This window comes from Tachyglossus aculeatus, chromosome 19 (genome assembly GCF_015852505.1).
Source record: "Tachyglossus aculeatus isolate mTacAcu1 chromosome 19, mTacAcu1.pri, whole genome shotgun sequence".
NCBI lineage: Eukaryota > Metazoa > Chordata > Mammalia > Monotremata > Tachyglossidae > Tachyglossus > Tachyglossus aculeatus.
This window is the reverse complement of record NC_052084.1, coordinates 31170896-31242984: the sequence shown is the minus strand read 5'-3', so window position 1 is coordinate 31242984 and position 72089 is coordinate 31170896. Positions and strand designations below refer to the sequence as shown.

General features: G+C 43.7%; 1 protein-coding gene across 1 annotated transcript; it reads right to left on the bottom strand.

Moving 5' to 3' along the window:
* Positions 1 to 40767: 40767 nt before the first annotated feature.
* HUNK (hormonally up-regulated Neu-associated kinase) lies at positions 40768 to 59734 on the bottom strand. The gene is made up of 10 exons (XM_038760886.1): positions 59486 to 59734; positions 58732 to 59024; positions 56567 to 56622; positions 55335 to 55473; positions 51046 to 51173; positions 48136 to 48271; positions 44806 to 44983; positions 43567 to 43687; positions 40946 to 41038; positions 40768 to 40856 (listed from the first exon to the last, which is right to left on the bottom strand). Exons 1-10 carry the CDS (start codon positions 59732 to 59734, stop codon positions 40768 to 40770), a joined length of 1482 nt encoding a protein of 493 aa, XP_038616814.1.
* Positions 59735 to 72089: the final 12355 nt, after the last annotated feature.

The following is a 72089-nucleotide window of genomic DNA, read 5'->3' as shown; positions in this document are numbered from 1 at the left end:
ACCTACATAAATTCACTTTCCTAATTTATGATTCCACAAGAACCACTAGACGGAATTTATATTCCGGAATTTCAGTTACCTAGTCTTCCTTTCTGAAATTCAAGTAAGACCTAGAATATGAGAAGTAGGGAGGCAGCATGCCTTTAGCAGGCAGTAATTGCGGATGGTGTGAGCTAGGACAAGTGTCACTGAAGTGTCAGGAGGGACAACAATTTTGTTGAGAGATGGAATGAATCAATTCTCTTAGAGGTTTGCTTTGCAGCAAAGACTGAACTCTTTCTGAGGTCCAGGAAGATTTAGAGAAAACTGTTTGGATATCAAATAAGTCATACTGAATTTTGATGAAATGAGGAAATAAATGAGGATACATGAACAGGTATCTTTTCATTCCCTTCTTCCTCGTAAGTGTAATTAATTTTGTGTCTGCCTCTTACTACAGTGTAAGTTCTTTTTGAGGGCAGGGATCAAGTCTTCTAATTAACTCTATTGTTCTCTCCCAGGCTTTGTACAGTGTAACACATGGAGTAGGTGCTCAAAAAGTACCACTGATTTCACAGGGGGAGAATTTCAAAACTGTCTGAACAGCAGTTCAAGATACTAAGATGCTCCCAAACCTCTCTCTATGCTTCTCCAAAGCTTGGTGCTGCTGGGGGAACATTTATCAGGGCTTATTACTGCCTTAGTGATCTTTTCAGGAGAAACCACAGAGGACAAGATGCTAACTGAAGGGAACTGGTGACAAAGGCTAAGATCCCAAGACTTGCTTTTTTAGGGACTTGGATTTGTTTTACATGCTTATGAATGGAGGAAAAAAACCAAATCAACACAACATCAAATGCAGGGGCAGGTTTCCCCAAAATGAGAATCAGGAGCATTGTCAGCTCACCTGCATTGTGTTAATGCTCATTGCACCATGGGGGGCACATTTGAGGAGAATGTGTAACCACAGGATTCCTAAGTGGCTGCTGTGTGAACTGAAAAGGGTGTCACACTCTCAGAGAGAGGGAAGAATAAATGATTTAATGACCCAGGGAAGCATGGTCTCAAACAATGCAGGCAGTGGGCAGTTCAGAGATCAGCCCACCTAGACCGGCCTTCCTCCCACTTCCACTCTGCTCTCCCCACTGACCATCATTAAAACTTTAACTGTCCTCCCTATTTGATCCATAGGCCTAGCAATTGTCCAGCTCAATGTCAGGAGTCCCCTGAAGGGCTAGGATTCCCAGGAAAGCCTAAAGCTTCTGACATCATATCCCTTCCTGGAAAGGGAGAGCCTCTTTCTTTTGTTCCTAAGGTGGAAGATTTCAGGGTTAGAATGCAGCTAATGACATGCAGGAATGTGTTAGCAAAATGACATTTTCCCTAAATTATCTTGAGCGGTGTAAGGATGCAATTGAATTACTCTCATTTTTAATTAAAAAGAAAACTGATTTCCTTTTGGATTTTGGAACAATTCACATGTGGACTCAATTTAGGCATAATGCCCTGCAGTGAGCCTGTTAATGCTATCCCACCTCTCTTTAATTTCAAACACATTTATTGAGGAAAATGAGACGGTTGATGTTTTAAGGGATGTAAGTATTTGTACTTCATTAGCGATAAATTTCATAACGGTCAGTTCTAGAATTCTAGTGAAGATGAAATGCATGTGCAGGGCCTTGTCTTCATTCTGGGTTTGGCTGACTGTGTCCATGGCTGTCTGTCTCCTGTCTGGATCGGTCTCTGACTGGGACTCTGGCTCTGGCTGTGCCTCCAAGATCTCCGTCTCTGGTCTAGGGGACTGGGTGCCATCTCCCTGATTTACCCTTTCTCTCTTCTCCTGGAGAATCAGCATCCTGACACTGGACTTACAGGTTTTCCATCAAATCTCTCCTTCTGACTTTTCTGCTCCCTTTTCCTGTAATTTCCCACCTTTGGGCTCTGAGCACCTCCCAGCAGGCCTGGTGTAATGATAGAGCATGGGCCTGGGAATCAGAGGGTCATGGGTTCTAATCCCAGATCTGCTATTTTTTTTATAGCATTTATTAAGTACTTTCTGTGTGCAAAGCACTGTTCTAAGCGCTGGGGAGGTTACAAGGTGATCGGGTTGCCCCACGGGGGGCTCATAGTCCATCCCCATTTTACAGATGAGGGAACTGAGGCCCAGAGAAGTGAAGTGACTTGCCCAAAGTCACACAGCTGGCAATTGGCAGAGCTGGGATTTGAACACCTGACCTCGGACTCCAAAGCCCATGCTCTTTCCAGTGAGCCACGCTGCTTCTCTGAGTGACCTTGGGCAAGTCACTTCACTTCTTTGTGTCCAACCTGATTTGCTTGTATCTACCCCAGTTCCTGGCACATAGTAAGCACTTAACAAATACCATTATTAGAATTATTGTTGTTATTATTACCTGTCCCTTGCTTTGGATTCTGCTATTTCTTGACTCCTTGAGGAAGCCCTTCCTTCCTGTCGGCAACTGGCACTCCCTCCCCCTTTAAATCAATCGGCTCGATTATTGAGTGCTTACGGTGTGCTCAGCATTGTACTAAGCCCTTGGGAGAGTACGATACAATAGGTTTGGTTGGTATGACCCCTTTCCCCAAGGTGCTTATAGTCTACAAGGGGAAATAGACATTAAAATCTGTTAGATCTCAGCTTATGTAAACTTCAGTGCCCTACTGGAATCATATCTCCTCTGGAGAAATTCCTTGACTAATCCCTATCTATCAAGTCAAATCATTCCATCAGCCCTTATGGGTATGTTCATTTGTTCGCTTTTGTCTGATGCCCTTTGCAGTTTTCCCATTTCCCCTCTTATTCCCACTGTGAGTATATATGCAATCTGTCACTAACTGTCCCTTTAAACTGCAATGCTCTTGAGGGCAGAATGCATGTTTTCTACTTTTGTTATAATAATAATAATAATAATGATACTAATTATATTTATTATGCTCTTATTGTATGCCCAGCACTGTGCTAGGTGCTTGGACAGATACAAGATAATCAGAGTGGATCCAGTCCCTGTCACAGTCAAAGAAGAAGGGAAACAACTTCATTTTACAGATAAGAAAACTGATACTCTCTATCCACTAGCCCACACGGCTTGCACTCTAATTGGGGAGATGGACATAAAAGTTTTTAGAAAGACTTGATAATTCCGCTTAATAAGTCTTGCCCAGGATTACACAGCAGTCGAATGAAAGATATGCGATTAGTTTGGTTCTCTCTCTCACCCCACAGGAAAAACTATCACGCATATTTGAAGCTAGTTCAGCTGACACCAACCTGGCCTGATTGGTGAAGCCCACCCATTTATGTCTTTAAAAGCAACTAGTGGGTGCAAGGCAGTGTACTAAGTAAGAGTAGATTCCCTGCCCACAAGGGACTTTTTTAATAGTATTTGTTATCTGCTTACTCAGTGCTAGGCACAGTACTGAGCACTGGGGTAGATACAAGCGAAGTGGGTTGGACACTGTCCATGTCCCAAGTGGAGTTCACGGTCTGAATCCCCATTTTCCAGATGACGTTGCTGAAACACAGAGAAGTTAAGTGACTTGTCCAAGGTCATACAGCAGACAAGTGGCAGAGCTGGAAGTAGAACTCAGGTCCTTCCGACTTCCAGGACTTTGCTCTATCCACTAGCTCATGCTGTAGACTCTTTATTATTATTATTATTAATGGGGGAGATGGACTTGAATGTTTTTAGAAAGGCTTGATAATTCTGTCTGATTCTCTGCAATTTTCTTGCATCTGCTCCTCCTCTGGACAGCCAGAATTTTGGGCTACCTGGGGGATTTCTTTTGAGCCCAAGGAATTCAGCTCAGTCTTTCCCGCTCACCCTGTGACTGATCAGCCCTTCCCATTGTGCCTTCAACACATGCCTTAAACCTGAATTCCTCTCCTCATCATTACCTCCACTCCACCACACCCTGCTTCCCCATTCCTGCATGACTGTTTTCCATCAAATTCCAATTTCTTCTTATCTCCCTTCCCTGACATGCTAACTTGGTTAGAAATGCCCAGGCTGGGTGTCTTTTATAGGGGAATGGGAGCCATAAGGGGATTGCTGGAGTGCATCTGTCCACCATCTTGCTACACAGATGCTAATTATCTTGACATGTCAATTTGTCAACATGGAATTGTAAAAATATTTTATGTGGGTCCTCTATGTGGCTGCTTTAACAAGGATAGAAATTTGAAAGTATCTGTTGGCATCTGGCCCCTTTCTGGTTTCGGCTGCTCCGGGGTGTTCTTCAAACAATCTGCTTCTCGGGACTGCGATAGCCTGGAGCCATCTTTTCAATGAGTCCTAGAATCCAACTGGCTGGGATGAAGGTTGGATGAATTTGGAGTCTGCTTAATGGAAAGAGCACAGGCTTGGGGATGCAAGGTCCCAGGTTCTAATCCTGCCTCTGCCACTTGCCTGCTGTGTGACTTTGGGCAAATCAGTTAACTTCTCTGTGCTCAGTTTCCTCATCTGTAAAATGGGGATGAAATACCTGCCCTCCCTTCCTCTTTGCACAAGACAGGGACCGTGTCCAACCTGATTTTCTTGTAATCTACCTCCAGCACCTTGTACAATTCTTGACAGAGACTGAGTGCTTAACTTAATACCACAATTGGCTACTGTCAAAGCCGATTGTGCTGAGATACTCTCCTGGTCCATGGCCTCTTAATAACTGTAGTATTCCTTAAGTGCTTACTGTGTGCCTAGCACTGTACTAAACATGGGCGTAGATACAAGATATCTGGAACGCTTACTCATTTGGGATTTTTAGGGATAAATGTCTGGGGTAAAGGGTGGAGCGGATGGGGGGAGGTAGGGTCTCTCTCAAATCCCAGAGTTGTTCACATCAGAGGATCGCCATGTGAGTGAGGGGACAGGATTAACAAGGAAGCCTCAGGGGATGGTTTAGATTAGGACTGAAATAAGTTGGCAGAACTGTGTGGGGAAATGTAAGATCCTGTCAGCACCATGCCTGGCCCCCACAAGAGCTTGGCAGGTCCCGGCTTAATGAGCCCAATATTCACCTACGGCTTTTATAAGTTAACACGAAAGAGTTGATTTAAGGAGTGGAAAAGCATAAATTGCCAGCCAGCTGTGAGATTTCAGGTATGTTCTCTTGAGATGGAACAGTAGGTCATATTCCTGTGAGGCATTGGCCTCTGGGTGCAGACAGGAACTTAATTTCAGTGGTCCACCTGCTAGTATTTTGTTAGTATGTTTGCTTTTGTTCTCTGTCTCCCCCTTCTAGACTGTGAGCCCACTGTTGGGTAGGGACTGTCTCTATATGTTACCAGCTTGTACTTCCCAAGCGCTTAGTACAGTGCTCTGCACACAGTAAGCGCTCAATAAATACAAATGATTGATTGATTGATAGTATAGGAATCTGCAGAATATATATATATGTATAATATATATACAATATAATATATGTAGTATATATACATATAATATATGTATAATATAATATATATATAATATATATATATATAATATAATATATATATATATATATTTATTCCTGTGTCTTCCTCTTACAGAATGTTCAAAATCGCCCAGAGGGATAGTAAGAAATGCATCTGATAGGGTGAAATTGTAAAGTCGGCCTAGAAGAGTAAAGATTTCAGTGGGCCTTAATGGAATTTACCACCAAGAGTGACAGAAGAGCCTCAGTTCTCGGACTTAAGATAGAGAACCTGCACGGAGGAAACGATTAGAGGGATGGTAGTGACACTTGTCTGCTCTCGTTTTTCCAGTCAAGCCCTGGTGGGGCTCTGAGGGCAACAGAGGTGTAGGTGGGCAGGGGTGCAGCAAAAGTTTCCATGTGCAGGAGCCATTTATGGCTGAAGTGATGGCAGCATAGTACTGATGCTGTGCCTTACTGCCATGACCCATCAGGCCCTGGCCCCTAGAGACATGGCAGTCCTTACTGCCTGCATTAGCCACTAGTTTTCTGGATTCCTGTAGGGTCCATCTACCTCATAAAACGCCCTAAGTGGTTCTTTGGTTAGAAACCTTCACCGCGGATTGCAAAACTCCTGCAGGGAGGCCCAAAACTGCAGCGGTCTCCTGTTTTTCAGAGGTGTGCTCTTCAGACGGGGCACAAAATGGGTCTTAGAAGGATTGGAAGACCCCTTGTTAACTCACTGACTCCACACTTGTTTAGGGATGAGTCTAAAGCTATGAATGTGATCAAACTATTGTAAGAGATGTGTGTGCATAATTGACAACAGCAGGATCCCTATGCAGTTGTTGTTTGGTGAGCCGAAAAAGAATGCACAAGAGACGTGAGGAGAGAATAAATGCTTTAAAGACATCCCCTGTAGAAGGTAAGCTCCTAGTGGGCAGGGATCTAACAATTCTGTTATATTTTCCCAAGAGCTAGTACAGTGCTCTGCGCACAGTAAGCACTCAGTAAATTAATACTGTAGCACAGTCTTAAACAGTAGAGAGATTGCCCTGGTATGTAGCAACTGGGAGAGGGATTCCTATCATTGAGGAAAAGGTTTTGCAAAGAGTGGGATGCAAAGAGATAAGCTTGAAAACAGAGAAAGGCCCTATATGGAACCCAACCACTAGCATGTTTAGGATCTAACATGGTTTCAGCTACTACTTTTGTATGGATGACTCCCAAAACCTTCTAGTCTTGGCCTTTCATCTGATTTACAATTCCACATCTCCTCTTGCCTCCAAGACAACACCATTTGGATGTTAAATTCAACCTAATCTCCTAAATCTATTCCTTCTTTCTCATTTCAGTCACTAACAGTACCATCCTCCCTTTTCCAGAAGCCTGTGACTTTAGAGTCAACCTTGACTTTTCATTCTCAATCTACTGCCAGATCCTTCAGATTATTCTTACCCATCGTCTCCTCAATCTACCTGTTCAGTGTATTTACTGAGCACTTAATGTGGACTCACTTGAGGAAGTACAGTACAATAGAGTAGTAGACATGTTCCCTGCCCACAGTGAAGCTTACAGGCTGCAGCTCTCTTATCAAGTGTTCTTGCTGCTCTTCCTACCTCCAGCCTCTCGTGATTTCAACTTATCAATCAATCAATCAATCATATTTATTGAGCGCTTACTGTGTGCACAGCACTGTACTAAGCGCTTGGGAAGTACAAGTTGGCAACATATAGAGACAGTCCCTACCCAACAGTGGGCTCACAGTCTAGAAGGGGGAGACAGAAAACAAAACCAAACGTATTAACAAAATAAAATAAATAGAATAGATATGTACAAGTAAAATAAATAAATAGAGTAATATTTAGATTTAATATTTAGAGTAAACTTATACCACGCCCCACTGATTGAATCATCTTGAAGTGTTGCTTGACACACATCTTTCCTATCCTCCAAACCCTCCTCTGGTTTCCATGTTCCACAAACATTCCATCAAACATTACTACATTAAACATGAACTCCCTACCACTGGCTTCAGTGCCCTTCAACAACTCACCTCACATTATGGAACTGCTGTTTTCGCTGGTTATTTCCCATCTTACTCTTTTTATTCCTACCAGTTAACCTTCTAAACAGACCTTGTTGTAGATTCTTGTTATATTATACTCTCCCGAGCACTTAGTACAGTGCTTTGCACACAGTAAACACTCAATAAACACAATTGAATGAATGACTTCTCCCACCTCCACCCATTTGCTCAAGCTGTTCCCTTGGCTTGGAACTTATTCCTTCCCCAAATGACAGACCATAACTCCCCTCACATTCAAAGCTCTCCAGAAACTGACCTCCTTTAAATTGATTATGATTAGCTCCCAACACCCCTAAGTCATATTGACCCTTCAGTCATTTCTAGCACTTACACACTTATCCTCAGCACTTTTGTATGTATGTTTATTAATTACTTGTTTGGATTACTCTTCTTGTATTTATTATCTCCTTCCCTTTTTAAAGCATAAACTCCTGGTTGGCAGACCAAGTGTCACTTTTGGTTTTGAATTTCCCAACCGTTTGGTACAGTTTAACTATATCCAGTGGACATTCAATAAATGTACTATTACTTAAGTGTGAACAATGAGGCAAAGTGTATTGGTCACACAGTGGTCTTTTTAGCCACAATTGTACGCCTGGCTAGAATTTTACTGTCACAGCATCATCTTCTAAAACATAAGACAGCGACATATGAATGGGTATGATATCCATATACTATGCATAAAGGGTATACTATCCTCCTTTAAGGGGTGCCTTTTCTAACAAGTCATGAATTGCACATTCCCTAGCTAGAACTCCTCTCCCCTATTATTATGGCATAATTGGCCCATGTGTAAGTGTTTTCTCTACATCTGTAATAAAGATGTTGCTGATTGCTGAATGCATGATATAGGCGATGATTGTCAGCTGTTTGGGGTTAGTACAACATGCATGTAATCAATCAAGTTTCATTCACAACAAGGGCTAGTCTAATTTACCTTATTAACCACAGAGTTGTATGGCACAATTTAAATAATAATAATATGCAGGCAGCAAGATAGAGGCCAGAGTGTTTTCTCTGGAAACCTGCTTTGCCATGGTCCTTTGGGGGTGGGGGGGTGGGGATACTTTTAAGAATTGGTGTGAAAGCATAAAATATGGTCTTAGCTAACATTTTTTTTTTTGTTTTTGCTTTGTGTGGCACCTCATTTTGCATGTATTTCTATTTTTATAGTGCCCTTAGCACTTATAACTCCATGTACAGTACTTATTTTTCAGTGATTTTTCTATTCACACTACTGTACTCTTGCTATTGCCAGTGACGACCTTGCTCTCCCTCCTTTTCCTACTATTTGTAAATAATATGTGTCTGCCATGTGACCTTGGTCAAGTCATTTCACTTCTCTGTGCCTCACTCACCTCATCCGTAAAATGGGAATTGAGACTGTGAATCCCATGTGGGACAGAGACTGTGTCCAACTTGATTTGCTTGTATCCACCCCAGCGCTTAGTACAGTGTCTGGCACCTATTAAGCACCTAACAAATACCAAGTTATAGAAGCAGTATGACATAGTGGGTAGAATACAGGCCTGGGAGTCTCCTGAATTAAACTGCAAACTCCTCAAGGCCAGGGAATGTGTGTACTAGGAGTGTGTAACAGAAGCAAATGGACAGGATAGAGGCCTACACATAGTTTAATAAATCCCATTGATTGATTAATTGGCCTTGTGTCCTGTATTTGTAAAGTCTCCCTGATTAAAATGCAAGTTCCTCAAAGACAGAAGCTGTGTCTGATGATTCTTCTGACCATGCTTCAGGCCCGATAGAGTTCTCTACCCTCAAGGACCAAGTCTGCAAACATTTCTCCAACTGACAGTGGGCTTGCCCGGTGCAAAGTCCACTTGTTTGTTAGCTCTAAAAACAAAATATGCCTTGTTTTGTAATAATAGGGGTATTTATGGGTAGTACATTCTGTCCCACCTGAGCACAGATAATTGGAAACACTTTTGGTTCTGGTACTGCAGATAGGGTTTTTTTAAGGGTAAGATTTTGCATTATCATTTGGTCTGCTTGACTGTGGCTACCTAGAGGAGCAGGCAGATCCAACTTGTTCCTTTAGCTGTCCTATGACTCTAGGAGGTGCCCCGGGGGCTTTCCAAAAGACACTGGGGTGAGGAAATGGGATTGGATGCTGGGGAAGCCCGAAATGGGTTCGGTTGTTAGAGGGTGCACTGACATTGGAGCTTTTGCGGCGGCTGTAAGGTGACCGAATCTCCTGATGTAGGTGAGAAGGTTTGGCAGTTTGGGGGACTCTTCTGCCAGCAGCTCTAGGTTCTTTGGAACACATCTGTGACCTCAAAAAACCTAAAGGGGGAAAAAGGGTCAGTTACATTGTGCCGAGCAATATTTTGAACACATAGCCTTCTGCAGGCATCCAATAATCAACTGTTGACTGATGGTACAGGATTCAAGTAGCTGAAGGTCTCCGCTCATTTTCTGGTCTTTTCTCACCTCCCTCATTGCATCTTTCATCAATAGTACTAGAAAAAAGCCTTCAGTGCAATGACTCCGAAGAGCAGTGTGGCTCAGTGGAAAGAGCCTGGGCTTTGGAGTCAGAGGTCATGGGTTCAAATCCTGGCTCCGCCACTTGTCAGCTGGGTGACTTTGGGCAAGTCACTTAACTTCTCTGGGCCTCAGTTCCCCCATCTCGAAAATGGGGATGAAGACTGTGAGCCCCACGTGGGACAACCTGATCACCTTGTAACCTCCCCAGTGCTTAGAACAGTGATTTGCACATAGTAAGTGCTTAATAAATGCCATTATTATTATTATTATTATTATTATTTCTTCCCTAGCAGTGCTGTTGATCATCATGATAAATGTTCAAATCCTTTATCACACAGTGCTGTGTGGGAGCCTTTGACAGGACATGTGGTGTATTGGAAAGAGCATAGATCTGAGTTCTAGTTTCAGCTCTACCACTGGCATGCTGCATGACTTTGGGCAAATCACTTAACTTCTCTGGGCCTCACTCTCATAATCTGTAGAAAGGGGGTAATAATACCTATTCCTCCCTACCTCACAGGGATATTCTGAGGATAAAATGAGGTGATATGAAAGTACTCTGGAAAAACAACTTTGTTATAAATTAATGTAATCATAAATATTCCAAAGTAGACAAGATTGATGCAGGTAAAAATAAAGGTGGATAAAATATAGACCGAAAGAGAGAAATACACACAAAACCAAATAAAGGAAAAATAATTCAAACAAGGTCAGATGAACCCTAAGTCTGAGACTAAGGGCTTTGGTTTGAATGGACCATGATGGGGAGACCTAGCATAGTTGTGAGGCAAGCAATAAGGGAGTTTGGGATTGAAGGAACATGAGAGAAAGATGACTTTGGTCAAAGAGTTTCCAAATGACTGTTGCTGAGTAGTGCAGGGGCAGAGACTAGGAAGGAGTAGGAGGAGGGGGGAGAAGAGATAGAAAGGGAGGAGGTGAAAAGGTAGACTATTTGAGGGGTTCAATCTGCAATCTGTAGTCCAGGGATAGTGAGGAGAAGGGGTGGCAGGCTCAATAGATAAGAGTTGTGGACGGAAACCTGTGAGAACCAGGGATGCTGTTTCCTCTTTGGGGAAGTGTATCAGTTCTTTTGAGCTCTAGGATCCTGTTCAGTGGAAGCCAAGTAGCCCAGGAGCTTGAATGATTTATTGCACCTCTAAAGAGGGCCACACCCTCCTTTCTGGCAGGGCTACCCCCGAGATCTGCAAGGTTCAGGGGTATCACCAGTAACATTATCTGGAATACAGAGTCCCCGGGGAGTTAAACACATGGACAATGGAAAATTGTCCAGGATAGGTTTCCCCTTAAACCTAAATTGTGAACCCCTTGAGGGGCAGGGACTGTGCCCGACCTGATTATCTTGTTTCTACTCCAGTGCTCAGTATAGTACTTGGCACACAGTAAGAGCTGAGCAAATATCACAACTGTTATTCTTCTTCCTGGAGAAATGAGTTGAGATTTGAGTCAAGGGTGGGTGGGTGGCCACGTTGAGTGAGATATGTAATATTCATCCTGCTCCACACTGTGTAACATGAGAATTAGTGCAATTGTCTCTGTGCATGGAACTGTGGGTTAGCTTGCCCTTACATCATCACCTTTAGGTGGCTGAGTCTTTCCATCAAAACGACAAGGCAGTCTTTAAGAGACCAAATATAAAATTAATTCTCTAATTCAAACTTTTCATAGAATATCTCGGCTTATATTTCAGCCACTCAGTGCTGAGCCACTTGAGGGAAAAAATAGTTTTACCATCATCAATCTTCTGGTTTATTCTCAAAGACATCTTTGCAGTTCCTTCCCCTTGCTTTGCCACAGAGAACAGTGATTAATTATGGATAATGTTCATTAGAAACTCGAGTGGCATTTGTTTGCAGTTTTTATATCCAGAGGAAACATGAGTCAGGTTTATTTTTTCACAGATACTCTGACTAGGACTTCAGGTTTCATATCAAGGTGGATTCCTAGCTGCCATGGGATCTGGAGCCAGGATGGAGCGAGGATCCTGTCTCAAAGGGAATGCAGTTCGCTATGGTTGGTCATGGACTCAAAAGCACAAAGTTGTAACAACGCTTCCCAATTCAAAACTGATTTCCCCTTTCTTGATTTTTGGGCTGGGTTTCATTTGCAGGCAGAAAATGGTGGAAACTTTCAGACTTCCTTTCCCAGGTCAAGTGCCAGAAATTTCTGGCAAAGCCATCTTTTAGGGGTCCCACTTCTTCAGTCATAACGACCCATGAGGCAGGCAGCCCCAGAAAGCATTGGGTCACTGGTGGTTCCAGAGCAAATGGCAGAGCTGCGTGAGCTAATTCTAAAAAGGAAAGGTGAAGGCGACATTCCTTCCACGGGCCAGAGATAGATGAAATGTTCTGGTCAAGCTCACAGCACAAGCCTTGTTATTTCAGTGTTGCTCTCTCTCCTCAGAAGGGGAGCCACATTCTTCGGCATTGAGCAGAAGCCATTCCAGCTTGTTCAATAATACTGCCTGATTAGAATCTGAGTGGAGGCCAAGATTCATGATTGAAGAAAGGGCATATAACCAGGAAGGGGGAAAAAAGGGGGAATAGAAGCAGCATGGCTTAATGGGAAGAGCAACAACCTGGCTGTCAGGGGACCTGGATTTAAATCCTGGCTCCACCGCTTGCCTGCTATGTGACCTTGGGCAAGTCACTTGACCTCTCTGTATCTCCCTTTCCTCAGCTATGTAAATGGGATTAAATATCTGCTCTCATTCCCCTTTAGCTTGTGAGCCCCATTTGGGATAGGAACTCTGTCCACCCTGTTTATCTTGTAGCTATCCCAGGGCTTAGTACAGTGCTTGGCACACAGGAAGCATTCAACAAATGCCACAATGATAATTATTATTAGGATGAAGAAAAGGGCCAGGAGGAGGAGAGAGGGGAAGGGAAGAAGGAAGAGGAAGAAGTAGAGGAGGAAAAGGAGGTAGGGAAGGAGCAAAAGCAAAAGATGAGAAAGAGAAGAAAAGGATGAGGAAAAGGGGGTGGTCTTACAGAATGGACTCGTTTTTAGTTCAAGGGGAAGGATTCAGGTTCACGCCTGTTATGTCTTAATCAGCTACCAATCCCTACTTTCTAACCCCCAACATTTACTCTAATGTCTCATAAAATGGGTCCTTTATTGGGTCAAGTCATTCACTGAAAACTTGTGTGTTAAGCTGTTAGCCAGAAACTATTTTCCTGGCAGTCTGGTTGAGCCAGGGTCTTAAATCGTGGCCGTCAAAATTCTGGGGTGACAGTCTCTATCTAGCTCTCTCTCGCTGATTTTACAAACTCTGTGCACAGGGAATGGTCCTGGCAAAGAGCCTCTCACAGACATTGAGAGGATTGATGAAGCTCTGGAAGGATTTTGGGCTCCTTGTAAGAGCGATGCTACAAACTGAAGGGCTCATTTGGCTCAGAGTGAAGCTTGAGGTTTAAGCAAATTCTCTTCCTTAGCTAGTCTCATGGCTTATATTTAGTTCCCATTTTCCAATGGATACTAGAGGACGGCAAAAGGAGGTAAAATTGAAGTCCAACTGCTTAATAAAAGACATATGATTGCATATTTTATTGACCTAATACTGTCTTTGGACCACTATGAATCTGGCACAGCAGAGAAAAAGGTGAATTTCTTTGTAAGACTGGGCTAGAAATTTTAATGAGATTTCAAAAACTGTCCATGAACGAGTCATATTTCTTCCTATTAGGCTAACTTGCTGAGCTCTGATTCTGTTATCCTTTAGTTGTATTTTAAACGATGACCCCTCTGTCCCCCATTACTTCCAGATTAGTAACAATCAGCATCTGGTTTAAGGCACTCTATAAAAGGGAGGTGTCTTGCGTTCAGTTATTGTAATTATTTTCTTAATCATCATCCCTTATTTTCTTAATCCCATCATCATCAATGGACTTCATTGAGCATTTACTGTGTGCAGAACATTGCCCTAACTGCTTGGAAGAGCACATGAGAACTGGTAGACACATTCCCTTCCCACCATGAGGTTACAGTCTTGAGGAGGAGAATCTTTGGTTCTTTTGCTCCTCCTCACCATTTGTTTAGTACCTGATTTGGGTATATTAAGCATGTTTTGGGTTTGCCTGATGAATTTGAGCAAGACAGCGGTTGGATTGGGGAGGAGGGCTTTGGGAGGGAGGAGACTAGCGCTCTGCTGAATGGGTTGATAGAATAATAATAATAATAATCATGGTATTAAGTGCTTACGATGTAACAGGCAATATACTGAGTGCTGGGGTAGATACAAGCAAATCGGGTTGGAAACAGTCCCTGTCCCATGTAGGGCTCACAGTCTCAAACCCCATTTGACAGATGAGGTAACTGAGGCCCAGAGAAATAAAGTGACTTGCCCAAGTTCACACAGTCACCCAACCAGCTGCCAACTGGTGTGTTTCACCATTCTGGGGAAGATTTAGTCTCACTGAGGCTAGATCTTCACATCTCCAACCAGAAGAGCCCTGGTGGAACCGGGTTAGGTTAACCCTGAGGGACAGGGCTGGTGTATATCTCGTCAAGTTCCAAACCTTTGAGAGTGATTCCATACCACCATCTCTGAGTCCTCAGATCCCCAATACGCATTCAGGGCTTTTGTAACTTATCTCTTGGGTTATGCATAATACATAGGATTGGAATAATTATAATTTGGGCAGCTCTGGAAAGATTGAAAACACATGATTTGAAACAAACATACATGTAAGGAAGGAAACATTTGGAACCTGTTAGCTTTGGGTACAATTTTTTTTTTAAGCAAACGTAAGGGATTCTAGTGTTCTGACTGACCTGGATGAGCACAATACGAAACTTAATGCTTTTTTTCCCCCCTCACAAAGCTTTCCTGGCCAGAACTGAGTATCTCTGAATGATTGGCAAGTATTGTAACTGAGTTCACTGGAAAACAAATGATCTCATAGACCAAATGGTATTAGTAACTGCATATTAGTGACTGCAATAAGGATTATGAAACCCAATCACAAGCAGGGAAAGGAGATTATATCGTAACAGTTTGATGCTCACGTTAGGAATGTATTTTGGTGGGGAAGGGCACTTGGTATTTTGTGTGTCTGATGGAACATCCTCAAGTTCTGATCTTAGAGCTGAGTGTACTGAGGCAAAGCAAGATAAAGTGGCCAGGCCAAGGTTACCCAGCGAGACTATCTTCTGGCCTTGGTTTGAACTCAGGAAGCCAAAACTTCCTGGTTCCTAGCTCTCTGCCGGAACTTCTGGTTTCCAAGGCTCCGTGGTTTGCACTCCTGTATATCTGTTGAAGTGTTGTGTGTACCGCCTAATATTACAACAGGGATTGGATAAATCGAGCCCTTCACATTCTCACAACTTTTCTGTAAGTGACATTTTGAGGGAGGAAATCGGACATCGAAGTTGAAAGTTGGGAGAGGTGATATGGTATCCTAAGGCAAGGGGTTGGCAGCTAGCACTCTGTGCCTCTCTCAACCTTGTTCTGAACCCATGGGCTGGATGATGATGGGAGGCTCCCAACAGGAAGCTCAGTTCTGAGACTTCAGGTCTGAAAACCTGCACAGAGGTGTTTGATTATGGGTCAAGTGGCTTGCACAGTACTCTTAATAATAATAATAACAATAATAATAATAATGGCATTTATTAAGCACTTACTATGTGCAAAGCACTGTTCTAAGCGCTGTGGTGGTTACAAAGTGATCAAGTTGTCCCACGGGGGGCTCACAATCTTAATCCCCATTTTACAGATGAGGTAACTGAGGCCCAGAGAAGTTAAGTGACTTGCCCAGTCACACAGCTGGCAACTTGGGAGTTGGGATTTGAACCCATGACCTCTGACTCCAAAGCCCGTGCTCTTTCCACTGAGCCACGCTGCTTCCCCTAAGCAGCTATTGTCCCTCCTTGTCATATTCCCACTGAGGCACAGAGTACAATCGGGTAAGTAGGCAGGCAGAAGTGTAGCACATTGAGAGGTGCATGGGTGGTCCTGGCCTAAATTAGTTAGCTACAGGCAGAACTGTGACTAGAGCCTCTGGCCAGGCCTGTGTGGAAAAAGCCTACTTTTGGAAGATAATTTTGATCAAAAATTCTAGTTTGGAACCAAATCTACAAGGATTAATGGTAGGCGCTAGGTAGTGCTTACATGGGTTTTGCCATCCCAGGAAATTGGGCCAAGACCAAGAGATTCAAGAGGTATCTGAATACGTTCACAGATGAGAGGTCCCTAATAGGTTATTTGAAATAAAGTTAGGGGCAGAAGGAAAGAAGTTGGAGCAATTAGAAGGTTTGAGATGGCTAAAAGTGTCCATGAATGTTAAGTTGATTCTGTATTAGTCGAAAAGTAAGGGTGTCTCCTAATCACTCTGTTGAATGTCAAGGAGGACCATCATCACATGGTTCTCCAAGCATTCTTTGGTGTCACAGATGGTGAGAGAACACTGGACTTAATACACCCTCCATTAGTCTTGCCCATGATGGAACTGCTTTTGGCCAAATGTTCTTATTATAAGTTATGAGAAAAGAAAAAAGGGTGCTAGATGGCTTATCCATAACCATGGGGATGGATGTCGAGGAAGGCAACCATTACATAGTTCCTCCAACTATTTCACTGTCTAATGGGAGACAGAACATTGGGCTGGGTGGACCAAGGTTTTAACCCACCGTAGCACGGTTTATGGTCTTATGCGCTTAACATTGAATGGTACAGCTGGGAGTCAAGATTTAGGAGCTTCATACTGAGAGTCCCACCTCTAAGTTTCCCCCAGTAACCTTGGGGTCCACCTGTCTGACCAACTACATTTCAGCCTGGGCCTCACCCCAGGGCTACTGAGACCAGTCCCCCAAGTACAGGCTGGTTGGTGGCAGAGGAAGGGGTCGCAAGGCCCTACCATCATCCCTGTTAGCCATTAATCGGACCTACAACCAGGCCAACGGAAAGGGATGAATAGGATGCAGTTTCACAGCAAATCTGTCCTTTTTATGGTATTTGTTAAGGCTTACTATGGACTTTACTAAGTGCTGGGGTAGATACAAGTTAATCAGATTGGCCACAGTCCTTGTTCCACATAAGGCTCACAGTCTTAATCCCTCTTTTACTGATGAGTTAACTGAGGCACAGAGAAGTTAAGTGGCTCACCCAAGGACAAACAGCAGACAAGTAGTGGAGCTGGGATTAGAACCCAGGTACTTCTGACTCCCCAGCCTGTGCTGTATCTACTAGGTCATGCTGCTTCAACCAGAGGTTTTCTGCTGAATCACAGCAGAAGGGATGAGTGTCAAATTCCCCAACACTACCCATCGTCGACATCCCTAAGATAGAGGTGAAACTGGTGAAATATTTCTCAGTTGCCCTTCCTTTTCCTGAGTCCACAGTTGACTGCTAGTCCATTTAGCACTGTAGTTATAGTCTTACCAAACGTCAGGCTGTAAGGAATTTCTTCTTCTGAATCAATGGTTGCCAACACATCCTGCCTATCATAAGCTAAATATGGTCCCAACTCCATAGTTATAGTCTTACCGAATGTCAGGCTGTAAGGAATTTCTTCTCCTGAATCAATGGTTGCCAACACATTCTGCCTATCATAAGCTAAATATGGTCCCGACGCCATTTTCTGCCTCTTATTCTGGCTTCCTGACTGTTAGCTCCCTGTAATAGTTATAAGACTGATAAGAGATGAGAGCCATTAAGCTGAATAAAAAATGGAGGAAAATAATTAACCTATTCACAATAAAGCTGGGATGACATTTCCCAGTCACGTGGATTACGATCATTGGAGTCAAATAAGCTAAAGATTATCCTCGCAACTGGCATGGTCTAAAATTAGAGAATTATGATTTGCCGAGGGTTTGGGCTCATTAAATACTCAAATTCCACTGACCACTCAAGTTCCCTTCCAGCGGTAAGAGCTTGTGTTTATTTTAAATGAGGAATGGGTGAAGATTCAGACCAGCTAAAGAGTATCCATAAATACCCTAGTTTGCCTGAATGGAAAGAGCCCGGTAGAGCTGGCTGAGATGGACAAAGGGCTGCACATGCATTGCAGCTCTGCCAACCTCCTCACTCACTGTACATGACCGGTACATAGCAGGAGCACTGCTGGCTGGACGAGAGAGCGTTGAAAGGTGCTGGTCAAGCCACAAATATTCTAATTAATTCTTCTCTACAGGTTCAATCAGTGGCACTCATTGAGCACTTAACTGTGTGTAGAGTGCTAAAGAATACAAATACAATACAATGCAATACAAAAGTTGGTAGGCTCGGACACTGCCCCCAAGGAGCTTGCAGTCTAGAGGAAGAGGCAGTCATCAAATTACAGCTAGGGGAAGTGGCAGACTGTAATGATATGTATATAATTGCTGTGGGATTCGGGGGAATATCAAAGTGCTTATGGGGTACACAGCCAAGATCATAGGTGATGCAGAGGGGAGGGAGATTAGGGTGGGGAAATGAGAGATTAGGGAGGGAATGCTTCTTGGGGGACATGTGATTTTAGGAAGGGTTTGAAAGTGGGGAGAGTGGTCTTCTCTTGTTATATGAAGGGGAAGGAAGTTTTAGACCGGAAGGAGGGTTTAGGCAAGGGGTCTGCAAAGATACAGATGAGTAGTTTGGCTTTAGAGGAACAAAGTGTGAGGGCTGTGAGGGCTGGGTTGTAGTTGGATATTAGCCAGCTAAGGCCAGAGGAGGACCAACTCAATTAGGACCAAGGCTCGGCTGTTATTTCTATCTGGCTCCTCCATCATCATCATCATCAGTCCTCAAAGTGGAGAGTGCTCATGGTACAAAATGTTACCAAATGAGGGCAGGCGGGTCAATATCACAGCCCATCTACAAAAACCTCAAAAAGATGGGTTGCAACAGGGATTTACCAATTAACCACATATTGCTAGAAGGTAAAATAATAACAATCGTGGTATTTGTTAAGTGCTTACTATGTGCTTACGCTAGGGAAGATACAAAATAATCAGGTCCCAAATGGGACACAGTCTAAGTAGGAAGGAGAACAGGCATTGAATCCCCATTATGCACATGTTGGAACTGAGGCATAGAAAAGTTGAGTGACTTGGCCAGGGTCATGAAGCTGGGATTATAGAACCCAGGTCCTCTGGATCCCAGGCCTGTACTTTTTCCAGGCTTCACCTGCTTTACCTTCCTGCCAATCAGGGCTATGTATCTCTATTACAGAGGCAACTTGGAGATAAATCTTCTCATTCCTTTAGGGGAGGGGAGAAGTATGGAGAAAACTATCAATCTTTTCTCACCAAGACTCTCCTGCCCTGTGTCACTTCCTGGCACAGCCCCTAGATTGTGTGGAATTTAATGAGAGCTAGGCAAGCTTAAAGAGCAAATTCAAATCCATTTAGGAATCTGAGCTTCATGAAACGGATTGGATTTTCAACAGCTTAGATTGCTTGCCCTACCCCAAGCCTCCTTAAAACTCCTACGAAAGATTCTTTAGTGGAAGGAATGTGTGGAGACCTATGGGCCAACTCAAAATTGCTTTCCTTGTACATGCCTCAGTCCTATGCGGTATCTGCGGCTGAAACCCCACCAGAATGCCATTTCAAAAGATGTCATTAAAGGAGATGGGGGGCACAGTGAGGCTGTCGTTAGGAGCAGGACCAAGGGTAGGCTTGAGTTGGAGTTTTTAAAAAAATCGGGAGATTAGATGTAGGAATCAGTGTTGCAACACCGTTAAATAAAAGTTTGCTGCCGATTAACCTCTTTCCTGAGGCCTCCCAAATGCCATAATCCCAGAGAGAATCTTAGAAACGAGAGGGAAGAAAGCAGGATCTGGAATGGGCTGGGCAGCAGATTGCAAGGGAAAATAACATGAAAACACCTCAGGTCGAATGTAATTAGTCACAGAGGAACAAGCACTAAATTAACTAGGCTTTGGGCTCAAGACACGTCTAAGCCAGAGGGATTCTGGGACTGAAGGGTTTCATTTTGTCCAAAGAAAACTAATACAAGCAACACATCTGCTGGCAGTTAACAGATATTCAGCATGTCTAGAAGACTGAAAAAGTTGTAAATTGACAGAATCTATTTTTGGAGTTCCTGTTGCTTCACAAATTTCAGAGCTAGCAAGAAAAAAATAATTGTTAGGCTTGGGAGTTCCATGCCTTCTGTGAAAGTATGTATAAATTTTGTTTACAGAAAGAAAATTGCCCAAAAGGCACTGCCTTGGGACATCTGGACTAACGAATGCCAGCAAGGTTCTGGCTGGTTGAAACCCAAATGACTGTAGACAATTTAGATACTTCTGGAAGAAAGGATCCCAGCACCCATTCTTGCAGTGGCTCCCCACTGATATTAAAAAATGTTGCAGATAGTAATTGGAAATGAGGAAAAATGAAGTGGATACTACTGACCAAGCTCTCTAGTGGAAATAGGTACTCCGTGCAATGCTGTCATTTACCCTACAAGGAATTTCCTGAGAATTAATATTGGACTATTATGCATTGTGTGGCAACACCTTGAAATCTATCTAAAGGCCTAAAATGAAAGCACACAACTATCTCGATCTTATCTATCCCAACTCTGACCCCTTGCCCACATCCTGTCTCTGGCCTGAAATGCCCTTCCTCTTCGTATCTGCCAGGCAATTACTCTCCCCGCCTTCAAAGCCTATCTCCTCAATCAGTGGTATTTATTAAGCACTCACTACGTGAAGAAAACTGTACTAAAGACTTGGGAGAGTACAATACAGCAGAATTAGCAGATGTGATCCCTGCCCATAATGAACTTACACCTTCCCTGACCTAAGCCCTATTTCATCTTCTCCAACTCTGTTCTGGGTCACCCTTGCACTTGGATTTGCTCCCTCTATTTACTTCTCCCTCAGTCCCTCAGCACTTATGTACATAGCCGTAATTTATGTTTATATTAATGACTGTTTTCCCCTCTAGACTGTAAGCCTATGGGCAAGGAACAAGTCTACCATCTCTGTTATATTGGACTCATCTAACTCTAAGTAAAGTGCTCTGCTCCATAAATACAACTGATTGACTGATTGATTGAACTGGGTTGGTTTGCTCCTTTGATTGGACTATTGATTATCCCAGCTCTGCACCTGTGAAAGCAAAGCACCTTCCACTCCCCCCCATCTCCCCACAAGTCTACTTCAGGTCTCTCCTGTGGAACCACAGGTACACTTTCTGCTTCTCCCCCTAGGATTTTTATGATCAATAATAGGTAGTTCTGACACACCCGAGGTTTGGAGAAGGTGGTGCAGTACAGATATCCTATGTGTTCAAAGATGACGCTGCGACGATTCTCTCCACACTGGTGGGTGCGGTTGAGAAGGCCTGTTTATACCTGACAATCCACCCCTCACTGTGGGTAGCAGATATTATCACCATTAGTAACATTCACTAAGCCTTGGCCCTGACAGCGTGGGAGGCACCGGACTCGGCTCAGAGGTAAATTACCGAACAGTTTTTTATCACCTGGGACCTGGTCTGCAAGGGGCTCACACTCTTAGTCAGGGAGAACAGGAGCCTTGAACAAAGAGGATCTAATCAAAACGCTAAATTCAAAATTCAAATTCACCGGGAAGAATTATTAAAGAATTGAAATACATGAGGTATCAAGGGGCCAGTTTTTGAGCTCTTTAAAGATCGGAGAAAATTTGAACAGGGAGAGGAGTAGATGACACCTCCCTGATGTTTGAAAAGTTTGGATAGTTGCAGCTGCTGGGTAGTGGGTGGGGCCTCAGCTCCCCTTCAGGGAATCCACACACCTTCAGCTTCCCACACCCCTGAACTCCAGGGCGGCATTGTGCCTCAACCCATGGGGACCCCACCATCCTCCCCACCCGACTTGGTGAGAGCCAATACCTGCAGGAGCACGAGGTAAGTGGAAACTCTGGTTACGGGGTGGATTAGTGGAAAGAGCCTCAAGCTTGGGACAATTTAATGTAATTGTGGTATGTGTTAAGTGCTTACTATGTGTCAGGCACTGTGCTAAGCGCTGGGATGGTTATGACCAAATTGTGTTGGACACAGTCCACGTGGGGCTCACAGTCTCAATCCTCATTTTACAGTTGAGATTAATTGAGGCACAGAGAAGTAAAGTGATTTGCATAGGGTCATACAGCAGGTAAGTGGCAGAGCAGGGATTAGAACCCATGACCTACTGACTCCCAAGCCCATGCTGTATCTACTCTGCCATACTGCTTCTTCATTTCAACATTACTAAAACCCACCTTTCCTCTCCATCCAAAATACTACCGCGTTGATACTCACTTATATTATCCCATTGGGATTACTGTATCAGCCTCCTTGCTGACCTCCTGGTCTCCTGTCTCTCCCCACTCTGGTCCATACATCATTCTGCTGCCTGGATCATTTTTCTACAAAAGCTTTCCTAGATGTTTCCCTACTCCTCAAGAAACTCCAGTTATTGCCCACCCTCCTCCGCATCAACAAAAAACTCCTCACCACTGGCTTTAAAGCACTCCACCACCTTGCCCCCGCCTACGTCACATCGTTGCTCTCCTGCTACAACCCAGTCCACACACTTGGCTCCTCTAATGCCACCCTTCTCGCTGTTCCTCGATCTCATCTATCCTGCCATCGACCTTCATCCATGTCCTGCCTCTGGCCTCGAATGCCCTCCCTCCTCAAATCCGACAGACAATTACTCTCCCCCTTGTCAAAGTTTCATTGAAGGCACATCTCCTCCAGTAAACCTTCCCTGAATAAGCCCTCCTTTCTTCTTCTCCCACTCAACCTAATTTGCTCCCATTATTCATCCCCTTAATCAGCCCCACAGCACTTATGTACGTATCTGTAATTTATTTAAATTAATGTCTCTCTTCCCCTTTAGAATGTAAGTTCATTGTGAGCAGGAAATATATCTGTTATATTGTACTCTCCCAAGAACTTAGTACAGTGCTCGGCACACCAAGTGCTCAATAAATACAATTGAATGAAAATGAATGGGAGTCTAATCCAGGGTCCACCACTTGCCTGCTGTGTGGCTTTGGGCAAGCCATTTGATTTAGAATTTAAGTCCTTAGTATGTGCCAAGCACTGCACTAAAGGCTGGGGTGAATTTCAGTGCCTCAGTTTCCTCATTTGTAAAATGGGCACTACATTTTTTAATGGTATTTAAGTGCTTACTATGTGCCAAGGCCTATACTAAGGACTGGGGCTAGGGTAGACATAATCATTCTGTTCTCCTTCCCCCTTAGACTGTGAGCCCCATGATGGACAGGAACTGTGTTGGATCTGATTGCACTGTACTTACCCCAGCACTTCGTGCGGTGCTTGTCACATAGTAAGCACTGAATGAATGTTGCAATTATTATTATTTTTATTAGCATTTATAGAGTCTCTTCTCTTCAGGGCACCATACTAAGTCCTTAGGACAGTACAATAGAATTAGTAAATACGTTCCCCTGCCCTCAAAGATCTTACAATATACCCAGGAAAATACGACAGTGAGCTGTCGATCAGTCTGAGAAAGTACATTCAGCTCTTTGAAGCAGTTTCACCAGCATTCCCTGTAAATGCAGATGAAAAGGACAGGATCATAAACACTGAGGTTTTGGTCTGCAGAGGAAGTGGTGGGATGGTCAGAGTACTGACTGAGTACTCTGACTAAGAGATACTCATGTTCAACCAGAATCGTCTTTCCACTCATCCTGGATCCCAGTCCAGTGAGGCCCAAGCCAGCCCAGGATAGGGATTTCAGCTTTGCCACTTCAGACAACCTCTGCGGAAAGGAGTATATGTGAAGGAGAGAGGAAAGCCGATTGCTACTGAGAAGTGGGAGGTCGTTTTCGGCATGAGGTGGCCAGGAAAAATGTGTGGCGGCTGGAACAGAAGTTTTATTTTGAGCCTGTCTTTTTTTGGTCTGTGTTTATGTTTGAGCTCCACAGAGATGTCAAAGCTTTAGAGCCTTTTTCTTAGGGAAAACTCCATGAATATTAGATGCTTCTTTGAAGTCAAGTCCAGGCCTTTGAAAATAAAAGGAATCAAAATGGCAAAGTACTGTCCTGGAGATGGAACCTTTCTCAGAAGGAAAATCCACCAGGGTCCTGCTGCCAGCATCACTGTGTGCCAATGGAGTTATGGCCCCGCTCGGTCCTGAAGGAGAAGCTTAGGCAGATGACTCTGGCGAGATGGGGCAAATTCTGCCTTTCCTAATCTCCTGTTGGCCTCAGAAGAGGGTTGGGCAGGAGACAGAGCCAAGGAGTCTTAATGGATCCGCTTACTGATAGTGGGTTCTCATGGAGGTCGAGGGCAGAGACTCATATTGTCCATTTTTTGTAAATGCCCTTCTTAATTGCTTCTCAGTATCTTAGAAAAATCTAAGGTCTCAAAGACTTTGACCTCCCAATCACTGCCCCTACTCCCCACCCCCCCAAAAAACCAAAACCAAAACCCACAGACTACATAACACATTAACAACTGGTGGCTCTCATCTTTCTTCTAGCCTGGAATGCCCTTCATTCCGATTGATCAATTATTGATATTTACTGACTGCTTATTGTGCGCAAAGCACTATATTAAGCATTTTGGAGAATACAATAATACTTATGGTATTTGTTAAGCACTTCCTATAACATTGGTAGATGTGATTCCCACCCTCAATGATTTTCCAAAGTAGTTGGGAGTTCAGTTTTGTTTGTTTGCCCTCCCTCCCTTCTAAGCCCTCTTCCAAAGCCAGGTGACATTTCCTGATTTATTCCCCATTTTCCCAGGTGTGCTATCTATTCAGTCTCCTCAGCACCTTTATGCATGTATCTGTTTACCTCTTACTCATGTAAATTTCCTTCTTTTATTGTTGACTCTATTCTAACCCTCCATTAAGAGTTGTATTTTCATTATTAGACTGAAAGCTCTTTGAGGGCATGGATTTTTTTTTTTACTTGCTACTCTCTCAGGTGCTGGGTACAATTCTGGACACCCAGTAAGTGCTCAATAAATGTTATTACAGTACGTTATTCTGCATCTTTCATTTCTGATAATAACTGCCTCATTGGGAAAGATTGCCTCATATGTCTCTCTATGTTCTCCAACCACTAAATACAGTAATCTGAATCCAGTAGGTGTTCAGATAATACTCTTAATGATGACTTTGACTAAAGTCATCTCTCCTACAGGATTCTCCCAGAATACCCCAAACATACTACACAAGGTTTGACTGGGTTTGAATTATTAGTTTCGACTGTTATTGGAGGGCCAGATGAAGGAGAAGGGACTGACTGGTTGGAATTTGGAGGTCAGTGAATGAGTAGTTAGTTGCCGTCCTCTCACAGGGACTTGGGGATTTAAAGAGATCCAGCTCCACTTGATGGGCTTTTCACAGAGGCATGGAACACAAGCAGCCACTTCCTCTTTCTTTTTTTCCCTCCTCTTCCAAGACCCATTGCCTGCTACGATTTGTTGTCCTATTTCACTCTTGATTTGGATTAATCCTAAACAGAGCTTTTGAAATAACAGATGCGGTCTCTGGGTAGGCTTTTGTAAGCCTTGCAAATTGCTAGCAAAAACCCATCCGTTTGGGGCGTTAATACAATTCTGGAGCCTTCTGAGGCAGAGCCAGGTGATAATGCCGAAGAAACCTGCCAAAGTAGCTCTTGTCTGGTGGGGAGAGGGAAAGTTGCAGGTAAGAGCAGCTGTTCTGGGGAAGGAAACAGACAGGACAATCTGTGCTGATATTATTTGCACACTTCTGATGCTCCCTGAGTTTGAGTAGTGGCTCACATGAAAGGGAAAGGTCAAGAAAAGTGGATGGCAGAGAAAGACAGAGCTTTCTTAAAGGGAGGAATCATAAGAATGGGCCGAGGATGGTCCTTTTTCTGCTTCTTCTAGTCTAGTTGAACTGGAATCTAGGTACCAGACCTTTCTTTTGCAGTCGATTAGATAGTCACCTGGAATCTTGGGGCTCACATCCTATAGTACCTTGGTTGTTTGAAGAGTTTTGCTACCTCTTCCTGCCATGAACCACAGGAAGCTGGTGGCCAGGAGGAGTTTCTGTGCCACCAGCTCTTAACGAGGCACTGTGAAGAGGTTGGCATTAGAAGAGCGAAGTGTGAGGGCTGGATTGTAATGGGAGAGTAGCGAAGGGAGAGAGCTGATTGAAGGCCTTGTTAGGAGATCTGGCTCAGGGCACTGGTCCTGGCAGCTTTTCTGAGAGGTCTGGCTGAGTTGGCACAAGGGGTGGATTTCATGGGTGAATATTGGGTGGGGGATGAAATATGAAGGGTGTGAATACTCCTCCCTCCCACCCCCCTTAAAGCAGGCTTCTGGCCATGACAGCAGCCGCAGAGCCGCCAGAGAAGGAGAAGATAAATGGAAAATGTCTTCTCATTCCACCAGTTCTTGGGCTCAGCCCCTCTTTCCTGCAGGAATGGGGTGGAAGTGCAGAGCTGAAGATCACCTTCACTCTGGTGCTTCTTCGACTAGTGAAGAGGCAGTGATTACTCTTCTGAACCCAGTTTTGCCAACTGTGAAAGTAAAATATCAATGTGTCAGGAGGTGTCCTTTTTCTCTGAGTAGCTGAGAGGTTGAAGCAGGGCTCCCAAATCCCTATCCTGGGGCCTCAAGTCTAACCTGGGTTCCAACTCTCCCTCGCTGCCCAACCTAACCTACTCTTTGCCCACAGTGAGCTTACACTCTAATGGGGTAGAGATGCTGGTAGAGAGCATCCTTAGCACTCCAACAAAGATAGATGTGGGGCACTTTTCATTTTTTCTTCTAAATCAAAACAGCCTGGGGAAATTCTTTCGTCTTCTCTCTCTTAAAAATATGCCAGGGTCAATGTGCTTCTAATTTAGTGGGGAGCCAAAAGAGCTCTCCGGAGTCAAACATATGGAGGCAGGTGTGTGTTTGAGCTTCCCCATGTGGACTCTGCCAGTGCTTCCCAGGGGACACCCCTTCAGTTAACCCCAAATGAGGGCTTCACGAGACCTCCCACCTTCCCCAAACCTGGCCCATTTGGAGGTGGTTCGAACTCCTGCCCCCAGAAAGAGAAAGGAGAGTGAATTCCTCCCTCAACCCTGTTATGATTCCAGGGTCCTGATGACAGTTTATCAAGGAACATTCTCATCCCATTGAGTGGCCAGACATCTCACAATAATCCCTGGCAAGCTGATTCTGATTTCTCAGTTATGCTGGCGGGCTGATTTTGAAAAACAACAGAAAATGTGGCTCTCCCTCCTGGCGCGCTCTGTCCTCTGTGGAGTAGGCGAGGTTTGCTGCTTTTCTTTTTAACTTTCTTTTGGCCAGAAATGAAATAACGGGAGGAAGATGATGCCAATTCACAGTCTGTCGGTAGCAACCAGAATGTCTGTGTCTGCACCCCGATCACGGTCCGGGCCTGGAGCAATCAGACTGCATCCCAAGTGCTAGCTGTTAGGCATTTCTCTCTGGGAAAATTACTGGGTACCACAAATCTGAGGTCTCGAGCTGGCCTGAGGAGAGTGGGTCTGGACACGGTTTGAGGCTCGGCTCGGCCCTACCAGCCCAGGGCTAGGCGGGCACAGTTTTCCCAGGAGGCCAGAACTCACTGCCAAGATGCAATCAAACACAGGCATATTATCTTATTTCAGCTTGTGGACTGTAATGACCTAGGACTCTTCTGAGGAGTCAGAGTTTGGCTCCTCTCAACTTTTCAGAGGCCCTTTCCCATCATGCATTGTCACATAGGAGATGAATGGATCAGGCAGACCCAGAATTGTTTTTCCCCAGATCTTACCAGACCAAGAGGAGGAGCATCTGTTGAAATTTGAGGAATGGTAAGTTCAAAACCAACACATGGAAATCTTTTTTTTTACACAGCAGATTGTAAGCATGCAGGACTTGTTAGGATAGGAAGCTATATAGACAGAAAGTATCAGTAGGCTCAAGAGTGGTTTGGAGAAATTCATAGGCCAGTGGTCCATGATGCATTACTAACGGGAAAGTTAGAGATGTTGAGGGCCAAGTTAGGATGTGAGATGGTCCCTCCCTAACCACGAGGATGGTTGTCCAGGAAGGCAACCATCAAATGGTTCCTCCAAGCAGCCTTCTGGTCCATTGGAATCAGAATACCAGGTGGGATGGACCATGTGTCCAAGCCAGTTGTTTATTGTGTCCACCTCAAACAAAAACTCCGTACCGGTGGCTTCAAGGCTGTCCACATTTATACAGTGTACAATTTCTCACCCTCTTCTCCCCAGCAACCCCTCTTTGCTCCTCCTAACTGTACCCTACACTCATCTCATTCACCTCAGACCCTTAGTTCCCTCCATCCCCTTGATCTAAGCCTTCCTTCCTCCTCCAAATCTGGCAGACTTCAGCCATCACTTCCATCTAAATCCTAAAATCCCACCTCTTCTAACAAGACTTCCTTAATTGCCAAGACCCTGAGTTGTAGCAATCCAGCAGGGCACCTTTAGTACTTACGATTATGTACCTATGTCTATTTGATTGAATATTCAGTTTATTTATTCCTAGCTCCCTGCTGGAAAGTATATTTATGTACATCTCCTGGCTTTCAGAATGTAATCTCACTTTGGGCAGGGTGTATATATTGTGCTTCTGTTTTACTTTCCCAAGTGCTTGGTACAGTGCATTGCACTCAGTAGGTCATCAATAAAATTGATATTCCTGCCACTTCTAATGGTCTTACACTCAGCATCTCTGTGGGAGCCAAGCATATTCCAGACAATTTAAAGACCACCACCCCGCTTAGCACCTAGTTGTTCCGGTCCCCTGCCGAGGGAAATTCACTTCAGTGTAACTCAGTATTTATCCATCATGAGAATCAGTATGAGCAGCTGGTTAATAAGCAGCGAATAGTTTGCCATTAGACTTTGTCATTACTGGTGAAAGACATTTTAACTGCTATCACTGCCCCATTTTGGGGGGGCTTGATAAGATTGACTATCTGTTAGTGTCTCTGCAAGGTCTGTCAGTAATAATTAACTTGAACTTCACTTTCATCCTTCAAGTTCTGGCCTGCTTGAGGTTTTAAATTGCCAAACAGCCATTCCTGATGTCTACTTGGGTGTAAGACTGTAAACAGGGCTGTTTTCAGGAATCAAGTTTGGAAGTTCTAATTTATTCTTGAGTTTCTCACATAACTTTGATTCCTAGTTTTCTATATCTTTGTCATTTATTCCCTGTTAATTCAGGGCAGAGAAGATCTTTGGTTTCTTTTGTTATGTCCTGAAAATGCTTAGTCCAATGCTCTGTACACTGTAGGCACTTATTAATCTTGGAGACATTTAGTTGGAATATTGGTTTTATAGTCATGAGATTCTCGTGCAGAATGGAGTGCAGAATTGTTTGTGTTGTAAGAAACACGATCTGCTTCTTAAGGATCTTACAGTAAAAACTTACACCTGAACGTATGCCTAATTGCGGTGGGCAGAGGGCAGAAGATGTTCTTGAATTCAACATTTAATCCCTTTCCCTCTCTACCCCTTTAGCTTGGATGAGACACTCTTAGGTGAGGAACTGGGATGAGAAACTCCCATATCATGGAGCAAATGTTTTCTTAAGGTGGCCCTTTGCTAGTTCTTAAAGCACCCGTCAGACATTACTGTAGTACAATGCTGTGTGAATCTTGGTGGCATGGATTGCAACCTGTTTTTAAAGTTTATAGATTTGTCCTTCAGACACTCATATTTATTGAGTACCTACTGAGTTTAGAGCACTGTACTAAGCACTTGGGAGAGTACAGGATTAACAGAGTTGGTATTGTTCCAGGCCGACAAGGAGCTTAGTCTTTGCCACTGATGCTGAAATTCACATTTGGGGCTGGTGGTTGGGGGGTGGGGAAGGGGTGTGTGTCTAGTGCCTGTCACATTTACATTGCGGTGATAATAATATCTATGGTATTTAAATGCTTATTGTGTGCCAAGCTCTGGCATAGGTACAGTAATTGTCAGGCAGTCTCTGTCACACATGGGGTTCATTGTTTAAGGGTGAAAGAGAACAGGTATTTTTTTCCCCATTTTATGGAAGAGGAACTGAGGCGCTGAGAGGTTAAGTGACTTGCCCATCATCTCACAACAGGCAAATGGCAGAGCCAGGATTAGAACCCAGGTTTCCTGACACCCCTCCCCACTCAGTCTTGCGCTCATTCCACTAGACTATATACTTTCAGGGCTTGAGGAGCTGAAAAAGCCATATTTCTCCACCTTTCCATGGTGGGTGGAGTCAGTAGGCTGCTATCCTTCCTGATTCCTGTAAGAAATGTGAGAGGCCTGTGGTGGGGATTTCAAAGTTTCTTCACTGTTTCACACTCTGAGCATCTCCAGCAGGGCTACGGTATGTGGTGTCAACACTTTTAAATGTTTGAAAGGTTATCCAGAGACTGAACAAAATTTGCTTCCCAGATCAATTATTGCCAGCAGGGCACTCACATGCTTATGGATGACATACTAATGGCATTGTGGTAAAGGTCAGTTTTATAACTGTTGCTCTTGTTACTTCGTCTTCTGTGGGGGTGGCCCATTTCAGAGTTTGAGAGTTCAGAGTTTGCAGTTAGATTCTGGAACCTCTCCCTTCCAGCCTCCCCTCCTCCTGCCCCACAGCATCGCCTCCAGTTTAGATTCATCAAGTCTCCCCAGATCTCTCTGTTCACAGTGGATCCCCAGTGCAATATTCTCTGTCAGTGAATTCAGTTTGTCACTCTGCGTGTCTCTCAAAGTGGGAATCTCCCTCTGACCCTCCCTGCGATTTAAACATCTCCGTCAAGCTACCTGTTTTCTCTTCTAGACTGTAAGCTTGTTGTGGGCAGGGAATGTGGCTGTCTATTGTTATATTGTACTATCCCAAGCTCTCAGTATAGCGCTTTGCACACACAGTAAGTGCTCAATAAATATGATTGAGTGACTGACTGATGAAGTGGAAATACTGCAGAAGAGGACTGCCATGGAGCAATTTGGAGTAGGATACAAGAAGCAGCATGGTGTAGTGGATAGAGCACAGGCCTGGGAGCCTATGGGAGACTTGTCTACTGTGTGATCTTGAGCAAGTCACTTCACTTCTCTGGGCCTCAGTTACCTCATCTGTAAAATGGGGATCGGGATTGTGGGCCCCACGTTGGACAAGGGACTGGGTCCAACCCGATTATCTTGTATCCGCCCCAGTGCTTAGTACAGTGCCTAGCACATAGTAAGTGCTTAACAAATACCATCATTATTATACAGAGCTGGTGAGAGATCGTACTTTCCCAAGTGTTTAGTGCAGTGCTTTGCACATAGTAAGTTCTCAATAAACCCATCTGTCTCCCCCTTCTAGACTGTGAGCCCGCTGTTGGGTAGGGACCGTCTGTATATGTTGCCAACTTGTACTTCTCATGCGCTTAGTACAGTGCTCTGCACACAGTAAGCGCTCAATAAATATGATTGAATGAATGAATGAATGAATGGATTGAATGATGGGGAGCAGGGCTGTCTCTGGACAGTAAAGAGTGAAGCAGTCACCTCAGAGTGCACCTTTATGGGGGTGGCTGCTGGGTGACTCCCTCTACCAAATTAGAGGCAGAGTTTGTGTGAACAGGGAATGTCACAGCTCTGGTGTGGTCAGGAGTTCCCCCAGAACATCACCTGAGGCAGAGGTTCGGACTGTGTCCAACCTTATATGCTTGTATCCACCCTAAGTGCTTAGTACAGTGCCTCGCACATAGTAAGCACTTAAATACCACTGTTATTATTATGACATCACATTTTGTTGTATATCCACCATAGTGTTCACACTGTAAAAGGATGATAGAGGGAGGAGAGATGACAGTGAAGCCAGCCCTACCAATCAATCCATTGGATTTATTGAGCATTTACTGTGTGCAGAGCACTGTACTAAACACTTGGAAGAATACAATATAAGAGTTGGTAGATACATTCCCTGCCAACAACAAGCTTATGGTCTAGAGGGAGGGACAGGCATTAATATAAATAGGGGCCCTAACGTAAAGCCCCTAAACAGTGAAAAGGATACCCTCTTCCATTGCTGGCCCACACCAGTGGGCATCTTGGGAGGGGAGCAGAGTTCAAGACACAGCATGGTGGGTTACTTACCTTCCCACCTGCCAAGCTTCTGTCCCTAAGAGGGGTTGAAACAAATTGTCCCCTGGGGAGGATGGTCTGCAGAAAACTCAGCAAGAAGGTTGGGTGGCTGCGTGTTTCCAAAACATTTCTATAAATTTAGAAATTTATTTGCAGGGAGGTTTCCCACAGAGTCACCACCACTTCCGAAGAAAAGTACTTTGGAAATGAATGGCAGAAACCAGCAGCTCCTCCTGCCTCTACCCTTCCCATACTGCCCTTTTCCGTGCAAGTTAATCACTGCTCCCAGTGACTATTAGTTATGGATTCCTCCAGAAGTCCTCAAGCCCAGGGAAAAGGAATTCCCAACAGTAATCAGCTTCATTTTGGGATCTGAACCAATGGGCAGAGGCTGAAGGGAAAGGCGGTTTGGGTTTGGAGACATTAGAAGCAGAGGTTAGTGTATCCCACGATAATACTGGCAGCAGGTCCTCAACAGAACTTAAATGCATCTTGTAGTATGAGGTGGATAGTAATACATGTGGTATTTGTCAGGTACTCACTGTATGCCAAGCACTGGGGAGAGACAAGATAATCAGGTTGGATACTGTCCATGCACCAAAGGGGGCTCAAAGTTTAAGTGGGAGAACAGGTCTTTTCTCATCACTCTGGTCACTCTGTGTTTTTGGTTTCCCAATATGACTTTTCAGGAAATGATAGTGCTCCTATTGGCAGTAGCTCTGAGAGGAGTTAAGTATCATCACACTCAATAACCCAGAAGCCTCCTTCCTGGACACCTGGGTTTCATTTCAGCACTGAGCCTAGGAACACATTGTGATTTTTTTTTTCTTTTAATAAGCACAGACTCTGGGCAGCTGATAAAATGTGAGCTTTATTTGTAAACAGATATACAACATTTGTCTGCAGGGGTTATGCTGTCAGGATGTCTTTAACTCATTTGGGCTTTGGAGATGTTTCAGGGAACGCTAAGGAGACTTGGGATTTTTAGAGCTCAGCTCAAAGCACAAAACTGTGCCAGGATAAAGCAGGGAGGGATTCTAGATTTTAGAGCCTCCTAAGGGAGCAGAAACAAACCAATGTTTTCTGTTGTCATTGTTGTTTTAGGAAAATGCCTCCTGGCCATTTAGTTATTTTTGGTCCCATAGACAGACCGCAGCTCTGGGAATCAAGAGACCTAGGTTCTAGCCCTGTTTCTGCAGGGTGTTCCAAGAAGTGGACAAGCCCAGTGGGAATCCTTCCTCTCCCCCTCGTCCCCCTCTCCATCCCCCGCATCATACCTCCTTCCCTTCTCCACAGCACCTGTATATATGTATATATGTTTGTACATATTTTTTTTACTCTATTTATTTATTTATTTTACTTGTACATATCTATTCTATTTATTTTATTTTGTTAGTATGTTCGGTTTTGTTCTCTGTCTCCCCCTTTTAGACTGTGAGCCCACTGTTGGGTAGGGACTGTCTCTATATGTTGCCAATTTGGACTTCCCAAGCGCTTAGTACAGTGCTCTGCACATAGTAAGCGCTCAATAAATATGATTGATTGATTGAATCCTGAAACAAAGCTGGCTGAGGTGGTTGGCAGTGCCTGCTGGGATTATGGTGCTATGGTATATCTTTGGCACAGTGTGTGGCTCGTTCAGCCGTAAATAAACCTTTAATACAAGGAGATAGGTGAGGTGTCAAAACTCTATGGGGCTGGGCACCTTAAACCCCCTCCTCTTTCCACAGGTGTCTGCTTCCCTGCACCTTTTCCATCTTGTGATGGTTTATGGTACTTGTTAAGCGCTTTCTATGCGCCAAGACTTGGGGAGCCACTGGAGTAAGTCCAGGTTACGTGCAAGATCCACAGAACTACTGTGGTCTGGAACCATCACTAGAGGGACAAGCTACAGACTTCTCAGGAAGATGGCTTGTTTCTGGGGTCTCCTGGAGCCTCTGATCTGCCCAGCACCAGAAGCCGTGGAGTCAGGAAGTCCTCAAGTGACTCTGTCGCTCCTACGTATGGGGAGAGCTTGGGGTTGCCTTAGGAATTCTGCAGACTGGGGACCATCTTGGGATATGTTAATACTAAGGCCTTAATTTGTATCATTTTTGAATTTACCAAGCTACTTCCACATCAGCAATCACATTGCCCCCATCCCTTCTCTCTGAGAAAAAGAGGGGAAGAGATTGAGGAACCTGAGACTCAGAGGAGTTAGGTGACTTGACCAAGGCCACACAGCAGGTTAGGGGCAGAGCTGGGACTTGAGTACAAATTTCCTGACTCACAGACTCGTGTTCTCTCCTCTAGACCATGCTGCTTCCCCCCCCCAAGCAGAATCTCTCCAGAGACTTGACTGGTGCAGAAACAGCCATCCTGTGGTCTGACAAAGACTGCAAACTCCCTAAAGCCAGGTTTTGCATCTTTCATTTCTTCCATATAATCACTGGGCCAGGAACAAGTGCTCTGTAAATAAGAAGTTGTCCAGTCATATGAGCTCAATGAAGTAGGATTAAAAAAAAATTTGTGTGTTCTTGGGGGACCTTTAGTTGCATATAGGTTTGAAGGGGCACACAGTGGTGAATTGATTCAAAGTTAGTTCTGGATGTGGTTGCATTTCCTGCCCCATAATATTACCTGAAAGGATTGCAAACCATTTCAGGGGGTGCTCAGGACCCAAGATGACCTGCCCATATGACTGGATGGAAACACCCAAAATTCCCCTGACCTCCCATCGTGTGTGTGTGTGTGTGTGTGTGTGTGTGTGTGTGTGTGTGTGTGTGTTTCATGTTTCAACTGGAAACACTGTAGTTGATCCATCTTTGGTTTACCCAAATTCTGATCTGAAAATTTCTGCCTTCTTAGGAGCTGGCATCTGAAATGGAGGGGATAACAATGGCAGACTCAGATTGGTGGCCTTATGGGTGTTCTTGGTGTCTGGAAGATTTTTCTTTTTGGGTTGGAAAAAGACTCTTGGTTTTTCTTTAGATGGTCTCAAATTTCTTCCCATGAGCACCAGCTGCTGAGGTCTGGCCTCCCTGACCCAAAAGGGCGATGGTTCATAGCTTTCTGGCTGGGATGGTCCAAACCAGGACATCTTCTTCACTGGGCTCTTTCTCAAGGGAGCCAGGGTCAGTTTAGGCAAAAGGGTGAGCTGTAGAGGCTCCATGTCATGGACCTTGAGTCGCCTCTGCTTCATCTTCTGCCCTGGGGTGATGGGATTACTCTTGGTCAGGGCTTTTGGGAAGTCTTTCATCTGCGAGTCTTGTTTGGAGACCAGATTTGAGCTTCTACTTCTGTTTTCCCCGCGGGACTCTGTCAACCCAGGAGTCTGCAGACTTGCTAATTTTGCCGAGCAATTCTCCAGTATCCCTGGGAGGTGGGGTGTCTTGATCTTGGGTGTATCTCGAAGGCTGTCTTCTTTCTCTTGGAGATTGAGTGGAGACTGAGTTAGTGACTCCCCCAAGCTCTTTCGATTCATCGACAGGGGATCCATTTCTTTGAAGGCAGAATCAGAAACTAAATGGGGTAGAAAATGAACAAGGTAAGTCTGAGGAGGAAAGGGTGGGCAGGATTGTGTGGAGGACATTGTCACAAAGTGGATTGGACTAAGGAATCTCAGAGGGTGCAGGGTGACTGCTGAGCAAACCCTTTTGAAACCCCACCTCCTCCAGGAGGCTTTCTCCAATTCATTTTTCTTCTTAAGTCTTGTACCTCCAGGTATCACATCAGTACTCAGGTCCTCACAGCCAACTGTAGCACCTCTGTAGGTATCCACTCAAATACTCTTTTTAAGCACGTACTCATGGACTTATTTATCTTCTTCTTATTTTCTTCCTCCAATCCATATACAACTTTGTGACTCCCTCACTAGATTGTGCCTGCCTTTAGGGCATGGATAAGCTTGTTTTGGGCAGGGAACACATCTGCTAATTCCATTTTGCTCTCCCAAGTGTTTAGTACAGTGTCCGGTACATAGTAACTGCTCAATAAATATCATTGATTGCTTGCTTGATTGTCTTCTAACTCTATTGCACTCTCTCAAGTGCTTAGTACAGTGTTTTTTCACATATTTGATGGCCAAATTTGCTTGATTGACTGTTTTAGCACCCCATGGGAGGTTGGGGAAGTGAGGACTGGAATGGGGAAGCAAATTGAGTCAGTGTTAGGACTGAGCTGTCCTGATGTCCCTACCAACTTTCACCCTGATGGCTAGACTCTGTGCCTTTCTGTCTCTCTCATTCCTAGGGGACTTAGGAATGTGGTCTAGTGGAAAGAGCATGGGCCTAAATAGTCAAAAGACCTGGATTCTAATTCCACCTCCATCACATACGTACATCACATCACATACAGTGTGGCTCAGTGGAAAGAGCCTGGGCGTGGGAGTCTGAGGTTGTGGGTTCAAATCCCAGCTCCGCCAACTGTCGGCTGTGTGACTTTGGGCAAGTCACTTAACGTTTCTGTGCCTCAGTTACCTCATCTGTAAAATGGGGATTAAGACTGTGAACCCCCCATAGGACAACCTGATCACCTTGTATCTCCCCAGCGCTTAGAACAGTGCTTTGCACATAGTAAGCACTTAATAAATGCCATTATTATTATTATTATTATTATACATGCTGTGTGATCTCAAGAAAATCACTTAATTGCTCTGTGCCTCAGTTTCCTCCCCTGTAAAATGAAGAGTCAAACCCTGTTTTTCCTCTTACTTAGTCTACGAGCCCCAGATGGGACAGGACATGGGTCCGACTTGATTAACTTGTACTTACCCCAGTGCTTAGAGCAGTGCTTTACAAATAATAAGCACTTAACAAATACCATGATCATCAGGAAAACCTTCTACAATTTCCTGTATTGGAATGGTATGGGCAAAGCATTGGTATGTTTTGAAGCCAATTGTTTTCCCATCAAATTGTAGAACTTGGAGGTGGAAAGATCTGGCTATCTTCCCTATTTCTCCTAGCCCTTTGGTTTCTGGAAGCATCTTCTGGAGAGTGAGCCCAAAACACTTTACCTGAATTCATCTTTGTCATGAAGCATAGGGAAGGAAGCAGGCAGTGGAGGAAGGAAATCAGTAATTGCATTTCCAGTATTTTTAGGTAGTGACAGGGCGTGTTTTTGCCATATTAAAAGCAAAATGAGTACAGGAATCCAGGCTTTTTGATTTTGAGTTCTGTCATCATCCCAGTGGGTTTCTCATCCTCCAATTAGCTCTTAAAGAAGCATGCAGCATAAAAGACTCCCTGGTTAGTTCCATACCTTCTGGTAAATTTTCTTGGTTTTCCAAAATAATGATAATTTCATCCTCCTTGATGGCATCAAGCAAGGCTGGGCTCGGTGCCCTAGAAGATGGCTTCATGTCCCATTTCTTCAGGTTTTCTTGCATGGTGTCTTCAGTCCTTTGGGTAGCTAGGGTTTCTGCATCTGGAGCTGGGCTTGTAGTGAGGTCACCATCCTGCTGTCTTATGAGCTTATTGCCTCTCTGCAAGCACCAACATCTAGTTTTTACATTACCATTATAGCAGCATGTGTATGTCTATATAGACACACCCAAACCCCTCCTGTTAATTCAAAGAAGTCTCCACTGACAATGAAATTCATCCTGATAATAATGATAGTATTTGTTAAGCGCTTACTGTGCGCCAAGCACCGTTCTAAGCGCTGGGGGTGATACAAGGTAATCAGATTGTCCCACGTGGGGCTCCCAGTCTTAATCTCCATTTTACAGATGAGGGAACTGAGGCACGGAGAAGTTAAGTGATTTGCCCAAAGTCACATAGCTGATAAATGGCAGAGCTGGGATTAGAAACCATGACCTCTGACTCCTAAGCCCATCCTCTTTCCACTAAGCCACACTGCTTCTCCTAGACTGTGAGCTTGTCATGGGCAGGGAATGTGTCTGTTAATTTCATTTTATTCTCTCAAGTGCTTAGTACAGTGCTCTGCACATAATATACGCTCAATAAATACCATGGATTGATTGATGTATTCATCCATGGGTGGATATGTGGCTGGAAAGGGCAACAAGGGACCTACAGTTCCAACCACACAATGGACACACAATTGTCTTTTGTTGTGCTGTTGTAATGCAGTGGCTAGTGTGGTTTTTACTCTTGCCTCAAACACCCCTTTCCCCTCACTGCCCCCCGCCCAGAATTTTTTTAAAAATCATGCTGATTGTTTTTCCCTAATAGCACAATCTTTTAAATACTACATTTATTTGCCTTCCCCCATTAGATTGTAAATGTCCTGTTAACAGGGACCTGTTTCTTAGGCTTTGGTGCATTCCCAAGTCTTTAGTTCGGTGCTGTGCCAGTAGGACTTGGTCAATGATATTGATAATGAATTAAAAGAAGTAAATATAAGTGTGAGAGAATAAATGGAAAAGTACTGTGTGCTTTTGAGCTAAGATGATATTTAATTCAAAGTATGATTTAACAGTATTGCTCAGTAACGCAGTCATAGTATATGGCCCTGATTGGTCTCACTTAAAAATACCCAGAGAAGTAGAGGCGGAGTGAAAGAATAATTCAGCATCTCTCTCACTCTCCATCACTGTCTAGTGACCCAATCTGCTTTGCAGTAAGAGCAGGGCATGCAAATTGATGACCGTTTGAATACAAACCCTCGAAGGTATATTGTAAGCTTTTTGAAGGCAGAATTGTCTTTTCCTTTTATTGCACTCTCCCAATCTCTTAATGCAGGGTTATGTATAAAGTAAATGCTCAGTAAGTTCTACCAGTTGATTGATGGAGACTGAAAGAAGGTACTCTCTATTTTTTTAGTTGTATCTGAGTGCTTACTATGTGCGGAGCACTGAACTAAGCACTTGGGACAGTACAATATAAAAGACACATCTCCTGCCCACAATGAATTTACAGTCTTGAGTCTTAACAAATCTACGTGACCAGGAATTTCTCTAGAGGGTACAGAGTTGTGGGCATTTGGGTTATGTTTTAGCTGTATCATTTCATACTAATGCAAAATATCCAGAACACGACCCAACAGAGGCCACAAAAATTCATTAAAAATAAAACTTTCAGATGCCTGGGCACAGAGACAGTTTTTAAAGTGAGCCTAAAGTGGGTGAGGTGGGAAAGGGAAATGGTTTTCATTTTTGCAGTTATCCCTACCCTCCTTCTACTCCCATTTAACTTATTTTTAACTCTTTTTGAAAGCATTGGCTGTAAAAAAAACAAAACCTAATTCCAGCCTGCATTGTTATTTGACTATTTCATTATTAATATTATTATTAATTGTACTTATTGAGCACTTACTTTGTGCAAACCATTATAGTAAGTGCTTGGGAGAGTACAATATAACATTAGACTTATTCCTTGCCCACAATGAGCTCGCAGCCATTGATGAGGCTGTATAATTCTCCTAAGATTACAAAAATACAGCTCCCAACACTTCGCTCCCTCTGTATGTATTCTGAACTATGACTTGCATTTGGCCTTCAAAATAAAGCTGGACGAGTTCCTCTTATTAAACATTAAAACCTCAAATTCAGTCTTATGCACAAACATTGGTGTGTTTCTTTGCCCTTAAATCTGGCTGTTTTGTGTAACAGATGCAGATGATATCCTGGGATACAAGTTTCAGCCACTTGATGAGAGCCAGACCAGTCGAGGAAATGTGGCAGGATGACGTGGTCAGGAGAGGATTGAGACATTGTGGGAGAAGACCACAGTCCTGAAACTGAATGCGGTGCACTTCTGAGCTGCAGAATAGGTAAGGAGGAATGAGGCTCCTGGGCTGCCAGAAAACATCTTTCCTCTGGTTTAGCTTATGGGCAAGGAATGGATCTGCTAATTCTGTTGTACTGTACTCTCCCAAGTGTTTGGTATACTGGTCTGCATATAGTAAGTGCGTAGTAAGTATTAAGTAAATCAAATTGATCTGGAGAGGACTTCCTGAAATCTGGCATTTCATCAGGTCGTTGTCTTGAAAATGCTGAGATGGCACTGTTCAGGATGGAAGTTGCCACTCAAAGCATGCTTTAAAATCCTTCAAAATGTAATTTGAGGGCAAAAGGCACTCATTGCCAGCTTACTAAGATACTCTAATGGGCAGATGATGTCTGGAAATGCAGTAATACTGTTTGGTCTGAATACATTTTGTTGATATAAATATGTTGGGGAAAAAGAGGGAAACCTAGGGATGTTGGATGGATCATCTCTATCCTGAGGATGGATGGATGTCAAGGAGGGCAGTCATTAACTCTGTGCCTCCCAGCATCCATTTAGTGCCACTCTTGGAATGGTGAATGGAGTGGAAATTTGGTCTGATTTAGAATGCCAGTTTGGTATTTCTTGTTTCTTGCTACTAGATGGAAAGGTTTGGGATTTTAGAGGGGGGAGATAATCAGAGTTGAAAGGCTGCAGAAGAGTTTTGACTCTTGGACGACATGTCCATGAAGGATTATCTGGCACTGGGATGAAGGTCAATCATCAGCACTCTGTTACTCCAAGCATCTTGTTTGCACAGTAGGAGACAGAATCCTGTGGGAGAAGGACCATTGGCTTAATCCAGTAATGGCACTGGGCAGCCAATCAGTAGGAGTAAGGGCGAAGGAAGAGACGATCATTTATTGTGACCCTATTTTCCCCTTAAGTTTGCTGGATGATGGGGTCTTGCTAGACATTGCATGTTGACATTACCCGTATCCTGAAAGTGAAGGATTTACTTGCAGGGGAACAGGTCAGGTCCCTGTTCACCCCAGAGGCTGTCGTAACAAAATTCATGGTTAAAGAGTTATCTTCCCATTTAAAATGTTCAAAAAAGGTTAATGGGGACTGCGCATTGCTAAAACCACCAGATCGTTTGGGAATTTGAGTTGTCATAAGTGTTTTTAGGCAGGGCCATCAGAGAGTCTCCCAGGATTTTACACGCTGCTAGTTATGAAAACAAATTTTCATCGTTATGTTTGCAAGCTGTCACCTTCTATACAGCACATGAGAAAACTTGCCATGACCGGTTTTACTGCCAGACCTCTTAAGAGCTAATTGGTTAAACACCTGGGCAGGAAGCTTTTTTGGCAGGAACCCTGTTTTCTTGACACTGTAGCCATAAAATTCTAGGGGTGAATTGTGATCAGCAGGGCCTTTCTAGCAGAGCTCATGGAATTCAGAGGCATCGGGTGGAGGAAGCACAGCCCACAAACTGGAATGTGGGAAACCTCTTTTTGTGGATCTGCAGACTTTGGGCAGATTTCATTTGGATTTTGTGACCGAGCCTTTAATAATTTTTGAAAAATAAGTTGGTTATTCCCTTTTACTTACGTTGATTTGTTTTGCTATATGGCTTTGCAACTATTCCAGATCTCCCTTTTGTCATTCCTCCCTCCCAAGGGGACAGCAGTAGTAACTTGTGAGTTTCTAATTAAGGCACCCTATTGGTCCACACATTCTTCGCCCCCCCACCTTCCTTCCTTTCTGTTCCTCCTCCATCTTACTTTTAAAGTAGTCTTCTCCTGAGCATGGCCCTAGTGGATAGAGCACAGTTCAGGGAGTCAGAAGGTCATGAGTTCTAATCCTGGCTCCACCACTTGTCTGCTGGGTGAGCTTAGGCAAGTCACTTCACTTCTCTGTGTCTCAGTTACCTCATCAAAAGTGTCCTGCACTTGTAATAATAATGATAACGGTGGTATTTGCTAAGCACTTACTATGTGCAAAGCACTGTTCTAAGCGCTGGGGGGGATACAAGATGATCAGGTTGTCCCACCTGGGGCTCACAGTCTTCATCCCCATTTGACAGATGAGGTAACTGAGGCACAGAGAAGTTAAGTGGTTTGTCCAAGGTCACACAGCTGATAAGTGGTGGAGCCGGAATTCGAACCTATGACCTCTGACTCCCAAGCCCTCGCTCTTTCCACTTAGCCACTTGTACCTTTGAAAGTTCAAATCCGAACGCTCACTTGCCAAATTCCAGCCTGCCTGAGGCCCGTTTTTAATGTCTGAGCTGTGGTGAGCCTCTTAGTTGGTAAGCTTGTAACTAGGCATTAAAAACCACTGCTATTAGGTGGAGGGAAGGGGAGGGGAAAGAGCCTTCTCAGAGTGAGGCACAGGGTTGGCAAGTTGGGGCTGAAACGAGAACTCAAGCAGTCATCCTGCTAAAGGTTAGGGGGTTGAGGCCAAGGTGACAGAGCTGCCCTGCTCTAGTGGCTGCTGGGAAGTAATAATAATAATGATAATGGCATTTATTAAGCGCTTACTATGTGCAAAGCACTGTTCTAAGCACTGGGGAGGTTACAGGGGAAGTGCCACTTCCTGCCACCCTGATGCCCAGTGCCCTGGCAGCAAATCCCCAGAGAATTATGGCTTGATGGAAAGAGAACAGATTAGTCAGACCTGAGTTCAAATCCCAGCTCTGCCACTAACCCACTGGTGACCCTCTATAAGTCTCTTAACCTGGATGGGGCTCTGATTCCTAACTGGGAAAGTGGGGATAAGATACCTGCTCCTTTTGCCATTTAGACTATATGAGCCTGGAGCAAATCTGATCTAGTTATCTTTACTTTCACACTTGGCACTTAGTACTACACAGAATACTATAATTTAGTGTTCAACCCGGGATTTAAGAGTGGGGAAGAGAGGGGCTACAGAGCAAAACGGTGGATTTGTACACACCTCCCTCTCACTTGCAGGAAAATCTCCTGGCTTTTTAAAGGAGTCATCTCAGTTTGAGGAGGGGAGGTAAGGATTTTAGGAAGGAAGAGGCTTGGAAGGGTCAGGCTGACTACAAAGAGCTTACAAGTCAGAAATCAGTCAATTGGTCATATTTATTGAGCTTCCTATGTGAAGAGCCCTGTACTAAGCACTCGGGAGAGTACAATATAACAGAGTTGGTAGACACATTCCCTGCTCATAAGGAGCTTGGGGGAGACAGACATTAAAATAAATTACAGATAAGTAATAATAATAATGTTGGTATTTAAGTGCTTACTATGTGCCAAGCACTATTTTAAGTGCTGGGGTAAATACAAAGTAATCAGGTTGTCCCACGGGGGGCTCACAGTCTTTATTCCCATTTTACAGATGTGGTAACTGAGGCATAGAGAAGTTAAGTGACTTGCCCAAGATCACACAGCTGACAAGTGGCAAAGCCGGGATTCGAACCCATGACCCCTGACTCCTAAACCCCTGCTCTTTCCATTAAGCCACGCTATGTGGTGAATAAAGGGTACAAATCCAGTTTGAAAGGGCAAGATGTCCAATTTTGGGTCTTTCAGCTCCATTTTGAAACTCAAGTCTTTATAGACTGTGAGCCCCTTGTTGGACAGGGATACTATCTGCTCTGCTTATATTGAATCTACCCAGTGCTTAGTACAATGTTTGGCACACAGTGCTTAACAAATACCACAGTTAAGAGGCCTGGGATGAGTGAGGCTGGGAGTCCATCTTGAACAGCTCAGGCAACAAAGTCTTCTTATTCACCTTACCCATTTGCCATACTCAAAATCCCATGGGGGTGGCAATCCCATGGGGAAGGATGACACTTAACCTGTGAATATTCCAAATCACCAATCTTCAGCAGCAGCCTCTATCACCATCCAAAAACATTTTCTAGGCTTCTGGTTGTATCTGAGGGCTACTTAGCTCGGACCAATTTTTCCCCAGTAATATTCATTGAGAACCTTCTGTATGCAGAGCACTTCTACATGTTTGACCTCCTTATATGTTGAATGTGTTATTTCCTTCAGGCAGCTCCTGTGGCTTTTTTCTATCTCCGGAGTAAAGCATTACAACTGGTTATGTCTTTGTGTTTGTGTGCCTTCTGTTAGATTGTAGGGCAGCAGTGTGGCCCAGGGGAAAATGCATAGTCCTGGGGAGTCAGAAGACTTGGATGCTAATTCTGGCTTTTCGGCTTGCATGCTGTGTGACCTGCGGCAAGTCACTTAACTTCTTTGTGCCTCGCTCTCTGAAAGATGAGGATTCAGTACCTGTCTCCCTCCTAATTTAGACTGTGAGCCCTATATGGGACAGAAGTTGGGTCCAACCTGATTATTTTGTAACTACCCTAGTACTTAGTACAGTATTTGGCACATAGTAAGTGCTTAAAAATATCATAGCTATTATTATTACTATAATTAATAATAATAAAAATACCTTCTAAAATTCATCCAAACCATCCCCCTATTCCAGAAATGCCTTTCCCTCAGTATTCTCTTCCAACCTCATTACCATTCCTCTACCCTAATTGGTTTATACTTTGCATTTTGAACCCCTTCAGAAAAATATGAGTAGTGTTGTACAACCTACTAGCACTATAATCTAGCACTTCTAGACTGTGAGCCCACTGTTGGGTAGGGACCGTCTCTATACGTTGCCAACTTGTACTTCCCAAGCGCTTAGTACAGTGCTCTGCACACAGTAAGCGCTCAATAAATACGATTGATTGATTGATAATCAATTCATCTCACAGGTTCTTCGTCCTGAGACTTCAGGACTGAGCTAGCCTGACATTCTCAATGGGAAACACCATCCTGTATTTGTTATTGATTTAATTCTTTGATTTACTGATTTTATTATTGATTTCTAGCTATTTATATCTACTCTCACATTCTTTGTGCTGTTACGTATCTGTCAATCTACGACCTCTTACTTCCCATTTGATTGTAAGCTTCTCCAGGGCAGGGCTCACGTCATATTTTTGGGACCATGAAAATTCTCTACTCAAAAGAGGCAAAAATGAACTGTCAATCAACCAACTAAAAAGTATGAGTGTTCACTTGTAGGAAAATGCCTCTTGTCAGAGGGACTGTGTTTTAATTATCTTGGCCCATAATAAGCAGTTAATAAATAATAGCAATAATAATAGGTAAATATTTCTGAAGATAGTTACCTTCATGGATTTTTGTTCCTTGTGATGTTTTGCCAACTTCTTCAGCAGCAGGCTATAGGAAGCCATAATCGAAGATGGTCTATTGCTTATCAGGACACTGATAATTTCAGTACGGCCAAGTTCCATGGTATCTGCCATATAATTCAAAACCACAGGGTTCAGATCTTCAGGATGGAATCTGAAAATAATAGGAAAAATATTTTAGGAAGCAATTGAAGGGTGAAAGTTTTGTCCAGTGGATCTGTCCATTCATTACCTCTTGCTTGGCCACTTATACAGTTTGAAGGATGGAGTCATGAATCTTCTCCTGAAAAAAAATCTTGTTTGTTTACCCTGGGTAGCATTTAGATGAAAGAGAGTAAAGAGAGGTAGTGAGTCTCAAGCTTTCTGTCAACATCTCTTCCTTATGTGGGGTAGTGTTTGTTACTTCTAAAGCAATTGTTTCTTGTATCTGAAAGGTACAGGAAATATCTGTCTCTGGTGTCTTTATCTTTTTTTCTCAGTCTCTCTCTTTTTTTTATCTTCTTCTACCTCTCTTTGCCTGTGGTTCTTCCCAACCCTCTGGTTCTACCATTTACATTTGTCCACCACTTCTCCCACGTTCATTGGCCTCACCCCTTCATGAATAACTCTTCCTAGAATTGGCTCCTGTATAAGGGAGGAAAATTTGCTGGGATTAGAAAGAAGGCACCAGTTTTGTGTTAAGAATGAGCACATTTTCCTGGAAAGAGCCCGGTACAATCGTTTGTTAACAGTCCAGCTCAAGCAGCTGTTGGACAACTTGAAATATACTTCAGAATGTTGGTTGTTTCAAATGGCTAGAAGCTCAGGCAAAGGTTACCTGCCATGTTAAATGAGAAGCACAATGCTCCCTTCACTGTTTCTAGTGTCCCACCCATTAAAATTTTGTTTGTTTTCATTTTTACCTGTTTGGTTTGCAGATATCTCTCAGTCCCTCCTCCAAGACAGACACTTCATTTCTACAGACAGGGATCTTGCCTTGTGAGCCCCATAAGGGACACGTGAGTCCCACGAAGGACAACCTGATCACCTTGTATCCCCCCAGCACTTAGAACAGTGCTTTGCACATAGTAAGCATTTAACAAATGCCATCATTATTATTGTCTTATCTCTCAAGTACTTAAAACAGCACTTTGCACACAGTAAACACAAAATACATGTCATTGATTATTTGATTCAGAAAGCAAATCAAGTCCATGTCCTGCTTACAGTGGGATGCCCTTCTACCTTATCCCAAACAAAAATAGGTGACCCCAAGGAACATCATTTGATCGTTAAAGGGGCAGTAGTGATCTCCTGTGTTTCTGAACTGCCTTATTTAGGAACACACTGTTCACCCACAATGGAAAGGGACTAGAAAAGGCCCCTTATAAATTGCCTACCTCACTCCCTCAAATCAGGATCCTCAGGGGACCACATCTGGTGGACTTTAGCCACAGTGAGAGGCACTGCAAGAGGCAAATGTGTACAGACATTGAGGGACAGTCCTTGCATGCATCTGTTGTTTTAATCCCATCATTTCTCATGGTTGGGATGTTGTTATTCACAGCATCAACTGTGAATCAAAGAGTAGATATAAATAAAGATGTGTGTTTCTGTGTGTGTGTGTGTGTGTGTGTGTGTGTGTGTGTAAGAGAAGCAGCTTGGCTCAGTGGAAAGAGCACGGGCTTTGGAGTCAGAAGTCATGGGTTCAAATCCCGGCTCCGCCAATTGTCAGCTGTGTGACTTTGGGCAAGTCACTTAACTTCTTTGTGCCTCAGTTCCCTCATCTGTAAAATGGGGATTGAGACTGTGAGCCCCACATGGGATAACCTGATCACCTTGTATCCCCCCAGTGCTTAGAATGGTGCTTTGCACATAGTAACTGCTTAATAAATACCATCATTATTAATATTATTATTATTATGTGGTGTAAAAGATGTTGGTGGACCTGCCCTAGAAACTGGATATTGTACCCATGGTCATTTCAGACATTAGCTCATCATGGCGAAGGGTGTGTATAGGGGCCAGAGCCCAGCTATGCACAAGGTGGTAAATAGAAGTCCTGATTTCATCCCTTGTCCTTCACCTGCATCTCACATGCAGGAAAGGAGCACATCTCCTGTGCCCCACTATGGTACAAACTGAGTGGGATTTTAAATCAAATCTCCTTTAACACTGCAGGGAATGGATTCTTGCAAAACCATGTGTTAAGGAATAGTCACATCGTTGTCTCACCTGCCCACCACACATATGCACACAAACTATTTCTTCCACTGCTTCAGTGGGCTGTACCCAGACTCGCACTGTTGGAGAAATGTTTCCTAATTCTGTAACAGTGCTCAAGCTAAAACACCTAGTGAACACAAGCATTATGGCGGATATGTACAGATTTAGTACTCTATTTTACTTGTACATATTTACTATTCTATTTATTTTGTTAGTGATGTGCATCTAGCTTTATTTCTATTTATTCTGATGACACCTGTCCACATGTTTTGTTTTGTTATCCGTCTCCCCCTTCTAGCCTGTGAGCCCGTTGTTGGGCAGGGACCATCTCTATATGTTGCCAACTTGTACTTCCCAAGTGCTTAGTACAGTGCTCTGCACACAGTAAGCGCTCAATAAATATGATTGAATGAATGAATGAATGAATCTGAAACCCACCTCTTTTTGGTAGGAAGATGAGGTTGCTTGTTGAAGGCATTGGTGAGTATGAATTTGTGGGTCTGTGTGTGTGTGTGTGTGTGTGTGTGTGTGTGTGAGAGAGAGAGAGAGAGAGAGAGAGAGAGGGAGAAAGATGGTACTTTCTTCTTAAAAAGCAACCTTGAGATCGATAATAAATAATGGCATTTATTAAGTGCTTACTATGTGCAAAGCATTGTTCTAAGCGCTGGGGAGGTTACAAAGTGATCAGGTTGTCCCATGGGGCGCTCACAGTCTTCATCCCCATTTTACAGATGAGGTAACTGGGGCCCAGAGAAGTTAAGTCACTTGCCCAAAGTCACACAGCTGACAAGTGGCAGAGCTGGGATTTGAACCCATGACCTCTGACTCCAAAGCCCGGGCTCTTTCCACTGAGCCACGCTGCTTCGATATACCCCACTCCATCATAAGCAGTCCAGAAAAACCATCCATTTTAATATTTTCCGCCCTTTTATCTTTACTCTTTACAGCAGACCTGGTCCAGGAAGCTCTAGTGGAATTTTATTAAGTGCTGCTATTACTGAGTTTGACTCCTGCACATCCCCAGGTACCTAAGTACTAAAAGAAAGTCAAACGAACAAACATAGTTAGTAAGGAACACAAGAGGTGTCAGAAATTAATTACCTGTTTTTATATGTAATAGAACTCAGTGGTTTCCTGTTAAATCCTTCATTCAGCCATTTGTCTTTCATTGCTTCTTTAATAGTGGGCCGTTTTCCTGGATCGGGCTCCAGTAAAGAATGCATAAAATGCACAGCGCCTGGAACGCAATTCATATGAAGTGTTTGGGGATGAAAACCCCATGGTTTGGGATATTAACCTGCAGGCCCTCCTGCTGGTAGGATTTTTCTTACAAAACAACCAAATCTCCTGACCGTGAGCTCTTTCCCAACTCTAGACACACCTAGGCATGAAGCTAAGTCAGCTGCTTCACTAGGAACATGGCAAGGTCAGAGGAAAAATGGAGAAAATTATTCAGACAACTCAAGACAAAAAACAAAAACAAAACCCCCCTGATTTCAGTGAACTGGATAGTTCTAGGGAAGTTGTTTTGGGGACTGAATTATCAGGACAATTCACAGGGCTCATGTAGTTTTCCCTTTGGACATCTGTAGCGATTTTGATAGTGATTGTCTCATTCACACCTTTTGGATATGACGAGACAGACTCTTGAACCCTTGATCGCAGCCCCTGAAATGCCAAAAAAAAACCTTTTCTCCTGTCCCTTCTGAGAATGGCTTTTGCTCAGCCTCCACATCCTTCTCTGTGGGGATCTGGAATGCTTTTGGGTCATCCTGAACAGCTCCTTTATGATTACCAACCTTGCTATGAGACCCCTCTAGTCCCAGTCATGATCTGTGATGACAGTCACTGGGTATCTACTGTCTGCAGAGCAGTTTTCCAGGGATTTGGGAGAATACAGTAAAAGTAGAAGACAAGATCACTGCCCTTGAGGAGCTTACAATCAAAAGGGTCTCCCCTCCTGATGCTCCTCCTTAAATGGGCTGGGTGCTATTGGGAGAAGGGGCACCTAAGTCAGGCCCTTCAATGGGAAGGTTTCTCATTCCTCATGATTTGCTTATGTAAGTAAGAAACGGATACTTCTTTATTGTAAAGATCTAGCTGCCCCATGCAGTTTTAAGAAGCAGTGTGGCTCAGTGGAAAGAGCACAGGCTTTGGAGTCAAAGGTCATGGGTTCAAATCCCCGCTTCGCCACCTGTCAGCTGTGTGACTTTGGGCAAGTCACTTAATTTCTTGTGCCTCAGTTACCTCATCTGTAAAATGGGGATTAAAACTGTGAGTCCCCTGTGGGACAACCTGATCACCTTGTAACCTCCCCAGCACTTAGAACAGTGCTTTGCACATAGTAAACGCTTAACAAATACCATCATCATTATTATTATTAAGAAGCCAAGTGTTTATCCCTCCAATTAAGTTTCTTTCTCCCAAATTTTCCTGAGTCCATCACATTCCCTGCCACCTGGCAGAGCGGTTCAGAACGATGCCTTTCCTTTATCCCTAAGACCTCCATTTCCTGATTGGCATGGGAGAGTGGGGAGGATGGATGAGCTGGACTATGTGGTAGGGGGAGGTTCTAAATGACTCTTGGATATGCAGGCCAACGTCTTCCTCATCCAGAATCACTGCTCCTCTCCCCTCTGGAACAGGCTGGGTCTTTGGTCTGTGAAGGTGTGGAGTACAGGGGATGTGAGAAGCAGTCGGAGGGAACCGAAGACCTCAGTCTGATGCTTTCCATTTCAAAACCTGAACACTTTAAGTAGGGAAGAAATGTAAAATTTAAGTGTCAATCCTCAGCATTCAGCCTTCAAAAACCTCCAGTGGCCGTCAAAACGCTTCTCAAGATTTATGATAATTGTCTTTGAGGCCTTCCACCAGCAACCTCCCTCTTACCTTCCTGTTCTCTTTTCCAACAACACCTCAACTCCTCAGCCATGTCACCTCTTCATCTCTAGCACTTATTAATTTTACACTCTCCTTAGCATTCATCTATAATAGATGTATTTGTAAAGCGTTTACTATGTGCCAAGTACTGTACTAGGAACTGGGGTAGGTACAAGAGAATCAGGTCAGACACAATCCCTGTCCTTCATAGGGCTCACAGTTGAAGTATATATATTTGCTCAATTTATGTACTTTGACCACTCTTGTTATACATATTTTTATGCTTGTCTCCCCATGAACACATAAGCTATTTGACGTCAGGAACCATGTTCACTTCCCAAGAGACTGGTACAATGCAGTACACCAAATGGGTAGTCATTCATTCATTCAATCGTATTTATTGAGCACTTACTGTGTGCAGAGCACTGTACTAAGCTCTTGGGAAGTACAAGTTGGCAACATATAGAGATGGTCCCTACCCAACAGCAGGTTCACAGTCTAGAAAATAAATAAATACTCAATAAATGTTTCTTCTCCTGCTTTTACTGTTTTACTACTTTCCCAAGTAGGTGCTCAATAAACACCACTACCAATAATGGATCCTTTCCCAACCGATTAAAACCTTCAGGAGGCTGGGCCCTCCCTCCCAAAGTCTTCCACCACATTGCATTGACTTGCCATTGAAACATCTAGCAAAACATCTCATAGGTTCTCAGTGCAGTGAACAGCACCCAGTAAACACCCACTATAAACCAGTGATTGGTTCACTGATCCATAGGGGTAGCTCAGGGAAACCCTAGGGACAGTTATTTAGGGTTACTTAGGTTATTGGTACTTTTTGAGTTACAAGTTACACCAGTCAAAAACACACGACAGGATATGTATTTTTGCTAGTTGTGGGCAGGGGATGTGTCTGCCAACTCTGTTGTATTGCACTTTCTCAAATGCTTAGTACAGTGCTCTGCACATAGTAAGCACTCAGTAAATACCATTGGTTGATCATGTGAGCTCTTAGAATATGGTCACACGTTTCCCTTGGTAGCCAGCATGGTAGTTGTCTTTCCCACCCGGCCTTTACAGGATGTTCCTTGGGGCAACTCTGCTCCCATAGTAGCAGCCAACAAATGTTACCTGAAGAGATGCCTGGTGGCACAGAATTGACTTCACCATTAATCATCTTCTGGTGAAGTTGCTTGATGTTGAATGGGTCCACCGTGAAGGGCAAGGTGCCAGTGAGCATCGCGAACACACTCACACCTCTGTCAACAGAAAGGAGAGCGTCAGTCCAGCCTGAAATGAAGCCAGAGTTTATTCCTGATCCTTGTAGTACTGTAATTGCGGACCCATGCTAAACAGAAAGAGAACAGCCTGGGGAGTCAGAGTTCATGGGTTCTAATCCCAGTTTATCAGCTGAATGACCTGGGGCAAGTCTTTTAACATCTCTGTGCTTCAGTTACCTCATCTGTATAATGGGAATTAAGAATGTGAGCCCCATGTGGGACAACCTGATTACCTTGTATCTACCTCAGCACTTAGAACAGTGCTTGGCACATAGTAAGCACTAAACAAATATCATCATCATCATTATTATTATTTTCAGAAATCTTGTTGTCACTACTGTTTCAACCCACTAAAAAGGAGCAGAAAGAGAGAAGACAAGGATCCTTGGTTTCTTAAGGAATATTATGGGTGATGTTGAAGACAATTTTTGAAGATAATTTGAATGATAATTTTTTTTAAGCAAAATTCCTTTTCTAGATGGGGTGAGAGTGGTAGGATTAGAGACTGATATCTTCATGGGATCACCTGTTGGGTGAAAGAGAAGCTGTAAAATGAAATTCTTTCAAGCTATTTGACTGAAGCCCCTTGAAGACTGTGGTGTATTCTGCAGGAACTATGGGGATGATGATAAAAAATGATCTGCTTTTTTTTATCCCTCCCATGACAGGGAAATGCTTATTCCCTGAGCTGTTTTGCCATGCTAAGCAAAGAAACTCACAACGGACCCCTTTGAGAATGTGATGTTCAGGGTCCAGATGTATCAGACCTTGAAAACCCAGATCTTGATCCATTGGTGGGAAGTAGGACAGGAAATAGGGATAATAAGAATTCCCTTCTCCTGGTGGCCCACAGAAATTAGGACTATTCTCATCTTCACAAAGAGCAGAGGAAAGAGAACAGTTGTCCTGCATGGGACTGGGAAATAAGGAACTCAGTGTCCGTGGGGCCAGGAGGAGGAAATTCCCTAAGGAATTGAGGGTCCATAAACACAGGGCTCCAAATGGAAAAGCCACCTAGGAGCTCTGGAGTTAGATCCTAAGAAGCCCAGCCCAGTTGGATGCCTGAGGTCTCTTGGTCCAGGATATCAGATCCTGGGCTTTTCTTGCCTGTAGAATATTCTTTTATGTGACCTTGCAGGTGAGCATTTCAGAGCAATCGTTAGGGGATAGCTTAAATGGTTTGGTCTAAATTTGGTCCTCTGAATGTTGAGTGACATATGCCTTCTTGCAACAGACCTAACTACCATCTACTTTCAAATTTGGATGTGACTTTCACGTGTGGACCTGTGACACCCCCCCCCCCCCCCCCCAATTCATTAGATTGCAAATGATGCCTGGGCGAGCAGGGAGCTTGTCTCATTTTGGATATATGCCCCAAGGACCTTATTCCCAGACCTGAAACTTGTGGACACTTGGTATAAAGTGTGCAGGAGGTACTGGTGAAACAGATGTTTCAATTTGACCCTGTGCCATATTGACCAGCAACAGATTAGGGGCTCCTTCTTTAAGGAAAAACAAAAACAAAACTGGAGAAATGGGATAGACCACCACCAAAATGGCACTGGAATGGGCCACCAAGAAAGGACTGCTTCCTCTAATGCTCAACCCAAATCCGTGACAGCTCCAGGCGAAAGGCTCTTTAGTCCTTTACTAATCCTTTCAGCTGTTCAGACAGCAGATTCGAGGCATTTTTTTTTTTAATTTTTTTTCCAGTAGATTCCAGAGAGGGATTGCCAAGAAACTGGCTTCGTGGCTGGGGTGTTAATAGTCGAGTGAAGCTGCAATCCTGTCCAGATATAACCTGGGATGTGCTGTTCTCAAGGATGGAGTTTTCACAGGGATCTTGGGGGTTTAGTAAGGTTTCATCTAGGTACAGAGAGAAGTCCCAAAATACCACTCAGGGGGTGAGGCCCTCGTGTCTATTTACCCACTTGTACTCTCCCAAGCGCTTACCTAAATCAGTTCTGTGCACACAGTAAGCATTTAATAAATGCGATCGATTGGTTGATGGATTGACTGGATGCTGCGATTAGAAAATGCTCAGTACTATAGCCTAAGGTCTTCCTCAGCCCTTCAGGTTAAGTTTCTGGATCACACCAATAAATGTGGATGCCTGGAAATGCTCCTAGTATTTTACTGGAAAGTGAAAAACCTAGCAGCCAGAACTGGGATGAGAAAGCTGAAGGTTTCCAGGGAAATGGTTTAATAAGTAACGCACAAAATACATTTAGTTCCACAGCCATGAGTTTAATATTCAATTGTGGCTAGAACCTGATGATACCGTAAGCTGGAAAATTTATTGGCTGTAACCTAATGCAACTCTTCCATCTCACTGAAATCTCTGGCACGCTTCAGAGAGAGCAGCTGTTTTATTAATTCAGCCAGCGAGTGCAAGTTAATCATGCTTCAGCCCTCCGAAGGACCTTAAAATTGGATGCACAAAAGTCACCCAAAGAAAAGCAAACGCTCGTGTTTCCTCCGTGGAACCCCAATTACGTTGCTGTGGAATTTGATCCAAATGCAAGGATGGCCTTCTTTGTCCAGCAGCAAAAAGAATTGAAATCAATCAATTGTATCTGAGCGCTTACTGTGTGCAGAGCACTGTACTAAGCCCCTGAGAGAATACCATATAACAATATAATAGACACATGCCCTGCCCCCAGTAGATTTCATAGGAATCCACCCAATGGGGCATCAGTGCACCTGGGGTGCTTTTCTCCCTTATTTGAGCAGAAACAGGGTTTAAGGACAAAGTTTGTGCCTCAAGAAATGATATTTGGTGTGTAGGGGTGGGGAAAGGTAATCACAGTAATTTGTCCTTGGCTAGGATGGGTGTGTTTCTCCGGCAGGGGTATCCTTGATCCTCTCCCTCTACTTGCTCCAGAGTGGTGTGTTTCCTTCCTCGGACTGTGTGAACACGGGCACTGCTTCCGAGCCATGAAACTCGTCAGCAGGAGAAAAGGTCAGCACTGAAAATTAAAGTACCAGATATGAAGGCCTTATTCGGTGTCTTATCCAGACTGAATTGGGGACAGAATGGCTGAAAACAGAGATGCCCCATATAAAAATGGATGATCAGTCACCTTGTGTTCTACAACATTTCCTAAAATTTGGCAAAGGAATAATAATAATTATTGAATTTACTAAGCGCCTAGGTAGATACAAGATAGTCAAATCAACACAGGCCGCACAACCTAAGAGGGAGGGAGAGCAGGTATCTTACCCCATTTTACAGAAGATGGGATTGAGGTACTGAGGTGTCGGGTGACTTGATCAAAGCTACATGGTGGGATAAAACCAGGATAAAAATCTGGGCCTGCTGACTTCCATGGGCCCAGGAGGCAGTGGGACCTAAGATCATACCTCAGCTCCTCCACTTGCCATTTGTGGGAGACCTTGGGTGAGCTGCTTAACTTCTCTATGCCTCCGTTTCCTCATCTGTTAAATGGGGAAACTGTTCTCTTTCCTACTTACTGTGGAACCCTATGTGGAACAGGGACTCTGATACAAGATAGATATATACCCCCGAGCTTATTACTATTATTATTATTTCCATTAGTTCATGCAAGTTTTAGGGAGAGGAACACCCTCTGTCTCTGCTGGAGAATTTAAATTCCAGCCCCATTGGCAGAGGGCCTAAGCTAAGTTCAATCCCTCACTCAGAGCCAATCCATGATTATCTGTGGTAACTGGGGGTGGGGAGCATCTGATTTCAGGTGCCGAGCGCTCAGCTGCTGGTGGTCTTCCCACCGGGCAGGCCATTGATAGACCAGGGACACTCCTCATAATTCAAACTGTGGGTTTGCTATTGGGACATTTGGGGTGAAATACAGGGCTTCCTGGGAGGAATCCTCATCAGCCCACCTGAATGAAATCAGAAGGGATTGGCTGCTGGTTTCCCAAAAGGCAGTAGAGAAAGATTTGCGACTTCCGCCAAGCTGCCTTATAAGTCATCTTGGCAGAGTTGTGTGTGGGGCTTTGGGTTATTTTCTAAACTCAGGATGAGGAAAAAAAAAATAATTTCATGACCCCGTGTAAAGTCAGCCCCCACCTATACTTCCCATAGCACTGGGTCTCCTTTGCTCCTTGTTCCAATTACCCGGCATTCCTAGGCGCCCAGTCGGGGGGTCAGTTACTTACATGGACCAGACATCCACCTTGGGACCGTATTTCTTATGAACCAACAACTCGGGCGCAGCATAGGCAGGACTTCCGCACTGTGTGTTTAACAGTTCCTGAGAAAGACCCTCCAACTTCAAAACGTTACTCAATCCAAAGTCTGAAAGATTTGCAAACAAACTCAAAGATTCATCTCTGTTGAGACTGCTCATGCTTTTTGATCCACGGCTCAGAAAAAAGGGACCTAAAATAAATGTCCCCAAACTAGAAACAACATAAAATGTTAAAGGCTAAGAACTTCCTTTGAAACAAAAAGCATGATGAGTGCTTATATTCTCAACTGTGGCATGTCCTTTCCTTGTTACCCTGCCTCTTAAAATACACGTATGTTAAATTTTACATTCACTTGGTGTCTGTCTCCAAGGGAGTCAGAAGTGCTTTAGCAATATTCTCTTATTCAACTTCATATTAGTCTTTGAGTGGATTGAGATTTTAGCCAAGGGAACTGAAAAATAGTCAGTGCAATTCCACCATTTAAGTGAGGGGCTAGAGGGTGGAAATGGATGTCCAGTTTGATGGATGATTGCTAAATTGTTCTCCCAGTTCCGATGAAAGCCCGTTAGTACTGGGATGTTGGCCTTAGTGCCATGCCCATGGTAAATCAGGAATATTTTCTCACTGACACTCAAGATTGGCCAACCCAAAGACATGTTTTGCAAGTTTTTGTGGACCTGGAAAAAAAAGGAAATGTCCCAGTGCTTCAGTGTACATTGTTATGCTTTTATTTAGTTGGACCAGAAGTTTCCAAAAGAGAGAATTTTCCTCTCAGTGACAGTGAGCTTGAATTAGAGACTGGCATATTGTGTGGGTGTCAGTGGGGATCAGGTCAGATAATTATTAGCAGGAGGTGGGTAATTGTCAAGTTTGGGGAAGGTTGCTGCATTAAGTGAGGATTGAAAGGATTGGTCCCTGTCAACTGCCAGAATTTCCTGGTACAGGAGGGTGGTCTAGGGGGTGAAGGGTGGGTACCTGCAGGTGTGGGGAGAGGAGGTACATGAGAATGTCTGCAGGTGCAGGGTGGGTACAAGTGAGCAATCTGCAGGTGTGGGATGTATACTGATACAATACTTAGTTCCTTTTCAGGTCTTTGGTTTGATTGACACAGGTTTTGGGTTTCACCTTTATTGGAAAGGAATGAAAGTTCACGATAAATCTGTCATAACAAGGAAAGACACAGACCAGAAGAGACTTACCAACAATTTTGATATTGCTGTTTTCATCTAGAAGAAAATTTTCTATTTTCAAGTCCCTAAATAGACCAAGAAATAAAGTGAGGCTTACAGAGGTGTGGAGTGCTATCGGATTGCTGAGTTTGCAGTTCACTCAGAGGAGATTTTCTGGAGGGTTTTTGGTATATGGATTATACCTAAAAAGAGGCTTGGACCTTCTCTTAGGGGTCAAAATAGAACCTGCTTGGGTCATAGAGAACAGAAAACTCCCTCCTCTACTCTAGGGGGTGAGATGAGAAATAAGCCATCTTCTTAATCATCTTCAATCTCAAAGACTGAGGCCACTGCAGCATTATAATTGGGCAGGGTGAAACCAGAGCCAAGCCAAGAAGCCTATGAATGGGCTATCCTAAATGGTCCCTTGCAGAGCTCAGTGGCTATACTAAACTTTCTTTATTAATACCTCCACCTGACTGGAAGGAGGCTCATGCCAAGTATTTCTATTCCCATTTCACAAATCAAGAACAGATAAACCTCCCTGTCCTCTCCAAAAGATGGAAGGTATGGGGAGTTCCCACTGAAAATGAAAGGATGACTTTTGGCATACCCTGTTCTAGTACAACAGGTAGTGTTCTGTAGGTATTGAAGAGCAATTCTCAGAGCTATAGGATTTTTTAATCAGCAAGTCTCCACTAACTGAGGAAATGAGAGCAGGAAGAATGTGGGAAAAATGGAAATTTACAGATGATAAGCTGACTCTCCCCTCCTGTTTCCATTATACCCACTTAAGTGTGTACATTCTGGCCCCCAGGCCTGGAAGTACCAGGGCTTAAAGTTGTTTGGTTAGGCATGGGGACAGTAATTAGAGTAGGGTCCTAGGCAATGCCCCTGGCACCATAGTCCCTTTGGACACCTTGAAAAGATGCTTTTATTTGCCACTTCACTCCCAACTTTTGTAGACATCAGACTCGGCAAAAAATCACTTCTCCATCATCTCACAGTGCTGAGCTCCCCACATTCTACTCCCATAAAAGCACCATTGATATCTAGGTACTCCAGAGAGAACAGAAACATCTTTGGTGATTGTTACAGTATGCCATGTTCCCCTCATTGTGGCTACCATTAACCTTTACAAACATAGGCCTGCACGAAAACAAGACTTAAAGGACTTAGCATAAAGAAGAAGGGTGTTTTCAGTTTCTTTGAAGTCGCCCCCTGACTGATTTTCGGGATCTTCCTGTCTGATTTCTTTTCATTACTGCCAGTGACAGGGTGGTTCCTTTTCTAAAGCTTCTCAACCAAGCTTAGAGCTTAACCTTATCCAGCGGGTGTATATCTACAAAGTTAAACTTGATTCCTGAGCCCTGGGACTATAGTTTTCTTTTTTCCCCTAACGCCAGTTAAGAGGACGACCTAGGTCCAGGTTTTCAGGGGTTACATGATTGGCAGGGGGAAGAGAGCACACGATAAGCAGCATAGTCTAGTGGTTAGAGCACAGTTTTAGCAGTTGGGAGACCTGGATTCTAATCCCCACTCTATCACTTGCCTGATGTGTGACCTTGGGCAAGTAACTTATTTTCTCTGCCTCAGTTTTCTTCACCTGTGAAATGGGGAGGGGCTCATTACCTATATTCTATTCCCTCTTGGACTATGAGTCTCTTCCTTGGGCAATGGGGACTGCTGCTGATGAGATTATCCCCTTACTTGGCACTTAGCTCTTTTCAAATACCGCAATGAATATTATCAGTATTATTATTTTTATTAATGTCCATATTGGTCTTCCCTTTACTTGGGGGCTAGGACTGGATGGAAAAACCAGTAAGACAGCCTTATGGTGTTGTGGCAATAGGGGCAGGAAAGCGTCCTGTCTCCCCGTCCCCCTCCACCAATGAAAAGTGGTCACAGATACCTGGAAGGGAATCTCAAGGACAGTGGAGCAACGCAGGGGGTGTGAGAATCAGGGGTCCCTTCAGAGAATTGTTCTAAATTCAGGTGGCCTCAGAAGGACTTCCAGGTGGCACATATGACAACATTTCATCGCACTGCGTGCCTCAGTGTACTCTCGTGATATCATAAGAAACAGAAGGGGGTGGCAAATTTTTCCTAACCCCAGGGAGGCCAAACATTGAGCTAACATTGAAAGCCTCTTCGAGTTGCAGCCACCTCCCCGGGAAAAGAATCCCCTCTACCTGTGCACGATTCCATGCCGATGCAAGTGCTCGACTGCAGACACGATCTGCCTGGTGAATTTCCTGACTTCCTCCTCGTCCAGTTTCTGTTTGTGGTAGATTCGGTCCATGAGATCACCCCCAAGGCACAGCTCCATCACCATGTAGTAGGAGTTCTCTGTCTCCAGTGTCTCGTACAGCTGAACGATATTTGGGTGCTTAATCATCTGCTGGATCCAGGGCTCCCGCCTCATGTTTTGTAAAATGTAGGCATCTTCTTGGGCTTTTCTCTTGTAGATGACCTTAATAGCCACCTAAGGAGAAGAGTACATTAACAGATAAGAACAAGACAGCAGCTGGTCTGATTTCCCCACAAAACAAAACTCAGACAAGCCAATGAAGAAAACAAGTCAGTGGTATCACAGCGAAAGGAGGCTTTCTCACCTGCTGGTTCGGACAGTTCCACAGTCTCAGAAATCTCTGCCACTCTCATTGGAGTTTGAATGTTGACAAGCCAAGCTAGGAAATTTTTGAAACCAAAGTGAAACTGGTTCTAACAAGTTTTTTGGGGGGTGGTTTTTTTTTTTTTTACTCAGCTATTAGATAATTTGATGAGATAGCTAGGCAAAATTTTTACTAATTGGATTACTACATTCACGGTTTAAATCTTTAAATATTTTGCCAGAGATTTATCATCTCCTCCCCAAACCCAGAGACCCTCAAGATCTGCAGCTCAAGCAAGCAGCAAGTTGAAGGGAGGCTCAAACAGATTTACCTTTTCACCGGTGGGGAGGTGAAGTCCCTCCATGACCTTGGCAAAGGAGCCCTTGTTGATCATCCTCCCCACCAGGTAAGCCCCAACTTGCTTGGTGTGAGGAAAGGTTTTGGCCTCCTCTCGGGAAATCCTCCTGAAACACACCGGCACTTGGACGTCCTGTGTTTGCTCCGCTTCTGGCACCATCCTCTCCAGGGCCCCAGTGTCTGTTACGAGCCCATCCAATTGGGGGTGAACAGATGCCGGCATCCTCAGCTTGCTCAGCCAGTGCTCAGTTGCCCTGCAGGGCAAAGCCCACAGGTCCCAATGGACACGGCTCCTCAGCTCTCAGCTGCTCCCTTAGCTCGGCCGTGAGCAGCTGGCCATGAACAGTCGAGTCCTGGACGGTCCCCATGGAAGGCGCCCATCTCCTTGACACTGATCCGGGTCCGGAGGAATGCGGGTCTGCCTGAGGTGGAGCAGATCATTAACTAAACCTGATACAGGATGTCAGTGAATGGCTGGGACTGCCCGCTCTGGTGTCACCCAGTCCCGCCCTGTGCAAAGACCTTTCTCTTTCACACAGCGCGGGAGGAGGATCGAGAGGTGAGTGTACTGGTACAGCATTTGCCACCTGTTCAGCCTGCTTTTCAGGAAGAGGATCAGAGCTGTCTGTCAGGATGGACATCAGGCTAGTTTGCAGGCAGATAGGTTAGTCCTGTTCCTATTATTGTTACTATTATTATTAAGCAGTTACTGTATCAAGCAGTTTTCTAAGCTCTAGGGTAGGTAAAAGCTAATCAGGTCAGACACAGTCCCTATCCCACATGGGGCTCAGAACCCTAAGTAGGAGGGAGAACAGACATTGAACCCCCATTTTACAGCTGAGGAAACAGGCACAGAGAAGGTAAGTTGCCTAAGATCACACAGCAGGCAACCGGCCGAGCGGGATTTAGAACTCAGGTTCTCCCACTCCCAAGCCTGTGCTCTTTCCACCTGGCCATGAGAACGTGTTAACTAACTAGTTCAGTGCTCTGTACACAATAAACGCTCAATAAATGCCAGTGAGTGACGGCGCGATGTATTTCAACATAAACTCAGGCCTCAGTTATGATCGAGCAACGAACATTCAGCCGACTGTACTGATTTTTGTTGGAGGGAGTGGAGTTTTCTTTGGAATCTTCTTTGGAAACAGCTATTATTTTATAGGTTCAGCTCAAACACGAAACTGTGGCACACGAGAATGCCAAGTGGAAACTTAATCGTTGATTTATATGCAAAGACCAGAGATTATATCTTTTAATGACATTTTTCAAAGTTGTTTGTGTCGATCCTTGTGGTCACTTCGGGGTGTGCCAGTCCCCAATCTAAGGGTGGTGGTATGAAAAGATATTCACTTGCCTGTTCCTCTTCACATTGCACAAAATGCATAACTCTTCCGTTTAAGGTGCTGCACCACGTAATTTCCCCTCTTACTTTTCTGCTCTCTTCACCTACTACACCCCAATTCACACTGCTCACTGTCCCAAACCTAACCTTTAACTAACTCAACAAAGACAGATGAGAGGACAAGGAGGATTAGGTCAGAAGAGGGCCCATTGAGTTTGGCTGCAAGAAGGTTAGGGGTAACCTTAGAGAGTATTTTTTTTATGGCATTTAAGCACTTACTACATGTCAGGCACTGTTCTAAGCACTGGGGTAGATACACAGTAATCAGGTTAGACACAGTCTATGTTCCACATGGGGCTCACAGTCTTAATTCCCATTTTACAGATGAGGTAACCTAGGCACAGAGAAGTTAAGTGGCTTGTGAGCAAAGGGGTCGAAAGGCTAACTGAAATGGGTCAAGAAGAGAGAAGGTGGAGAGGAAGTGAAGGCAGGCCATATCAGTAATAATTTCAGAAGTTTTTTATGTCTGGGGGAGAGTAGTTTATAATGATCAGAACAAAAAGTTAAGTTCATCCTTTGTGCATGACAACGGACATTAACTGACAAATCCATCCTCTTATGGTAGTCACTCACAAGAAAAACAGGTCATATTAGGTTGCTCCAGGGTCCAGCTGTGTACCGTATATTCTCTGTCTCATTCAAAGAAGCTGTGCACATGCAGGAAGAGTTTCCTGCCAGCAGTAAGTTCAAAGAAGAGGCTTCCAAGAAGACAGGGAGGTTACTTGTTAGATAAAGAAACGGGATGAGTATTGATTTATTCATCCACTTGGGTTGATTAATTTTATCCACCCTCACATTCTTTCAACTCTTCTGTTTTCTACAAGGTGCATCATCTTGTTTTAGAGTGTAAAATTGGTGAGGGGAGAGTTGAACCTAAATATAATCCCAAGTGCCTAGAAGAGTTGTTTGCATAAGGTAGGTGACCAGGGTGACCAGGAATCTGATTCACAGTGGACAGTCTGGTTTTCAGCTAGTCTGTTTCCTTTCCAGTGCCAAAATCATACTTCTATAGCTTTTCCCCCCCCTTTTCTTTACATGCTATATCTCTTTCTGTTCTCCATTAGAGTGGAATATGCCACTTCTTTATTGTGTACTTCTGAAGCACATAGTAAAGTGCATCACACCAAATGGATGCTCAATAAGTGCTGCTGCTACTATTACTACTACTTCTACTTTGACTTTGCTATCGCTCCAGCCTCCATGTTCCGCAGCTCAGGCATAGGTCCAGAGTTCATATGGACCTGTCAGGGAAACACCAGACTCTAGAGCGAGGTGGGAAACGGGGGTGTGTGCAGAGATGGGGCCCAAGGTTCCCCAGAGAAACACTCTAGGAACAAGCAAAATCAGTATACTTCCACAGAATGGAACACGTGATGCCGTCTTGGTGTAATATCATTGTGATTTGCCTCTTTGCCCAAGAAAACAGAACCCCAAGGGCAACCTGGGTCAGTGATAACTATTGCGTTCTGACCTGGACATAAACTGAGGGATAAATCCTGAAAGAATGATGTACTCTGGAGTTGTTATGGTGACAAGCTGGTTCTCAGTAATGATGGGGCCAGGCGATTACCTGCTTTAGGCAAGAATTTAAGCTTCCAACCACCATTCCCACAAAACTTAAATCCTTTTAAGCTGGAGAAGATGAAGTGATTGCCCCTGGGACTCATCCAAGAGTAGCCAAAATCTTTTAGCTAGAGGAACTTTACTGCAGAATGAAGTGGAAAGGGACCTGAAGGTATTTGGGGCAGAAGGGGAGCCCCAAGTGACCTACAAAATCGAAAGATCTCTTGGGAGAGGAAGAAGGCAGTGATTGAATTTTAAAAATAGATTTTACATGTTGGATGGAAAATATATTAGATAATATTCACTCTTTCCCCCCCCCTTCAGTTCCAGATTTGAATGGATGAAACATTCCCTGCTCAATCTAACCCTTCCTAGCAGTCAGCTTTTCTCACTGGCTCATGATTGTGCTTGGTGAAGTTATGCTTCTGTCAATGGCCACCTGGCAGTACTCCATACATTCCAGTGTGGGATGTTGGAGAGCAGAGGGGTGGCAACTTAATTACCAGCTGAATTCCTGAGAGTGGATGCCATTCCCCCAGCCTAACCCTCAGGCCATGATCCTAATAACAATAATAATAAAATCGTGATAATTTTGATATTTCCTAAATGCTTACCATGTGCCAAGCATTGTGCTAAAGGCTGGGGTAGATAGAGGATAATTAGATCAGACCCAATCCATCTCTTGTATGGGACTAATAGTCTAACAGGGAGGGAAAACAGGTATTTAATCCCCATTTTTTTAATGATGGTATTTGTTAAGCGCTTACTATGTGCGAAGCACTGTTCTAAGCGCTGGGGAGGTTATTGAGGCACAGGGAAGTTAATTGATTTTCCTGATGTCTTATAACAGGCGAGTAGAGGAGATGGTATTAGAACCCAGGTTTCCTAACGTTCAGTTCTGTGATCTGATATTTAGGTTCAGTGCTTCTGAGCCTTGGGTGATAGCTGCCTTCAAGTTTACTTGGTAGCAGACAGATGAAGTGTGTGTGTGTGTGTGTGTGTGTGTGTGTGTGTGTACGTTGAGGGGGTGAAGAGGGGCGGGGAGAGCATTCTTTTACTATTGTTTAACCCAGATTCCAACAGCCCACTTCCTTGTCAGCCTTAGAAACATCAGGCTAACATCAGTCAGAATTGGAACTTCAATAGACCCAACAAATGTTCTACAAATGGTAACCATTTTCCCTAACTCCATTCTTTCTCAGCTGGAATAAACGCCCATATCCTACCCACTCCCCCTTCTGCCGTGCTTAGAAAACCACTCGGCCACTAGCGGGGAGAAAATATACAAATTTTCTAAGGGATATATTGGGGTTTTAGAGGTTCCTTTTTTCATCTTGATGGTATTTATTAAGTAGTTACCATGTACTAAGCACCAGAGAAGGTATCAGGTAATCAGATTGGAAACAGATCCAGTCCCACATGGGCCTCACAGTTTAAATAATAAGAGAACAGGTATACTATCCCCATTTTCCAGAAGAAGAAACTGAGGCACAGAGAAGTTAAGTGACTTCCCCAAGGTCACACAGCAGAAGAGTGGCAGAGATGGAATTAGAACCCAGGTCTCCTATCAGGCCTGCACTCTTTCCACTCAGACCACTGCTGCCTCTCCTCTGAAGCACAGCTTTCCAATTTCACCACAACTACAGTGTCATGTGTCTGCTTCCCCGGAAGAAGGTTCCAGACCTAATGGGAATTCCAATGGAGAGGGGAAGGGAGAGAAAAGATCTGTGAAGATCTGTCCTCCATCCCCACCCCTGGACTTCCACATCTCTAGGAAGAAACAGAAACAGATGACTGAAAACTTGTTTCAGGGATGAACAACAGCTTTGAGCAGAAAGTCTTTTTTGGCAAGGCTTTGAAGGAAGGAAAAACCCTCATTAACGATGTCACAAACTGAAAAGCATGCAAGCCAGCTAAGCTAACTCCTGGTCTTCTTGGGGTCTGTCCCAGTCTGACACCTTGAAACATTCTGAAGTCAAGAAACCACGTGAAATATTTTTAAAACAGCTTCTTTGGCATGCCATAGAATATTTTTTTTTCCACAGTTCATCAATCAATCGTATTTATTGAGCGCTTACTGTGTGCAGAGCGTGGCATGTGCAGAGTTCATGGCAGAATGTGTCTGTGTTGGGGAATACATTACTGTTATGAAGCACTCACCAATTTAGTTTAGGTCCATTCTTGAATAAGATGTCAGTATGAGGTCAAAGGTTGGAGTGCCCATTCTGGGTGATGTGGTTTAATGGCCTGCTGGGGAGACTAAGGAAGGAAAATCAGTGGACTATCACTAGAAAGTGAATGTGTCCAGATTGAAAGCCTTCTATCATTACACAGATAGTGCACTTTCACTGAGTTGCACCTATCCTATCAATCAAGCTCAAATAACTGCTTGGCTAACCCACAATTATGATTGGCCATATAATTCCGGTGGAGGATATAATCATCATAGACACCGGTTTCCTAATTAAACCCCTGGCTTGCTTCGGCAGGAAATAGAACTATTGTGAGAGGAATTATAAAGCTCAACCGTTGCCAGGACTGGGGACAGCAGGCATGTTGATTCACTCTTCCCTGATTTAGAGAGAGAAGTTCTAACTCCATCCCACCATAAAACATGAGCCCGCAGGCAGTCGAAACTAGGGGGTACCTTTCAGTGTGCGATGAACGCACAACAGTGGATGAAGTGCCCTATTCAGTTGGGAGCACACACCGACGCCAAAATGTTCATGCAGAAAATGATAGGCCATTCAGCCAATCTGAAAAAAAGGGAAAACAAAGGAATCCAAGTTGTAAAATCTCCGTACTTTTGAAATGACAAGTTAATTTGAAACCTGTTGATGCTATTTTGCACTGAGAAAAACTCTCCCGGGGCCCCAAGGAATTCAGATGGTCAGGATGCTACAAGTTGAGATGACACAATGAGGGAAGGGCCACTGTGTGCAGAGGTCATGACTGGACAGGTGGGTGAAGGAAACTGAACTTGGCAGAGGATAACTGGTTTTTCTTCGATCAGTGGATCCTGTGTGCACTCTATTGATCTTGGGCCTCTCCACCAGTGGGACTAGTGCCCTGGAAGCGAGAGGCAGCGATCCCTTGGCAGTGGTTGGACAACTTTAGTCCCTACCTCTTCCCAGGTTGCAAATGAAACATGGGAGCAGACCAACAATAACAATGCTGTGATATTTAAGCACTTCCAATGCGCCAAACACTGTGCAATGTGCTGGAGCAGATACATTCAGAGCAGACCCTGTCCCAAAAGGGGCTTACAGCCTCAGGGGAGGGAGAACAGGTATTTAATCTCCATTTTACAGATGAGGAAACTGAGGCACAGAGAAGTGAAGTGACTTGCTCAAGGTCACACAGCAGACAAGTGATGGAGCCAGGATTAGAACCGAGGTCTCCTGACTCCTGCACATGAACGCAGTTGGCATTTCCTGAAGCTTCAGAGAAATCCCTAAATCCCTTCCAAGCCAATACACTAAAGTGAAGTGCAGACAGTTCTCCAGAAATGCAAGAGTTACATTGGTGAAGAACCCCACGGTGAGGAATGCATGTTTTGACCAAAGCCAGGCAAATGGGCACAGTTTTTTCCTTGTCTCATCACTTTCTACCTTAGATTTACATTGCCTCACTGATTTCTCAACAGTGTCCTATCCAAAACGTATAGTGCAAGGACACATGATGAGAAGACTGACTCTATAACTACCTTATTCCTCCATCTTTAAACTGTGGGCATGGACTTTTTGCATACACATCATTTTGTGGTCGTCAGCCTTAAGTGTGCCTGGACCTGTAGAATTTCTCCAAGGGGATCCCTGCCCTCCCTCCTGGTTCCAGAGTCATTCCATTTCTCCTGCCAAGTTTCCTCTGGACATGGGGGGCATTTCCAACCCATAAGAATCTGTGGCAAAAACCAAAGGAGAGGGAAATTTGGTGCTTAAAGTAAAAATAGCAGACAAGTGTCCAGTGCTGTATCTATACCAGACAGGGTATAGACCTGTTGAAAACTGAACCGTCCCTTATGAAACCAGATGAATGATCATCCAGGCATCTGTCCAGGCAACTGCCTGCTACGCCATAGCATTGGCATTACTTTGCAGGCACCTTGACCATGAATGCCTCTTGTGCATGAAAATCCTTAGAGTGCATGTCACACTTAGTAATAATGATTATGGTATTTAAGTGCTTACCCTGGGCCAAGCACTGTACTAAGCCCTGGGGCAAATACAAGGTAATCAGGTTGGACACAGTCCCTGTCTAACCTGGGGCTCACAGTTTTAATCTCCGTTTTACAGATGAAGTAACTGAGGCACAGAGAAGTTAAGTGACTTGTCCAAGGTCACACAGCAGATAAGTGGGAGAACCGGGATTAGAATCCAGATCCTCTGACTCCCAAGCCCATGTTCTTACCACTAGGTCATGCGCTTGTTGAACTCTGCCCCAGCAGGAACACAACCGGCAGGGAGGAGAGTGTATGAGTGGTGTTGCACAAACCGCTATCATTTTAGACAATTCTTCCGTGCCAGTTCTAGGGCCAGGAGCCTCCTCTGTCGTTTCCTAAGAAAGAACGAACAGTTTCCTCTGGGAAGTGTCTGCTTCAAGGAGCCTCCTCTCAAAAGAAGGATGTGGAAAGCTCCTTCAAAGGCAACCAAAACCATTATTACTGTTAGTTTTGTGATGTATAATGTGTCATTTGTTGAAACCAAACGTGGTATTTACAAGGCTTTGAGGAGTATACCTTCCCTGCCCTAGAGGCTTGTAACCGACCAAACAACTCAGTCACAAACGAGCAATTAAACCTAACACTTGAACCACCAGTTGAGAAGGCGATTAAGTCTTAAGGGTGTGATGTTCTTGGTTATTTTCTCCAGGCTGCCTTCTCAAAGCTTTCCTACAATCCCTGTGGAAGTACTGTCAACAACCCCCTTTACCTGGGCTTGCAGCCCCATTCTCAGATTCACCTGCCTGGGACAGTCAATCGATCAATCAATCAATCAATAAATGGGATGCATTGAATGTTAACTACAAGCTGAACACTGGGAGAGTGCAATAGAGCAGAGTTGGTAGACATGGTTCCCTGCCCACAACAAACACAGTCTAGAGGATCCAATTCTCCCCTCTGGCTCTTGCCTTTCTGAGTCCTGTAAGAGATTTGTGATGATACATTCAGGGTTTAGGGGAATGTAACTGTAAGATAGACTGTAAGCTCTTCAAGAGGCCCAAGATCCATACAGACATCTAGAGTTCTGTTTCCATTAAGGGAGAAGAGAAACTGTGTTTCTTTAAAACAGAACTGTCAGTCGCAAGTAGCAGAAGATTAACAGTATAAGCCCAAACCACTTTTCACCACCTGTTTTACCAGCTGTCAATCAGTGGTATTTATTGAGTGCTTACCTTGTGCTGAGCACTGAACTAAATGCTTGGGAGAGAACAGTGCGATAGAGTTAGCAAACACGTTCTCTACACACAAGGAGCTGACAGTCTAGAGGGAGAGACAGGCATTAATAGGAATAAATGAATTATGGATATGTACAAAACTGCCGTGGGGCTGAGGGGTGGGGTCAATATCAAGTGCTTAAAGGGTACAGATCCGGCCTGAATGATCTAATGCTTTGAATTTAAGAATAGAAGAAATAGAAGAAACATAAAATGGAATGTATCTATGGTTTGGTAGTCAAAAGCTGCAACAACAGCCTAAAATGTAATACTACGAAGCCCTCACAGAACTCCAAGATTTTTTAGTTCTGTAGGAAGGCAGCATGACCTAGTGGGGAAAAAATATGGTTCTGGGAGTTGAAACACTAGAGCTCAACTCAGTGCCATCATAGGTATCTTAATTAACCTTAGTCAAGTCACTTCAAATCTCTGGGCTTCCATTTCCTCATAGGTCAAATGAATGGTTATTTATCTCTACCTCATGAGGATAAATTGATGTGAAAATGCTTTGGAAAAATGAATATGCTCTAAGAAGTTGGGGTAGAATTATTATGATCAACGCTTCTGGATGCTCTCAGCTAACCCTGTCAAAATACCTTTCTTGGGTTGAAGGAGATGATGAAAATTGGTCTTGATCAGAGGGAATAGAATAGGGGTGAGGAGCCAGAAATGTTTTGTGGAGGAAACAGGCAAGAAATAAGAGCTATGTGGTGATGATGGCAGATGGAAGGGTAGGCGAATGCCAAACTTGGGGCACAAATCAGGACCTGGGCAGAATGATTCTAACCATATTTCCCTTTCTAACTAATTGATACAGTTGTTTTGGGGACTCACTTTTCTTTCGCTATTGAGCAGTGTCCCAGAGTAAGGATTTAGTTTGTTGATGGTCAAATCATATTGGAAAGCTTGCCTAACTACTTTTAATTTACAGAACTACCACAGAATCTGATTAACATAGCACACTGGGACATGAACTAAGAACCTTTCATTTGCTATAAGAATTGCTATTTGTGGTTATTTAATGGTAGAATATTTTATACCTCATATTTTCTGATCTTTCTTTCCCCAAATAGCCTGATGTCAATTTTCTTTTCTTTCATTTGGCAAAAGTCCTAATGCACATTCTTCACAGTTATTTTTATTCTATGGCAGATAACAAAGTTACCTATGTTGACCAAGGATTTTTTAGAAAAGTTTTCACAAATGTAGATAAATCCTATTTAAGCCTAGGAAACACTAGGAAACAATCATCTGAGATGAAAAGGTTTTTTTTTTTTCACTAATTTGTCCATATTACTCATAAAAGCAGGGAGATAGAGCTTTCCTCAAAAGTAACCCCAAGGCATGTGAGTCCTACCTCATCTCAAATTTGATTATTTTTCAAAATCGTCTAAGAGTGGGACTATGTCAGCCCTCAGACCCTCAGGGATTAGGAAAAATTTGATATTGTATATGGAAAATCCATTTTTTCCTAATGGAAAAATTTCAAACTCCCATTGAGAGCAGGGATCATATCTACCAACTGTATCATATTCTCTTAATCACTTAGTACAGTGCTGTGCACAAAGTAAGAACTTAATAACTACCATGGATTGACTGGTTAGATTGGAAGCTCCTGGAGGGCAGAAGTCATGGTTTTTGTTCTGTTAAAGCCCTAAGAAATTAGGTGCTCAAGAAATATTACTTATTGATTGGGTAAGTGCTTATTAGACAAATATTAGCTGTTTCTAATTTGACTTTTTACCTGAAATCTGATCCAAGCCAAAAAAGAATTTGTGAAAAAGTTAAGGAGTAGGTGTAGGCTGTTTTTCCTCGCATTCTGTTGAACCATATTACAAAACTGTCCATTTTAGCATCCTTTGTAATGATGCTTCCTAACATGAGGATGCTGGGAAGCCCATTCAATTACTTTCACCAAACCTTCATGAGAGAATCTTTAATTAGGTCCAATAAAGTAGAAAAAAAATGGAAACCACAGAAAGCAAACCGAATATAGGGCACAAAGTATAAGTGATGGTAAAACTTCAAAATGTCCATGTGCTACATATGGGACATCAACCCTAACTCAGGCTCAAGATATCTTTCACCAGAATTATACTGGGATTGCCTTAAATTCAGACACACAAATACACAGTGAAAACAAGGCGGGTCTTATTTATGGACAGCCAAGAGATAAATGATTAAGGAGTTTCAGAAACTCAAAATTTGTGCATAAAGTGACATGCATGGACATGCAGGTCTGAAAGTAAAATGTTTCCGCCTGATTAAATCTGGGCACAACAAACCTATTGGGGAAGGAAGGTGGTTGGGGGCGACGGTGAAGGACCCCTAAAGTGACATTGCCACAGCAGTGCTTGTCTGTATGTCGCTAAATTCAAGCAAACCAATGCAGAATAAAATGAAAGTTTGTTTTTTTTTAATGGAAAACACCAGATATGAGAGAGCCAGTTTACATTTGGAGGCCTCAGACCAAGTTCTAACCGTTTCTTCCCAGTAGTTCTCAGGAATAAAAACAGTTTCCTGCAGTATTCTTGAGTACAGACTTCGTTAAATGCAAATTGTTCATAATTATTTGTGAGTTGTTAATTATAACAATAATAATTGTGGTGCTTGTTAAGTACTTACTATGTGCCAAGCATGCTAAGATACTGGGGCAGATGCAATTCAGTCAGATCAGACACAGTCTTTTTCCCACATGGGATTCAGATTCTACGTGGGATAGAGAACAGGTATTTTATCCCTATTTTACAGATGAAGAAAATGACTTGCAGAGAAGTTAAATGACCTACCCAAGGTCACTCAGTGGGTAGGTGTCAGAGGTGGGGTTAGAACCCAGGTCCTATGAGTTCCAGGCCACAGCTCTTTTCCATTAGACAATATTTCCAGGGAAAAGAGGGCTTTTCTATGGCAATCACAACCAATATACAGGTGCTGGGCCCAAATGCAGGGAAGACTACAATGCATGGGAGAGTACAATAGAGTTAGAAGAGGTTGCTGGCCTGGAATCAGAAGGAAACTATCCGCACTAGCTGCTTCTTGTTTATGGCAACAGCAGGCCCTTTCTGGGGAGATTTTCTTGTCTTCTGTTGTTGGTAGAGAAACACATTGCTTTCCATCACTCATGTTTTCCCAAGACCCCAGATGTGGCTCCTGGAAAATGTCTTAGCCAGACTCTGCTCTTTGAGGCAGTGAGGAGGTCATTGACTGTGCCTTTGTGAATCTGAGGGATAATTCCTCTCCTTTGTTTCGTTTCCTCTGAATCTTCGTTCTACTCATTTGTCTAGACTGTAAGGTCATTATTGGCAGGGAACATTTCCACTAATTTTGTTGTATTGTACTCTCGCAAGGACTTAGTACCAAGCTCTGCACGTAGCACTCAATAAATACCATCAATTGATTGATTTCCATGTTACAACTCATCTCCATGTTACAACTCATCTTCCCTTTCTCTGGTTACCTAGGGAACTCTTCACTCAGCAAGCTATTGGGTTCTGGAGCTGTGATATTACGGAAAGAGCCACCAGTTCTTGGTGTAAAAAAGAAAAAGCTCCATCTGGATCATGGTTTAAAAATGACAACAGAAAACCCAAGTATTAATTCTTCATATAGCCCAGTGGCTTTTGAGTGAGTCTGGTTTTCCTTCTCATTATCAACAGTATTTAGTGAACACCTTCTGTTGGTAAAGACACAGTTCCTGTCCCCAAGTTACATGCTATCTAATGTTATGCAGTACAGTCTAATTCATTCATTCATTCATTCATTCATTCAATCTTATTTATTGAGCGCTTACTGTGTGCAGAGCACTGTACTAAGCTCTTGGGAAGTACAAGTTGGTAACGTATAGAGACAGTCTCTACCCAGTAGCGGGCTCACAGTCTAGAAGCGGGAGACAGACAACAAAACACATATTAACAAAATAAAATTAATAGAATAGTAAATATGTACAAGTAAAATAAACGGAGTAATAAATCTGTACAGACATATATACAGGTGCTGTGGGGAGGGGAAGGAGGTAGGGTGGGGGAGATTGGGAAAGGGAGGAGGGGGTGGAAGGAGAGGGCTTCATTCAATCGTATTTATTGAGTGCTAACTGTGTGCAGAGCACTGTACTAACTGCTTGGGAAATACAAGTTGGCAACATATAGAAATGGTCCCTACCCAACAGTGGGCCCACAGT

What these genes read in the sequence shown, in the direction of transcription:
- HUNK (XM_038760886.1), bottom strand. Translation starts at nt 59,734, where the DNA reads ATGCCGGCATCTGTTCACCCCCAATTGGATGGGCTCGTAACAGACACT. An exon ending in ACCTCCCCACCGGTGAAAAG is followed by an intron (nt 59,025 to 59,485) that starts GTAAATCTGTTT and finishes TCTTCTCCTTAG; the next exon opens with GTGGCTATTAAGGTCATCTA. An exon ending in AGGAACAAAAATCCATGAAG is followed by an intron (nt 43,688 to 44,805) that starts GTAACTATCTTC and finishes TTTACTCCGGAG; the next exon opens with ATAGAAAAAAGCCACAGGAG.